Consider the following 72,089-nt stretch of genomic DNA (forward strand, 5'->3'; position numbering starts at 1 on the left):
TCGAAGGCTTTGAGTCGATGAATCGATATAATCATCCCCTTTACACATACGACGTACAATTTTAGAATTAGAGTGTATGCGAATATTGTTTGTGAACACGTGGATGGCTTCGTGATTTATGTGTTCACGGTCTAAGTTTTACTTGTCTTCTTGATCTCAGAATTGAAATCTAAGGGTTAATTAACCAATATAGTGAAAAACAATATTCAGAAGGGTGTTGCGTCCGGCTTGTAGCTAGACCTCCAACCTACACCTTGTAAAACAATTTTTGTTATAAAGTATATTCAAGTAATATAGCGCCATCAGGGAATCGAACTAGGACCTATTGGAGCGTATCAAACTTTTGAGAAACGGTTATGACAAACAAAGATAGCTACCCGTTGTTCAAGGAGTTGTGACTATTAGAAGGTAGCTGATTCTCTTCGGTTTTCTCGGCTGGTTCCTCACTAAAAATAAGTATGAAATTTATTTTAAATAATGTAGTAGTACGCTATTGGTGTTTAGCTTGTTAGGCTTCAAACTAGTTTCTTGTAATAACACTTTTATCCAATAATAAAAAATAAATTATTCAAATACTCCCGCCGTCCAAATTATATAGACTGAGAATTAATTTTTGGTTGTCCATCTATATAGGCGTTGTTCTAGTTATTAGATGACTCTTTCCAAATATGCACCAATTTAAGATACTAAAATCAATTTCATCCTTATAGTTTTCATAAAATATACAATCCTGGTAGATCACTACTTACTATCTCTCCAAAATAAGGATTTTATTTTTGGTTTCCTCTAGAATTTAACTTGGAAGAAGAAAGTAATGATTATACCCTATCATATCTTGACTAAGGTTCAACAATATTTTAATGGGCACAAAATGGACGCAACAATACTTAACGAACTTGAAATCTCACAAGAATAGATGAGAAACCTGAAGTCTTTTTTTTTTTGTGTTTTTTTGAGAAGAAACCTGAAGTCATTGATGATGACTCAATCCTCTGTCGTCATACACATATACGTGATATGTGTGTATTGTCATTAGACATTAAGCAATTGTCATGCACACCTAATTGACTATAGAAAGACTTCACTAGTCTCTTGTTGTGTCGAGAAATATATGTTCAAGCAAATATCAAGTTAGTTTTCTGTCCAAACAAATTAGTAGATATATGTCATATCTAAAAGTCAATCCCAGAGACTCAGACTAATATGAAGTCAACTAATACCTTCCATTGACTATATACTGCGGTGCTTATTCCTTTTAATTGGTATTATTTTCATTTTCCCATCTTTCTACTACTAGGTATGCAATTCAATGTCTGCCAAAAGTTTGAAACAAATTGTTCGCTTGTTGTGAAATTAATTAAAATCCAGTACAAGTGGAATGCTATTCTCTCAGTCACTCTTTTATATTTATGGTCTTATTACATATTTATTACACTGGGTCTGGATGTTTCGTTCCAGGGTTTAGCAATCAAAAGGAACAAACACGCGTCGCAACACTAGTAGTCCATATCTTTGACTATAACGATGACTTAAATCAAATCCAACTATAGGCAGAGTTAAATTAGTCCATGTACGGCTACAAGAACAACTAGACGGAAGAATAATCTTAACCAAGACAAAATTGTAGTACTAATAAACACTGTCACATATAAACCGTCACTTGCCAAGAAAATCCCTACGTCACTTGTTTTGATTCTTTAAATTTCTTAGTCATTTACCAACAACAAATTGTAATGATCTGCTGACTCAAACTGTAATCTATAAATGATACCAATACGGACCCAAATATTAGTTTTTCATTAACAATACAACACTATCATTGTATTTATATTGAAAACAGAAACATCCATATATCCTTATATTACCTGATGAGTAATAAGAGAAGTAGAGGAGAAATGGAAGTGATGAGCATAGAAAACATGGCGAAGTTTTTAATGCTATTATCAAGTGGCCGAGAAGAGGCCGATTATCAATCTATGGTTGAGCCACTGACAACATCAACGATTAACCAAAATCGGTTTTACGAGTGCAAAACATGCAATAGACAATTTCCATCATTTCAAGCACTTGGAGGACACCGAGCCAGTCACAAGAAACCTAGACTAGAGGAATCTGTATTATCGGGTACGCGGAGCATTAACGATAACCAACAGCAAAAGAAGAAACCAAAGGCTCATGAATGTTCTATTTGTGGTTTAGAGTTTTCCGTTGGACAAGCTTTAGGTGGTCATATGAGAAAACATAGGGCAGTAACGGCACCAGTGGCAACACCAACGGAAACAATGGGATTATCATCCTCTTCATCGGATACTACTACTTACAAACAACAGCCGCTAGAATTAGTGGAAATATCGAATAGTAGGAGACTACTGAGTTTGAATTTGGATTTGAACTTAACCTCTCTTCCTACCACTGCTATGGGAAGTAATGAGTTTGAATTCTCCGCTCTTATAGAACCACACAAACAGATTTCTGTACCACCCATGATTTATTATTTTATTTGATTGTATATTCTATGATCAAAATCTAGATTTTAAACAGAATTAGTTCTTGTAGTATTTTTTTCTTATCATTTTGTGTGCACATGTTCCAACTATTTTACCACATCTTGAATTTTTTTGTTCGGTTCTTAAATTCCGTGAGCCTAACTATTTTGAAACTGGCTTAGAAGGTTTTGTCTACTTCGTCACAGAATCACAAATCCTTTGAATTACTTATAATTCACTACAAGGTTTTCGCGACATTAATATGGATTTTTGCCATAATCATTGAATGCTGCAATATATTAAGTTTCTTGTAGTGATTAAAACATGTCCACTTCACAGTTCAGAGAATCACAAATCCTGGAAATCTAGGCAATGTAAGGCTATTCTCTACACTCTCGCTCACACAGAATCGAGAACAAATAAGACCCTTGTGATCACAAACAGTATCCTAACTGGGTTCAACAATTTTTTAACGGGCTAAACATAATCCGCACACCACCTCATCACCCACGGATACCATTTTTATTTTTTAGCGACCGCGATTGCTCACTACGGACTTGAAATCTCACATGAATAGATAACCCCATTAAAAACCGCCATTTCATAATCTCTAAGAGATAACCAAACCTGCCATCATTGATGATGACTCAGTTACATATGCGTCATACATACATGCGTAATATTTGTATATCATCAATTAAAAAAGACAAAGGATTGTCATGCACACCTAATTGACTTGCTCTTCAATTGGAAGACTTAACTTTCTCAGTCTCAGTCTCTTGAGAAGTAAGAACAAATCATGTTAAATTTCCAATCCAAACAAATTAGTAGTTACATATCGGTCATCTCATTCTATGAAGTCATATCTAGATTAATATGAAGTCATCTCAGATTAATATGAAGTCAACTAATACCTATCAGTAACTGAATCATATACATTTCCTTGCTTACGTCCTTTTAATTGGTATTGTTTTCATTTTCCCGTCTTTCCACTAGGCACACACTTGCACTTCAATATCTGCAGAAAGTTTGAAATAAAATGCTGCCTTATATTTGTTGACATTGATCGAACCACTCGGTAGGATCACCGGAATTTTGTTGTCCCTAAGTCGACGTAAAGTGGAATTAAGATCCAGTGGAATCCTCTCTCTTTTGTTTTTCTAGTCATATTATATATTTATTGCACTGGGTCTGGATGTTTCGTTCCAGAGTTTAAGCAAGAAAAAGGAACAAACAGCAGTCGCAACACGAGTAGTCAATCGACTATAAAGAATCAAAGATGACTTGGATCAAATCAAACTAGGCAGAGTAAAGTCCGTATACGTTACAAGAACAACTAGACGGCAAAAAATAATCCTAACCAAGACAAAATAGTACTACTAATAAATTCTTTAACATTTATTTCGTCACTGGCCGAGAATATCCCTACGTGACTTGACCTACAAACTCAAAGCACTGTAATCATGATACCAATCATGGAATGTATTGAATCTGAAATCGATCAGCTAAATTTTAGTTTTTCACTAAAATTAATATGAAAAACTAATAGTAATCTGAAATTCAGAAGAATTGAAAACAGAATACAGTACAATATTATATAAACTCCTTTACGTACTTCATGTATTTTTGAAGCCATGTCTGATAGCATGTTGATGACCTGAAGTCTTTTAGCTTTCGCCAATATCTCAAAGCATATCCTAGCGCTAGCAAGTAACATGGAAGCATACTGACCATACTATTCAATGTATTCATTTTCAATGCCTTCACCTATGATGCAATTAACAGAAGATTTATTGTTATCAAGTATGAGTAATTTAACAACCGGAAGAAATCCACTACTTCATTTCCTTTCCAATTAGAAAATCATAACTAGACTAGTACTACTTCTTGAATGCTCATCTTCTTGCAAATAAAAATTCCTCATTTAACGAATGTATGACTATGTTGATGTTTTAGCACTTTAAAATCAATCAAATATGTTGCAACTGTAACAATAAAACACTAAAAGAAGATGTTAGAAATAAATTTCTGAAAAGGTAAATAAACATCCAATGGACAACGAATAGAGGACAGAGTCACGTGTTCAACACGCTTTCCCTAACACGATAGTTGACCGGTACGCCTCAAGAATGAGTGATGCCTATACCCTGTGGTCAAGTCGTATCCAGGATAAAACTGCCCGTTGCAAGCACTGTTAGCACTACAGTACTTGCCCACTCTTACGAACTCAACAACAATGGCAAAGAATGAAAGTAAAAAACCACATAGAGGGAGAGAGGCGAAAAGAAGAAGGATAGTACCTTCTTCTGGACACGCTTTGGAATGAAAAATTCTAATCCCTTTTATAGGTAGAAATGAGAGAGGTGTAATCAATGCACGTTAATGTGCGAAATTATGTTTCATGATGTCGACATAAATCAGTCATAAAATAGTCAAAAAACGTTAAGAAATTATGTCGTCATTTATGCACATAGAAACGTTACAAAATATATTTGGTAAGAAAATAAAATCTCCATGTCACACGCCCACCACATTCAACACAAAATTTAATTTGAGTTTAAATTCGTTTAGAAATAATGCAAAAGTAATTTTGCCAAAAAGATAAGTCTTGGTTGACATATTTCATGGCGTAAGCACGAGCTCGAGCCATAAGCCCAAGCCTTAGGTGAAAACAAATATATTTTGCCCCATCCGTTCCACCCACATTGTTTGTCTAACTACCCATAATGGATTAGTTAAATAGTAGAACTCTTCTTTAGTTAGAGCTTCTCCAATGGAATGTATGTGAAGATAAATGCCTAAGTCCACAAAGGATACACATTCATTTTCCCTAAAAATCTTCTCCAACCCAACTTTTTAAATCAATGTGAAAATGACATGGCTTAATTTTTGTTAGACATTGTCAAGGTGGATGTCAAGTTTTAGACATTCACCTTGACAATGTCAAGCTATCCAAGTAAGCTTTTGCTTCCTAAAATTAATTCCAATATATTAAATAGCCATTTTTTTTACTAAAAATAAAAAATGCATTTAATTCATAAGAAATCACCAACAACACCATTGGAGATGAATTGTTTTCTCCCCCTAAATTTAAGGAAAAATTGGAATGAGGATGTCTTGTTTGGGTTTCCACATAGGAAACACACACAACCACCATTGGAGAAGCTCTTATACCCTATATGGGACTAAAGGTCATATTTCATTTACTCATAAGAAAATGAGCAAGTATCCTTAGATACTTAAAGGTCCTAAGTTCCATTCCCACCAAGATTATAAAACCAACGAAAAGCGAGAAATACCACTTAGGTAATAGGTGTCCATGGGGTCTTGAACCTTTGCTTAGTGAGAAATTGTTGGAACTACTTGATGGACAGTGAACACGATGTCTTGAACTTCCATCGTTTGGTGTAATCCGCGATAATAACCACATGTGATATCTCTCTAGGTGCTGTCAAGTTCGTGTCGTTGTGTCCTTTTTGTCCCTAGACAAATGTTTCTCAGAATGCTCTAGAGAATCATCTCTATTCTCATAGGAAGTGACCCACTTCCACATTCATATAGGTGAATTCCATCAAGAGTGTTTACTGCTACACCCCACTTCAATCTTAAATTGAAACTATAGAACTCATTAAGACTTAATTGAAAGTCATCCTCCACATGTAGTCACACTATCACGTCTACACCATATGGAAGAGGCAGAGAATGAAATTCTATGATAGTGTTTACCTTGACCTGCCACAAATTAGTTGTCTCATTCAAAACCTTGATCTTGAGATCTCCAGTCAGCAAGGTTGAGTATCCTTCATGGCAAGTTTATTTAATGAGCCTAAGCCCCATCCCCCTCGATGCATTACTAATTATCTCCTTGGAAAAACCTTTCATCAAAGGGTCCGTGATATTCTCCTTGGATTTTAACCAATCAATGGAAATAACGCCAATTGAGATTAGTTATTTTTAGATTTAGCTATTATAGCTTGGCTAACACAATGTATAGATATAGCTGGCACAGGCCTATGCCAGAGAGGAATGTCTTCTAGAAAGCATCTTAGGCACTCGTCCCCCTCTCGTGCTTTATCTCACGCAATACTCTCAGATTCCATAATGAATTGAGCAATATAAGTATGTTTGGAAATCTTCCAAAAATAAAACCTCCTGCTAGAGTGAAAACATATCCACTCGTAGACTTAGACTCCTCTGAGTCAACTATCCAGTTTGCATCACAAAGTCCCTCAAGGACAACAAGATACCTTTCATAAATCAAACAAAAGGTAATAGAGTATTTTAGGTACCATAATACTCTACTAAGTGCATACAAATGCTCTTGCTCTGGACTAAAAGTATATCTACTTAACTTACTCACAATATAAGCAATGTCTGGACTTTTACAGTTCATTAAATTCATCATACATCCTATAACTCTTGAGTATTCAAGTTAAGATACTCCATTACCCTTATTCTTTGTTCTCGAGTCTACAAGAAGAATCGTATGGAGTACACGCAGGCATAATAAAAAATTCAACATAATGAGAATGACTAAGACTATAAATATTTTATTATCTTCTAATCCTCATCCCTAAGATTACATCAAAAGGGCCTAAGTCTTTCAAGTCAACGTCCTCATTCAATGCATGTTTTTAGTGGAATTAATCACATCTATGTGTGTATCAAGTATAAGCATATCATCAACATTCAAGCATACAATCACACATGCATCCTTAACAAGTTACTTGTAAATATACTTGTCAGAATCATTAACTTAAATCCGCTACACATTATCGCATTATCAAATTTTCCATGTCACTGTTTACGTGCTTATTTTAAAACCATACAAACATTTGTTCAACTTACAAACTTTGTCTTCATAACCTTTCACTACAAAGTCCTTAGGTTGGTCTATGTAAATTTCTTTATCTAATTAACGGTTATAGAAAAGTTTTCTTAACATCCATCTGATGTATCTTCAAGTTGTTTATGGTAGCAATTGCAATTAACATCTCGATATAAGTAATTCTCGTCACAAGTGAATAAGAATCAAGGAAATATACATCTTCTTTTAGTTTATATCCTTTAGCTACCAACTCAGCCTAATATTTTTCCACAGTTCCATCTTCCTAATCTTTCTTCTTAAAGACTCATTTACATCCCATGGTCTTACTCCCTGGAGGTAAACTAGCAAGCTCTCAAGTCTGGTTCCGACGGACCGAGTCCATTTCACTAAATGAAGCTTCTTACCTGAATGAGGTTTCAGTAGATGTCAAGGCTTCTTAACAAGTATGGGGTTCAAACTAAGCTAGGTTGTTATAAAGTCAGCTTCATACGAAGTCTCAAGTCTACTTTGGTTACTGCTCTTAGGCTCAACCTCAACCCCATCTTCATTTAAGATAAGTTCTGGCTATTTGAAAATAAATATAGGGGATCAACAACACATGCATCTCTAATGAGGTACATGTTTAAGAATAAACATGTTCAAAGAACTCAACATCCCTAGATTCCGTAATAATATTCACGCCAAAGTCAGAAAAATCACACCAAAGTCTGAAAAATCAGATCACACAACCAAAAATTTGTATGTAGAAGTATACTCAGCATATCCTATACGAAGATACAATCATCATTTTTGGTTTCTATTTAGTTCTTTAAGGAAGAAGAATGATAATCTTAGTCAAACACCCCCACACTTTGACGTATGCATAAGTAGGTTGCCTATCTTTCCATACTCATATGGAGTTCCATATGACCCGTTCAAGGTTACTCTATTCAGGACAAATTTAGAGCACGACCTTCCCCACAAGTTGGCAGTTAATCCTTTAATCAACATTGCATATATCATCTTCTTAATGGTTCTGCTCTTACATTCAACTATGCCATTAAAAAATGGTGAATAAGGAGGTGTGATTCCTATATGAATTTCATACTTACCATCACGTTCAGACCTAACCCTTTTAGTGGTAACATATACTTCAATTTCAAATTCAAGTTTACACTCTTAAGGCTTCTAAGGTCCCTAAGCAAGTATACAAGATAGTATATTAGGTCTAACCGAAATTATAAACCACCTTTTACCACCTTAGTTTGGGTTGATTTCATGTCAACTAGGACTACCCGAAATTAATTCTAAAGGCTTAGAATTACTTTGAACAATTTCACTAAAAGGTTTTATAGCATATTTTGATTCTACGAAGATTTAACTTTTGTGATCAAATATCCAAACTAAATTTGGGTACGCAGCCTAGGCTATCCAGTTTATGCATTGACTTATAAGTTTACGTTTCCAAGTCTACCATGCAAAACATTCAATCACACAAAAGAAAGCACAAGAATCAACTAGTTCACTTCATCAGTTTTTCTGTTAAGCTTATATAGACCCCTAGTCTATTAACTGTTGCCTAAAAAATCACTTCCCTTAGTTACAATAAGTTTCTAGATTCAATTAAAATCTTAAATCTTTTAACATCTACAACAAAACAAGATTCAAGATTCTTGCATATGCCCGGAACATGAAAAGTTCATTCAATGTGAGAATATTACAGATATGAGCTTCTGCTCGACCTTTTCCTTTTATGCAACCTCTGTCGCAGGTGAGTTACTCATAAAGAGTTTCTCGACATCCCTTATCCTCTGATAAGAGGTGAACAAGTCTCTGTTTCAACAAACATGCTTAGTGGCTCCAGAGTCCAGCCCAGTCTCTCACATTGGCTATTAAAATAACTTCCGACATCATGCCACTGAACTCGTTCTAGTTTTTTTCAACTAAATTAACATTAACTTCATACTTATTAAGGTTTTTATGTTCTCTACACTTTATTGCCGTGTGGCTAGGAACTTTACAAACATAACAATCACCTTTATTTAAAGTAATGCTGGATTGAATTTTACGAAATATACCTTTCTTATGAAGACTACGCTTAGAGTTGTGTTTGATGTTCTTTCCTTTTCCATCTTTGGAAGACTTGTGTTCATTCACATGTGCCTGGTAGCCATGTCCCTTTTCAATTTCATGTCGCAATCTTCGTTTATACTCTCACCACAGACACGGTAATTTCCCAATCACCTAATACACCACATCTCACAAACCTTAGTTCCGAATCGGAAAATAAAACATGAGTTTTGAAGATAACATCTAGATCTACAAATTGCGTTTGAATCACCATTTAAAAAAACTCATGGTTACCCTATAAAACCCAATTTAGTTAACAACAAAATTCTTCTAGTCAGAATTTTTCAGGAACGTTTCTCTATTTTGTAAAATATCAAAAAAATACCTTTACAACTCCAAAAGTTCTAAAAATTTGTGACGGATACTATCAATATGTATACTACAATAGGTCAAACGGGTTTATCAAAATTCCTTCTAGGTTGAGAGATAAGTTCGAAATTCTACAGCTGACCCAAAAATTCATTTTTTGTTTTTCACTCCACAAATAACATCCATGATTGTTGGGTGCACTAACTAAAAACAAGGAACAATCAAATAAACAAAATTTATTGATACTTATCTCCTTTATAATGGAAGTGATCCATTTGGTCAAACGGATGATCTCCCCAGAAAATTTTGCAGGCCTTTTCAGCATCATTCTTACCCATTGTTACAGACAGAAAAGAAATATCGTGTTAAGATTGTTGCAACTGTAACAATAAAACCTTAAAAGAAGATGTTAGAAATAAATTTCTAAAAAGGTAAATAAACACCCAATGGACAACAAACAGAGGACATAGTCACGTGTTCAACACGCTGTCCTTAACACGATAGTTGACCGGCACGCCTCAAGAATGAATGATGTGTATACCCTGTGGTCAAGTCGTATCCAGGATAAAACTGCCCGTTGCAAGCACTGTTAGCACTACAGTACTTTCCCACTCTTACGAACTCAACAACAATGGCACAGAATGAAAGTAAACCACACAGAGGGAGAGAGATGAAAAGAAGAAGGATAATAGCTTCTTCTGGACACGCTTTGGAATGAAGAATTCTAGTCCCTTTTATAGGTAGAAATGAGAGAGGTGTAATCAATGAACATTAATGTGCGAAATTATGTTGCATGATGTCGACATAAATCAGTCATAAAATAGTCAAAAAAACGGTAAGAAATTATGTCGTCATTTATGCACATAAAAACGTTACGAAATATTTTTGGTAAGAAAAGAAAATCGTTTAGGAAACTAATTTAAAACTAATTTTTCCAAAAAGATAAGTCTTGGTTGACATACGTCCATGGCGTAAGCACGAGGCCGAGCCATAAGCCCAAGCCTTAGGTGAAAACAAATATATTTTTCCCCATCCGTTCCACCCACATTGTTTGTCCAACTATCTATAATGAATTAGTTAAATAGTGGAACTCCTCTTTTGTTATACCCTATATCAGACTAAAGGTCATATTTCATTCACTCATAAGAAAATGAGCAAGTACCCTTAGAGACTTAACGGTCCTAAGTTCCATTCCCACCAAGACTATAAAACCAACAAATAAAACTCATTTTCTCCAACAAAATATACCTCAAGACATAAAACTAAATCAATGTAAAACTTAGTATAAAATACAAAATGAAATTTACAACTATATATATATTCCAGGTTTGTTGTAGATCTCTATACCATGAAGATTAAGTGATTAACCTACTTGGGTAGAAACATTAAAAGTTGATGTTATCACGATCAAGAATGAGTGACTAACCTACTTGTTAACCACCAGCTTATACAATTTCCGAATCATATTTGATCAAGGTGGGAATTAAGTGTTTGACCCTCACCTCACTATTTCTTACTCTAATGACCTTGGTCTTGAGAGGAGTTTCTAATTTTTGAGCCCACTTAAAACATAGGGTTAAAAAAATAATATGTAGGGTCATTACAATGAAAATAATTTATGACGTCATCCCAAAATTATTATTTGTTCCAAAAATAACCTTGCTTTTGTTTTTCAGTTATTAACGAAAAGCTGTTCATTATATTAGAATTCGAGAAAAGAGAGAATATTAAGATTTTTTACAGATTCTTTTCATTTCTTTCTCTATCATCTCAATAGATCTTCATTCAGTTGATCTTGTTCGAGAGAAGATGAAAATCATTTTAGGGGGAAAATCGATCAGGAATTACATAGAAGGTTAATGATTCAATTCGATTTTTCTGGGTTTAATTTGATTCGTTAAGTGAATGTTTGATAAAGGTTTAATTTTTTGGATTTAATACGACCTTTTCAATTATCGAGTGATACAGATAGATCGCGAGAAAGATTGAGAGATACAAATCGAGAGAGGATGAGAGAATGAGAGAATTGTTACAGATTTCATTTAGGGATTTCCGATTCCAATCTAAATCAATTAAAAGATACATCAACAATAGATTTCTATTACTGGATTTAGTTTGCAGATTCTGTTCAATGATCTTATCAATTGGATAGCTCAAGTTTGCAGATTTTGTTCAATGATCTTATAATAGAGTTGTATTATTGGATTTTTTAATTAATAATATAATTAAACATTTATATTATTAGTTGATATCAATAGGATTTAGCAATTGAGTACTTGCAATACTGTTTATTGTATATGTTGCATTTGCAGGTTCTAGATACCTTAGTTGGTGAACACAGAACTCAGATGTCGGGGAGACAGAAGCAAAGAGTGGCGATATCTAGAGCTATACTGAAAGACCCGTGAATTCTGCTTCTAGATGACCTGTAAGAATCACTGCTTCCGTCTTACGTTCACACTGCACATTTTGAATACGCAATCCGATTGTTTCATCTTTTGCAGAAAATTCTTTGAAACCAAGTGCTTTGTCTGCTTGTTATGGTTTAGGTGGATTATAATTTGGTAAAAAAATTCATCTCTCTACAAACATCGTTGAATGTTCGATCTGTGTAGACTTTCTTCACACATTCAATTTGGGTAGAAATTTTGCACACATTCAAGTTGTGTAGGAATTCTGCACATATTCTTTTAGTTAAATTGATTTTTTCGCCTCCTAATGAATGATCTAGATATTAAATTGTGACAAGAAATAAAATAAAAAAAGGCCTCATATTATATATTATGATTTAGGATTAACTTAATAGGCTATATTAAGTACGGACTTACTCGTTATGTTTTCAACTTGTATATATTTGGATTTTTACAGATAAAAAATGTGCATACTTCCTACACAAATTCAGAAGTAATGTGTGTTTTGCTTTCAGGGTTCGAACTTATTTTCTGAATCATTATGGATTCATAGGTTGTGCAGACTAATCTCTTTAATTAGTCTAATGAATGATGTATTCGAATGTTTATCAAGCATTCTATTTTTCTAATCTGTATATGTCAGTTATTTAATATTATTTCTTTGTGCTTGAATGGTTTTTCAGGTCATTAAGAGTGAGCAAAGAACAAGTTTTGGTATGTTTTAATCAAGGAAGATAATAAGAATCCTATTTTACAGGCTGGCTCCTTTACAAGGTCATATTTTTATTTGAATGCTCAATCTTTGTACGAATTCTTCATACAGTCGATCTGTGTAGAAATTATGCACACATTCAATTGATAAGCACGAAAGTGCGATGCTTTTTCACCCATAATTGCATTAGCCAGGACTCATTTTATTGCTAATAAACTTGTTTTATGTCTTTTCAAGGAAATAAGCTCTTATGGAGAAATTTGCTCGAAAAGTGATTTTTGCACCCCGAAGGACACTTGCTAAACGAACCCCTACTTTGGATAAGGGACACCTTAATTACTAAGGGGCACCCACTTACTATTGGCGCCCCGTCATAGGATAAGGGGAGGTCATCTTCAACAATTCAAATTCCAGGTTTTGGCGGTAAACTGGTCTCAGTGAAGAACAAATTATGGTTCAGATTTTAGTCGAGTTTTAGAGAGATTCAATCCCTGCATTTTGTTGGGATGGGTTCATGAAGACTAAAGAGGGTTTATATATGCAATGGATTCGATCAGAGTTAGCTGCAGAATCATATTGGAGCAAAACAGGAAGATAAATATTCACGGGCAGGTTCAGGCAGATTTTGGATACGAATTTCAGGGCTGTTCGGGAAAGATTCAATCGCTGGATTCAGTTTTGTTGGACCAGGTAACACTAAAAAGGATTGGTATAGTCATCGCACTCGAAAGAATTGGGCTGGATAATTCAAATCAAATTGTTGCAGTGACCGGAAAAGATAGGGTTCATGTTTTGGAGTTGTTAGAGGGAGACTCGATCGCCCAGATTAATTGGGTTTGTTCTTAATGTATAATCAGGGTTGGTAAGTGACTTGGATTCGAGTGATGAGGAATGTTACGTGGATTGAAACAAAACAGGGAAGTTCTCAGCAAAACAGAGTTTGAAGTAACACACACCACCTAGTTTGGAACAAAGATTGAGAGTTCTTGAATGTCAAAGACTATTTGCTGCTGATGATGATGAATCATGTAGTGACTCTTTGTCCCATACTGAATATATAGATGACCCTGTGAATGATTGCGTAGATGATTCGTCTAATTTATTAGAAGAACCTATCTCGCAATATCTTTCACCCAACTTAGAGGTTGTTTCTAGTCCCCTAGACTTCCAAAAGTTACCTAATTTAGGGTTAGAATTATGTGCTTCAAAATTTTTGTTGGAATACTTTGCATCCAAATACCCAGAGGACGTCCCTGTTTCTAATACCGTGCATTAGCCAATTGACAATTTCCCAGTCCCAATAGTATCCCCATATTTTGTTCTTTACGCATTTCCTTGTGCAGTAAAAACTTGGTTTAGGGGTAAATCTTTGTTTTTGATAGTTTCAGTGTCTCCGCATCGTTATAACATAAGTGTGAAGTTTTCATTTACAAATGTTGTATTTTGGGTCGATCCCCAAATTTTCAGGTTGTTAATTTTTGGGGATCCTTTTTTGTACATTCCAGTAGGTGTTTTTTATTTTTATTTTATTTTTATATTTTCGTTTACTTTTTTTTTTTCATCTTATGGATTTCCCATCTTAAATTTTGCATTGGATGATTCAATTACATTGAGGACAATGTAATGTTTAAGTGTAGGGGAGTGTTTAACGTTTTACTTTTCTTTTTCAGGAATTTTCTTGCATATTGTGACCAGCTGTGTAGCGGGTCTCGGTCTCGCAAAAAAATAATATTTATGACCAGCTGTGTAGCGGGTCTTTTCGTTTGTTCTCTCATCATTTCAAAAAAATAAATATATATATATATATAAGAAAAATAATAATAACAATAATTTATATGACCAGCTGTGTAGCGGGTCTCTCTCTATCTTCTTATATGACCAGCTGTGTAGCGGGACAATTCTATTTTCTTGCATATTATAACCAGATGTGTAGCGGGTCTTAAAAAATAATAAAAAAATAATAAAAAAATAAATTATGACCTGCTGTGTAGCGGGTCTCTCTATGTCTCTTATTATATGACCCGCTGTGTAGCGGGTCAAGTTTCTTGTTTGCTCGAGGACTAGAAAAATGTAAGTGTGGGGGAATTTGATAAGCACGAAAGTGCGATGCTTTTTCACCCATAATTGCATTAGCCAGCACTCATTTTATTGCTAATAAACTTTTTTTATGTCTTTTCAAGGAAATAAGCTCTTATGGAGAAAGTTGCTCGAAAAGTGGTTTTTGCACCCCAGAGGACACTTGCTAAACGGACCCCTACTTTGGATAAGGGGAACCTTAATTACTAAGGGGAACCCACTTACTATTCGCACCCCATCATAGGATAAGGGGAGGTCATCTTCAAAAATTCAAATTCCAGGTTTTGGCGGGAAACTGGTCTCAGTGAAGAACAAATTAGGGTTCAGATTTTAGTCGAGTTTTAGAGAGATTCAATCCCTGCATTTTGTTGGGATGGGTTCATTAAGACTAAAGAGGGTTTATATATGCAATTGATTCGATCAGAGTTGGCTGCAGAATCATGTTGGAGAAAAACAAGAAGATAAATATTCACGGGCAGTTTCAGGGAGATTTTGGATACGAATTTCAGGGATGTTCGGGAAAGATTCAATCGCTGGATTCAGTTGTTTTGGACCAGGTAACACTAAACAGGATTGGTATAGTCATCGCATTCGAAAGAATTGGGTTGGATAATTCAAATCAAATTGTTGCAATGACAGGAAAAGATAGGGTTCATGTTTTGGAGTTGTTAGAGGGAGACTCGATCGCTCAGATTAATTGGGTTTGTTCTTAATGTATAATCAGGGTTGGCAAGTGACTTGGATTCGAGTGATGAGGAATGTTATGTGGATTGAAACAAAACAGGAAAGTTCTCAGAAAAACAGAGTTTGAAGTATGCTCGGGGAGGATTGGCTTGTGTTTTGAGCATGTTTAGAACACTCTGGGACGTGTAAACGACCATAAGACATGTGAAAGGGATAAAATGGGAGCAAATCCCGTAACATGGTAAAAAAAGAAAAAAATATCTCGGGAAATATTCTCTCTTTAGTGTGAGGATTATCAGCAGTTAACACAAAATATTTGAGATATGTCGAGTATATAAAGGGAGCTGGGATCACAGAGAAGGGACATTGAGAGTTTGGGGCAGAGACAGAGTGTAAAATAGGAGGTTGCAGAGTAAATCATCACCTGCAGGAAGAATAAGCCACAAAGAAAATAAGACTGCAAACTGCAGTCGTTATTTCTAGTGTCTTATTTTTCCTACATACTAGCGTCTTAAATTTTGTAACAGTCCATTGTAACAAGTAGCTTCACTTTGCAACAAATATTGTAACATTGATTTCTGTAACGCCTATACAACGTTGCAGATTCATTGTTTTATTAATAAAAACACCATTTGAGCTATGAATCATATTTTTTGAGTGTGTTTTTATCATGAGAAGCTAGACCCCAACACTGGGTCGACGGAGGAAGCCGGACTTCATACATGGGTGAATTTGTTTTATTTTCTATATGACTTTTGCACTTAATTAAAATAGAATTATGATTTGAAAAAATTAGTTATTATTTTATTAGATGGGTCATGCTTGCTTAGATGTTTGATGTCCCATGCTTACGATTTATAACTAATGTTTGGAGAATCTACCTTGGCAAGAATAAGAGTCGATGTTGTTTTATTTGTCGAGCGATAATTGTTTGAGAATGAATAATTGAACCTATTGATATGAGTTTGGCCGAATCCTAGACCCAGTAACTCTCTATTTTATTCCTTTAAAATTAATCTTAACAAGTCTTAGAGTTTGAATCCTATTTACTAAAAATACAACGACAATCAAAAATCTAAATCATGTTAGCGCTGCCGACGCGGATTTGTTTTTAGATTAATTTTTAGGTTTATTTTGTTAGTGTTTTATTATTATTTGTACAGTATTTTCATTTTATTTTAGATTATTTTTTTTCCTTTTTATGTATTTCTTTTCAGATTTTTAAGGATGATGACTTCTTCCGAGGAGACGTCACCAAAAATCTGAATCATTTCCGCTTAGAAAATATCCATACATTGAATCTGTGCTGCAAATATACATGATCAATTTTGATGATGTGTTTGTACATCACCGCAAACATGATAACTTTTGAATGTAGATATTGTCCGTGAAACACCCAATCCTTTGGTTTTGTTTGTATTGTGAAACCTATAATTTCATTTTTATTCATCATACTTGAATCCATTCCACAAATGCACTGTATGTAGCAAATTATGCACTTTAATATGGAGATGTTGCTAACTAATACTACAAACTAGTTTTCCTAACTCGGTTGGCACTAGTACAAATATGGGCTTTGGTGACAGTTCAATATACAAAACCATGACAGTTCACTAAAGGACTGTTACAAAAGAGAAACCTATGAGATATAGGTAACAGGTTCTTACTAAAACTCACACAAATAATAGTGAACAATGGTGACGGTTTTCAAACTGTCACAGAATGATTTCACAGCAACAGTTCATGTAGAAAAACGTTATTGTACTCTGATGTATAACAACAATTTTAAAACTGTTACTATTTTTAATCTTTTGTAACTGATCTACGTAAAAACTGTTATCTAAGTGTAAATCTATAAATAACAGTTCTGATAAAAAACTGTTGATGTTCATGTAATGCAACCATACAACATTCTCAGGCGCACAATGTTGGTAGTTTGAGTCCCTATATAGTCATTATTTGTTGTGGTCGGTTATGTTAGTGGGTCTGTTTTGTTAGTGCTCTCAGTATCGACCCCTCCTCTCATTTTTATAACTGGAAACCCCAAAAGAACAAGTTAACCAATTTCTCAATACCATCACCATCCGATCTATTTCCTTCCATTAAATGAAATTCCTATTCTCTTTCGGCAATCGTAAATTCTCATCTTTCTACAAGAAGATCTCATCATCTCTCTCTCTCTTCTCATGGTCTTTTCCCTTAACAAAATCTGGGATCTAATCTTCTACTGCAATCTAGGTTTTATCTTTTTATCTTTTACCTCAATCTTTTATGTATCTCGATCGCTTTGAGATTTTTCCATTTTGTTCTTGTGTGCAGGAATCGAGCTTTAAAACTAGACGAATCTCTCTATTTCTTCTCTCTAGAAAAATCTTGTATCGAGTTAATTACTTGATTGGGTTCTTGATAGTGGTCACGGTTGCTAAGTATGTAATTTCTTACAAGATTTATAAGTATTCGATTTTTTATTAGTGAAATTTCCAGTTTATGATTTGGGTTTATCTTACTTTTTCAGTTGATTTTGGATAGAACATGATTTTTGAGTCTTTTCGTTTGATATTTTAGGATTTCAAGCTTGTTATTCTGATTTCCTAATTGTTAATTTTGTGTTCACAGATGAATTCAAATAGTGATATGTGATCTTCGGTGGGTAGAGTTTCTACATGTCAGTGTTGTTTATCTACTCTAAATGTTCAACTAGTTCTTTCATTGTTCATTTCTTTCAACATAAATTATGCTACTCTCAACCTATCATGTCACACTGGGAGAAGGGACCATCTGTGCGATATCAAAGAATGCACTATTTGTGCAAGATCAAGCGGTGGATGCTTTAGATTTTGCTTGGCGCTGATGCTTTCCAGAGGTTTACAATAAGTCGCCTAGATTTCATCTCAAGCTTGCTTATCTTTGGATTTTTGAATGAAGGTGTCCTTAATTCGGCAGATTGGTGCCAAGTACTGAATGTTTGAACAAGAATCCCCCTAAACAAATATCCCAGCTCAAGAGTGGGTTCTTAAAAAACAGCCTCAAATTGGTTTGGGTACAGAAAAACCACACCGATAAGGTTGAAGAATATTTTCGAAAATCAGATATACTTCAATCCGGCCTACAGGTCAGAGACCAAAGCACACGTTGTTGTTCTTTCGGAAGGCTTGTTTGAGCATTCATATTGAACGGGTTACTTAAATTTTTTGTTTACTTGCAGGCTTCCACCACCACTAAGAGCAGCTACAACATCTAGCTTCAATTCTATACTGCGAGATAAGTCTAGGATGGGTGCATTCAAACTGATTTTAACTTGGATTTATGTCCTTTTTATTTATACTTAATTTAATTTCATTAAGGTATATTCAACATTTGTCTATGCATCTTGGACCGAGTCAAAGTATGAAGTGGAAAGATATCCTCAAAGGCGTTGTGATTTAGACAAATTTTATGCAGAAAAGTGTTTCCGGGATCACGTTAAGTCACTATCTGACGTAATTGTGTGGGCGACTTATGACAGGTACTTTAGATTATAAATGTTGCATTGTTTGATGTGCGTTTAGATTGTCATGAATAATAAATGTTGTTTGATGTGCGTTTAGATTATAAATGTGTTTCATATGCGTTTAGATTGTCAGAAAAGTGTTTCGTCCCTTTTTACGCCTGGTATCTGTTATGGAAGATTACATGGTTTCTATCTATATTAGTGAAATAGATATTTTGTCACAAGTTTTTCAGAAAAATCAGATTCATGTGCGTTTAGATTGTCCTACATCAAAGTTGGATTTGAATCCTTTAATTTGTCAGGATCAGACATTGAGGTTAGTGAGTTGTTTAACTATCGTTTGTTAAGTGTGCTCCCTACGGAGCTTGAGTGGTGTTATTATTAAATATTATCTCATACAAGAGGGGGCCCATTGGCCAAATATAAATCTTTTTTGATTTCATTTATTTGTTTTAATACTTGGTACTTTTTTATCATGCAGGTCGACCTTAATTGTATCGATATTTGTTATATGATCTAAAAATATTGTCGACACTCCAGTGTGGTGCGCCTGCATTCCAAGCTTTGTTAGTTGAGATCATAACTGCGGAAGCAAGTGATCAAGTGAGTGCGGATGGGAAGACTATTCTTACTTTTTTGTCCATTGTCTAAACAACTTTTAAAGTCTATCCAGTCTATCCTAGATATTCTAAGATGCCGAGGAAAGAAAGAGTTAGCTTGTCGCGCCAATATGCAGAAGAAATGTAGCGAAATCAAAATGTGGGATCTGGCATAAGGGAGGACAAGCTTAATGCAGATGCAAAGAATAGAAGCTATCATGATTACAGGAGGATCAAGGAGACTACATGGTCGGGCTTGGCTACAAGGTTAGATTATTTTTTTTTACTATTAACCGGCATGTTATTGCTTTACCAAGGGAATAAAAGTAGTCACACTTGTATTTAGCCCTGCGAGATAGTTTTATATCATTAGTTTAATTTAATGAAAATTTGAACAATTTGAACTATACTGCTAAGTGCTTGACCACTTGCTAATAGTGAAGTGAAGGATAGTACTACAAAGAAGCAAAATTTTGAATGCTCCATAGTGCTTGAAGTAAGCATATATATAATGTCTCATTATTCATTTCATTGGTCCATTGTTAGCAACTACTCTTGTCAGTTCCTACTAGTCACCATATATGTTTTGTGTTTACACTGTATCTTTCTCAGTAACATCTTGAATAGTTGCATTCCTGAGATGCAATATTTATATTTATCATCAAATGTTTTTCCTTCCATTCTAAGAAAGCATAAAATTTTCCGGGACGAGATACAAGATGCTCTTTTGTTTACTTGATTACTTTAATTGGCATGTTCTGTTGTATGGAGTGATTTAAATTGGGTTTACAATTATTACCTATCTTATTATATAGGTAATGTGATCTTTAATAAGTGTCAACTTTGCTACAGGAAATCTCTGTCATATGGCTGCAAGCCTGCAACTACATCAATATTTCCTAAGAAGTTCTTCATCCACTACTTTATTATATGGTTTCAAGTAAGCCTTAGTTTTTGTTTGATACGATATAAACGTTCTTTGGATATATGAGTAAATTAGTGCAACACTACAAGACAGCTAACCAGATGGTTACATATCAATGTGATATTTCACTTTTCTCTGTTGTATTTTGAATAGTTGAATCCATGGGATGCATTATTCATCGTACAATATTATTTTTTCACATTTCCATGACTACTAGTTCAAAAAATTAATGTGCCCTAGGAAGAAGGATGTTCGGTCTTGGCGATCTTTTAATATATGGACATGTGATCTACTTTTGCAGGCATCTATAGTGCTTTGCTTCATAAGTTTGAATGATGGTTGCATGCATAAATTCTTCTACTAATGACAAGAACAAGATCTCCACACAAGAGGAAGCAGAAGCTACTTTTGAGGATCCACCTCAAGAAATCTGAGGTAGTTGAAGCTAGTTTAGAGATTAGAGTTCAGGAAATATTTTTTGTTGTAATGAAAAAGAATGATATAACATATCTATTTAATTTTGTCTTATATTGTTATGGTGTTGAACCTTGAATATCAGAAATACAATATCTTTTTAGCTCTATCTTTCACTTTCAAATATCATCTATAATTGTAGTATTTTCTCACTGGAAATTTAATTATACGGTAGTAGTTGTATGTAAAATGTGTTACTGATAAGTGTGTACTGGTGACGTTTTTTACTGAAAATGTGTCACATAAGAGGTTTTACGACGGCGGTTTCATTTTAAAAACTGTTGTTGTACGTGGTCAACTGTGACAGTTTTATTAAAAAACTGTTACCTTAGTACAAGAAACCAAGTTTCTGATGACAGTTTCTTTTAGAAAATGTTACCGTAAGTTTTTAACAGTAACGGGTTTATGAAGAAACTGTTACCTTATATCCTGATTACGGGTTTATGAAGAAACTGTTACCTATATCCTGATTCTGTAACAGTTTCTTACTAGACCTTTCGTAACAGAGGCTTTGGTGACAGTGCAATATTTTTCCAAAACTGTTACAGAAGTATTTTGGTGACAGTTAAAGCCATTTTTGTACTAGTGTGGTTGGTCTATGCAGGTCTCTCGATGCGATTTACAATGATGGAAATTGGATTTGATCTTGGAAACATTGCATTAGTAGATAAAGTAACTAGGGTTAGTAGATAATAGCTAGTTTAAACTTAACATCAAATAGTATATAGTCGAGTTACCAATTAACTAAATTTAATTGTGTGAAGACATTATTCACACCATTTTTTGGTGAAGATACTATTCGCACAAATATTTTTCTACAGAAATATAGGCATATAACATGAAAGTTAGGAGCATTACTTGAATGCTTTTCTAGTGAGCACTACAGTTACGGTTCCCAGAGTAATTGAGTGCATGTGCAAGAAAATATTGTAAGTGCGACAAGCTATTTTTAGATCAATTCCATCACAAATTTCGGTGCAGGTATTACTCATAACTTTATTCCGTGCAAATACTATCCACACATCTACAAATTTTTACACACATCAACATGAAACCTAACACTGATACGTATGAGCTTAAACATATGTATCTGCACAACAAGTACCAATTAACAAAATTTCATTGTGTGAAGACATTATTCACACCGTTTTTTGGTGCACATACTATTCACACAAATGTTTTTGTGCAGAAATATAGACATATCAACATGAAAGATAAAAGTATAAACATAGAGAATTGAGTGCACTACTTGAGTGCTTTTCTAGTGGGCGTTACAGTTACAGTTCCTAGAATAATTGAGTGCATGTGCAAGAAAATATTGTAAGTGCGACAAGTTATTTTAGATTAATTCCATCACATGAAATTTCTTTTTTGTGGTTTTTTCTATGCAGTAAATATGCACACATTTAGCTGCGTGGAAAATATTCACACTGTTTTTCTGTACAGGCAATATGCAAACTGACTAGCTATACGCGCGAAAAATATACACACTGTTTTCTATGTGCAGGTAATATACACATCGTTTCTCTGACAAACTTTTTTTTGTTTTGTTTTTGTGGAGAGTATTCTCAAATTGTTACTTGACGAGTGAAATATCAAGATTCAACAGTCTGAGAGACGGAAAGTTGCGTTCTACCGCGTCATAGAAAATTCAGTGTTGTTGTAACATTTCATATCTACCTTTTTCTTTGTTCTTTCCATCTCAATTGAACATTAATTGATCTCATTTCTTTTTCAAATGGCAGTTCATATACTGAGAAATACAGATGTTATCCTAGATTTTCCAGGTCATATAGCCTGTCCGAATTGAATCAATATAAGGGGTAACAAGAGACCTTCTAAGGTCCACTGGGATTGAGGGATTCAATTTTGAAATTTAACATGCCAGTATAGACTAAATATGCAGTCTCAGAGTCTCATTAACAAGAGACCTTCTAGAATATCAACTTTCGATTCAAGAGAATTGCGTTTCGATTCATTAAGTTAAATTTCTAGAGTATCAATTTTCGATTCATTAAGTGAAGATTCTAGAGTATCAATTTTCGTTTCATTAAGTTATCACCGAAGATATACACTCATAGATCAGTTTTATCAATTGTTTTTCTTTCTTTTTATTTAAACTTTTACATGTGCAGATACTATATACACTCATTCTAAAGTCTGTTTTTTGATAGTTTATACTTTTACCTGCGCAGAATGTGTGTATTTTAAGTGTAGCTAATATCCACAGAAGTTGGAAAAGCAACTGCATTATTGGCCTCTTTGTCATGTGCGACAGTATCGGTTGAGAAAGGGGATGAGATAAGCATGGAGTACTGTGAGACTAATGCACTGAAACGTGATCTTGTCAGGTAACTTGTAATGATAATCTCTTTATTACCCTGTATTTAAACATCATTTTTAATATATATCAACTCATATTGTATTAGTAATAAGTAATTATAATTGGCCTCTGCAGGTTAGGAAAACTGACTCTAGTCGGAGTGATCAAGGAAAGAATGAGTTCTCTTTCATGTTACTATTTGAATATTACGTACAGGCTTTATGCACGGTCGAATTTACTAGTAAGTATGAAACTTATTATCATGCTATACAAACTATATGAAAATGCTTGAGTATGCATTAAACTGAATTTTCTGATATTTTCTACACAAAATGAATTTGTAGACAGTGTGTCTTATCCAGGTATTGTTCATGATTTTCTTTTATTTTTCATGGTCGTCGTTTTCATATCTAGAGATGTTGGCCAGTTCGATTTGTTGTTTTATGGATTTGCGATAATGAGGTGATGAAGATGTAAAATGTGGTGATTGTTGTTGCTGAGATTAATTAGATTATTGAAGCAATTGTGGTGATTTGTGATACTTTCTGAAGGTATATATGATTTTGATTTTGTGAAGAGATTAATCACACGTTTCTTTTGTGTATATACTATTCACACAACTAATTTTTTGCAGAACATATAGACATATCAACATAAACATGCATACAAAGATATGAGCTTAAACATGCATACCTCATGATTTGGCGTATCCATGTCTTTCAGTAATTGAAGACATAAGCAGAGAATTTTCTTTGAAGTACTTCCATTATCGATTAAAACTAACTAAAATTCATTCTGTGAAGACATTAATTTTCTTTGAAGTACTTCCATTATAGGTAGTATGCACAGTTTTTTTCCTGTGGAGGAAATATACCCACTTCTTCCTGTGGAGGAAATATACACACTTCTGATGTTATTTTGTATTTCTTTTTTGATTTTTTTTGTTGTTGTTTATAGTGTTCTTCGTTCGCTACGAAAACTTGTAAATGAAGATTTTGTTTTTGGCTCATGTTTTTTTAGAATGTCAGTAACTGATAAGTCCTTTTTATTTTTTGTAGGTACAGTACACACAATGTATACGATTTCATTGATTATGGTTTTACAACTGAATGTTATCGTAATGTATATTCACATCCAATTGCTTTTATTAATGATGTCAAGAAACCGAATGAAGTTGATGAAAGCACTAAGGTCAACGCTCCTTCTGTTGTTAAAGTACTTGGAAGACAGAAAAAAATTTGGTATATACCTCGTTCTGAGAAGCCAAGGAAGAAACGGATGTGTGGTAACTGCAGAAAGCTAACTTTTCACAACAAGAGAACCTGTCCAGATCCTCCTGGTGAAGCTCCAATCACAACTGGTTAAAGAAGAGAGGACATGGATTGGGGAAATACTTTGGCTTATATAGTTTTTTTATTGTTTTTAAAATGTTAAATTTATCTTTTTACACATTTTTTTTTCATGTTACTTTTTTGTTTACTTCAGATGAAATAATCTTTTTTTTAGACTGCATTGGTTTTTACGTCAAGGTACTATGTGAAGAAATTATTCACAGAGTTTTTATGTGCAGGGATCATGCACATCTTTATTCTTTTCTGTTTTGAATAGTTATCGAAACTATTGGTATCAAAAATAAAAACTGAGCGTAACATCTTAAACAAACTTGAAATGTATCTACAACTCTTTTTAGAATCAACTCTTTTTAACTTGCTTATATTATGTGCATAAATTTACTCTGTGAAGAATTTATCCACACGTTTTATTCTTTGCAGTAACTATTCACACGTTTGTTTCTTTGCAGATTTTTCACATATAAACATGAAATTTAACACAAATCTACATGACCTAAAAAACATGTATCTGCACAACAAGTGGCAATTAAACAACAAGTACAAATTACCTAAAATTCATTATGTGAAGATATTACTCACACCATTTTTTTGTGTAGATAATATTCACACAAAGATGTTTTTATGTGAAGCTTTTATACACTTGTGTTTTTATTTACAGGTTTTATACAAATTCGAATTTTATTTCTTTTATTGTTGCTTCTTTGAAGCACTTCAAAAACTTTGTGAAAGCTTCATCAATTTTGTCCCAAGTTGCTGAAGTGTAGTCATTTTCCATTGTCATCAAAGGGAGACTCTTTAAGTACCTCCATTTGTTCAACATTTAATTTCAGCTCTTGTTCTTTCATAGTAGTCAAAGCAGACAAACCATCTCTGTATGGCAAATCCCCAGAATAAACTACAAAAACAATGAGAAAAAATTATTCAAATTTTAGTACCTTTATAAGAGAAAAATTTATTCAAAGAGAAATTTCATAACATCATTTTTAGTACCTTTATTAGATGGTCCCAACATTTTTAGTATATTTTTTAGATGGTACGACATTTTGTTTTCCGTTACCTCTCTTACATTTCTTCTTCTTAGAGTTACCTTCAGAAACTTCATCAAAATGAAACATAATATTAGTGTATATGTTGCGCGAAACCGTACCAACAGACCGTTGGCAAAACCGTTAATGTATATCCACAAATATAATCCCATCAACATTCAGCTCTTAGTGAAAAATTCCTCCTATATTGATGGTAATACACCACCAATTCGAACAGTAGAAAAAGTGCAAACTCTTACATACACACCAAGGTATCAATGTGAATAGTGCCTGCACTCATCTAAACCTACAAATTCTGGAAACCATAAAGCTATGGATGAAGAATTTAAACAGTTTTAGAATTGTTCCTTATATGCATTCTCTCGATGCAGCTTTTTATGAGTGCAAACTGTGTAGGGCTGAGTTAATGAATAATGTTTTTATTTTTTGGAAAATTAAGCATTCAAGGTTAAGATAAAACAACTTAACATCAAATAGTACATAGTCGAGTTACACTAACATATATGGGAAGAGTTAATGGCTAGTTTATCCCAGTCTAACATATGTGGGCAGAGATAATAGTTAGTTTAATACATAGTCGAGTTACAAATTAACTAAGTTTCATTGTGTGAAGACATTATTCACACCATTTTTTGGTGCAGATACTATCCACACAAATATTTTTCTGTACAAATATAGGCATATCAACATGAAAGGAAGGAGCATAAGCATAGAAAATTGAGTGCATTACTTGAGTGCTTTTAGTGGGCACTACAGTTATAGTTCCCAGAGTAAATGAGTGCATGTGCAAGAAAATATTGTAAGTGCGACAAGGTATTTTTAAATCAATTCCATCACAAAATTTCGGTGCAGTTATTATCCATAAATTTATTCCGTGCAGATATCTATCCACACATTTGTTTCCCTGCAAATTTTTTACACACATCAACATGAAACCTAACACTAATACATATGAGCTTAAACATATGTATCTGCACAACAAGTACCAATTAAACAACAAGTACAAATGAACTAAATTTCATTGTGTGAGACATTATTCACACCATTTTTTGGTGCAGATACTAGTCACACAAATATTTTTCTACATAAATATAGGCATATCAACATGGGAGCTAGGAGCATAAACATAGAGAATTGAGTGCATCACTTGAGTGCTTTTCTAATGGGTGCTACAATAACAGTTCCCAAAGTAATTTAGTGCATGTGAAAGAATATATTGTAAGCGCAACAAGAAATTTTTAGATTAATTCCATCACATGAACCATCCCTGGATAATATTATTCAGTTATGAGTGTGGTTACCCAAGAGCCTAAGATAATTACCTGGTTCGACTTTGAAAGTTGCATAACAGATGTCATCGGGAACGAACATGTTGTTGTATTAGTATGGTCCATTTCCATTAATCAGAACACCATCAGGCGTCCCAAGGTGCTTTCCATCATTAAGGCTCCTCCTTAGAGACTGAAATCCATAGAAAACACAAACTTTAGACACCGCATGTTGAACAACAAATATTACATCAATGGTTCATTACTTTATGTAGAGAAAATGTGAACAAATATCCCAAACACACGTGACTTATGGTTCCTGATATACTATTATCAATTACCAATAACCATAGTGATATTACCATAAGAAAAATCCAGACATGCCAATCTTTACACACAAATACATCCATAATCAGCTAACAATACTAAAACGCCTAATTGTATCTAGTCACTTTGATCAAAAAAAAATTCATTAGTTCAACTCTCTATAGGAACCACCCTCAAGTTTCTAGTTCACCTTTCAATCCTAAGTAGTTATGCTGAAGCGACGACTCGTAAAACAGTTTTTAAAAGAGCAACACATATTAATAATTCTGTCTGGGATATGTCCACAAATATTTATTGTGCAGGATATATCCCCACTTTTGATTTTTGTAGAAAAATACCTAAACTGGAAGGAAAAATCCACAAGAAGAGATAACAAAAGCATTTAGTACCTTATTCTTCATCGACTTCCATTTCTTTGTAGGATATATTCACAAACACCAATTTCTTCATCGGCTTCCATTTCTATGCCAATTTTTCTAGTTGCTTCACTGTAACTAATACATATTTGTGCAAGTATTGTCCTCGAGCAACAAAATTGTTGGATCAGGTTAATACCTTTACAGAAATCTACTCACCAATTGCATAAAGGTATGCAAAAATTTAAAATAAACTACATGATGATTAATAATTTTTGTGAATAGTATGAACAATGAAGTAGTTTCCAAGGACCACCACTAATCTGAAAAAAATTAGATGAAAGCATAAAGTAACTAGTAGTGAAAGTACCAATTTTTTTTAAAAAATACAATTAACAAAAATTTGATTATGTGAAGATATTATACACACTATTTTTAGGGAGACATTATTCACACTTTTTTTTTCCTGCAAGAACATACGCATATCAACATGAAACCTTGCAAAGATTTTAGAATTTGTTACTTTCACCAGTTCCTGAACAAATGTGAAACAATCAAAACTCTAAATTTGTGCAGGATATATCACCAGTTCCTTCCTTTTTGCAGGATGTATTCACAAGAAGATAAAATCATGTTACGGAACAACATATGAAATCCAGAAACACTATACAAACCACTCATCACAATTTCAGATCTACCGTATAGTTCAAAAATAGATTAATTTTAAACCTTTCTTAGATGGTCCAGCAACCAAATCAACTTCTTTATTTTTTTTGCCACTGCCTTTTTTAGACTTTTTACTTTTGGGTCTAGCTTCTACCGAAACAAATACGACTCTAGCATGTCGTTCTGATATCTAATGAAAATGTGGAGTAGGGAAAATAAAAACATATATGTTGAAGAAACAACTGATAAACGACTTTACTACCTTCTTCATCATCAGATTCAATTTGTTTATTACGTTTAACATATTTCTTTATACTAACGGCTCCTACAAAAACAAATACAAATTGTAAGTAACAGTAATTATTGAAACGAAATTAAAGCACAACTTTATTCTATGGAGACTATCTAGCTACACATAGAATAAAGTTAAATATTGTTTACTAGTGTTACTTAAACATGAAATATACAAATATCAAAACAAAAGTAACACAAAAAACACATCAAAACAAAATTAACACAAAAACCCCAAATTTAAATGTTGGTTTCATCAAATTTTATTTTGGTTTCATCAAATTTTATGATGAAACCAAAATAAAATTTAATGAAACCAACATTTAAATTTGGGGTTTTTGTATTAATTTTTAAAAATTTGGGGTTTTTGTATCAATTTTGTTTACGATGGAGTTTTAATGGATCCCAACATTTGAGTGGGGTTTTTGTACCACAAGTTTGGTCACCTTGGGTTTTTATGACTAGTTTTGTATCAACAATCTTAACAAACATATGAGCCTTTTAAAAGATATCTATCTGCACAACAAGTACCGATTGAAAAACAAGTACAATTAACAAAAAATTGATTCTGTGAAGATTTTATACACACTATTTTTATGGAGACATTATTCACACATTTTTTCCCCTAAAGGAACATACACATGTCAACATGAAACCTTGCAAAGATATCTAAAATATCAATTTTGAAGATACAAATTTTGCAGAAATAGAAATCAGCAAAAACTGATACCTTTTCTTGTTATTTTTAGTTGATTTTTAGATGATTCAATTTGTTCATCATCTGATTCAGTTTCTACTTCAATTTCTTCGCTAAATTTTACACGTTTGTTGTTGATAGGCTTTGACTTTTCTGGTACAAAATCAAGTTCATTTTTAGTTTGTGCAGAAATTATTAACTAAAATGAACTATGCACAACCAAATGGTATAAATCAAACAAAAATTATACCTTTCGTTTTCCATTTATGAAGTGATTCAATGCTTCTTGTACTTATTAATCAGATGATTCAATTACTTTCGTATTTTTTCTAGGTTTTATCTTTCACATTTAAAACTTCAAATCTACAGAGGTATAATTGATGATTATGATTCAATTTGACGATAAAGAAGATTACGACGAAGGAATGGGACGATGAAGAAGATGACGATGAATAAATCTCAGATTTACTGTTTCTCTGAGAGTTGGTGGTGGAGAAGTTGGGATATAATAATTGGTAACGGGTGAATTTCTTATTTTCTGCAAGGTTATATTGGTAATCTATCTCAGGACAATTTACATATTTATTTAAATGACTTTGGGGTCAAGAGAATAAGACCCATAATATATAAGGTTATAAGAATAATTTACTCTTGATCAAGTCATCAGAAGACCAATTGGTATGGTCTTCTAGAAGAAGAGATACCCACGAGTTTACGACTCAAAGCATATATATTTATAGGCCAACTTTCCTGTACCTCCCCCATTCACAACCTAGCCGCAGCTACCCGTCCGAGGTAAGAAAGGAAAAGAGAAAATCGGCGGGTCAATCAAACAAAGACCCATACGAAAACGGCAGCAGCAGCAGCATTATATTATTATGAAAGAAAACATGACTTCAATGATGGTTCGTCATGGGTGTAGTTGTATGCCTCAATTAGATGTTAGTGGTGCTGAAATACATTGGAATTTGGAGAACAAGGATCCTGCAATTTTGTTACCTAACCAGGCTGATGATATATCACATCTGGCTTTATAATCAAGTTGATATATTAGGAGAATTATTTGGTAGATGCTAATAATCAAAAGACAACTCCTCCGGATGAGACACTGCAGGGAGTTTCTAATGATAACATAATCAGCAGCAGCTGTCCTGTTCCCGGAGGAAGGCTTTATTTCATGAAGTTTGAAAATTGGAATATTAACGAGTGTTTACAATTTATCCAATCCAAGCAACTGCTTCACCGTAGTGATTCACAGAATAATAATGTGATAATCAAGGCAACAGGTGGCGGAGCATATGCGTTTGCGGACCTCTTCAAAGACAAGTTCGGAGTTGTTCTTGACAAGGAAGATGAAATGGATTGTCTAGTAGCTGGAGCCAACTTTTTGCTCAAGGCAATCCGGTATGAAGTTTTCGCGCACATAGAAGGGAAAAAAGAATTTGTACAAATGAACCAAGAGGATTTATTCCCTTATCTTCTTGTTAATATTGGTTCTGGTATTAGCATTATTAAGGTGGATGGAGAGGGATCTTTCGAGCGGGTTAACGGGTCACATGTAGGAGGTGGTACTTATTGTGGTATGGGAATGGCAATGACAGGTTGCGAAAGCTTTGATGATTTGATAGAACTTAGTAAGCGGGGAGATAATAAAACATTAGACTTGCTTGTTGGAGACATATATGGTGGTATGGACTATTCTAAGATCGGAGTTTCCGCATCAACAATTTCTTCTAGCTTCGGGAAGGTATTGTCTCGAAAGAAAAAGCCTAAAGACTGCAAACCTGAAGACATATCCCTGTCTCTGTTGCGTATGATTTCATACAACATTGCCCAAATTTCCTACTTAACCGCACGCGAATATGGAGTTAAGCATATCTATTTTGGTGTATTTTTCATTAGGGGAAATGCTTATACAATGAATACGATATCATATGATGTTCGATACTGGTCCAATGGTGCAGCAGAGGCTATGTTTTTGCCTCACGAGGGGTTTCTAGGAGCTTTGGGTGCATTCTTGAGTTATGAAAAGCATGGTGTTGATGACTTGTCCCATCAATTAGTAGAACCATCCCCGGTGGGCGCATGCTACATGGGAGGAGCTGATCATAGTCCTCAACTGGAAGGTTTCTGTGACAAGGTGCATGTAAGTACACAAAATAGGCTCGCCACGTGGCCACATAGGAAGGCACGAAATAGGACTGAAGAATCTCACTTTAAGATCTCGATCAGTGACTTGTCAAATCAAATGTCAGAATTACCTCGCCATTAACTAATAACACAAAGCGCGAAGCATCCCAAAAAACGAAGTACCTCGCATAAGGAACCTAAACTGCGAAGAATCAGTTGGAGTACCCGGAAAGACACCAGCCACGAAATAGAAATGGACAAACTAAGGTTACTTGGCTAGAAAGATAACTTGCGAAGTAAGTAAATTATGGAGCAAGAAAAGGGACAGCTGTCCCGACAAATACCCGAAGGTGACAGCGAAAGAAAGGGGAAAAATTCGTGGAAAATGATCTGGGAGAAATGTAAAGCATCTCCACAAGATCCAGGCGAAGAAAAATGAGTTATACACCATTAGGGTTAATTGGTCTATAAATAGGGATCCTTGGGAAATGTATAAGTGGTCGGATTCTTAGGAGAGGGAGAGCTCTGCTGAGAGAGAGAGAGATTAGGGTTTCCTTGTACTCAAGAAACTTGTATTCTTAACCACTTGAAATGGTTAATCAATAAAGATCTTCTTATCCAAAAACTCTATCATGTTCTAGATATGTTTCTTCTCTTACTTGGGTGTGCTACTGGATTTCCAGTAGTTACATTTTGGCGTCCAGAAACAGGGACTTAGATCGGGGATTCATCCTCATCTAATAGTTTGAGAAAGGTTGAAATTGCTTTTAAATTGTAGAAGTTAGATATTTTGGCGAGTTGTTTTAAAATTAGGGTTTTGTAGATCTTAAACGATTCATTCGTAGTCAAGACTAGAAATCTAGGAGAGAGAGTGAGCCTTGGATAGTGCATCGGAAGATTCAAGGCGAGAAATTAGTTGGAAGAGATCGAATCAAGGATCAGTTGATGGCTAGAACACCAGATCGACCGAGGCACTTGATAGCAATGAGAAGGAACAAACGTTTGGAAGCAAAAAGAGGAGGAAGAATGGAAAGGGAAGAAACATCGATTGCAGGGGAAAGACAAGGCGTGAACCAACGAAGGAATAATCAGACCGATGAAAATGACTTTAGGGAAGGATCGGTACATACTTCCGACAGGGACACCGTTTTAGAGGAGGAAATGACCCATGAAGAGTTGGAAGAAAACATCGATGAGGAACACATGACGCTGGAGCAGTTAAGGGAGACACTTCGCCTTGAACGAAAACGAGACACGGATCTAGCAGAGCAGCATGCTCGGTTGATGAGGCAAAACACTATGTTGGCGCTACAAAATCGGCAACTTAACGAGGAAACGGCGGCAGAAGACATGGACTCGGAAGGAAACACGATATCGTCAGGAGAAGTATAGACACGGAGGAGGAGGTACGCCCACGAGGACGACGGAGGAGAGTGGCGAAGGAGACAACGAAGAGAAAGTAGTGAAGAAATAAATCTGAGAAGGACGTTGGAGGAAACTAGACGGGAATATCAAAGACGAAGGTATGAGGAATAAAGGAGGAACGAAGACAAAATGAGGCCAGAGGAGGAAAGGAAACACGAGGTATACCAGAGACACGAAGAGGCAGAGAAGAGTGTTGAATTGCCCGGGTATTTGGGTAAGGAAAGTGAGGCATGCGACGAACACAAGGGGATGGAGCAATTAAAGAAGGAACTCTACTAAGAAAGACGAAAGAAGGAAGAGTTGGTAAGATAACGAATAAGACTAGAAAGGCAAAACGAGAAGCTCTTGATCAAGAACAATTACCTAAAAAGAAAACAAATAGAACATAACACTCAAAGGGGAGAAAATTCTTCGGGAAAGAAATTGGCAATTGAAAGGTGTCATGAGTATTGGCGATATAGAGAAGTGCGAGGGGAACAACATGAACGAGAAGAACTGAAAAGAGTTATAGAAAGAAGCAGGAGGGAGTTCATGGAAAAGGAATATCGCATGCAGCAATTGATGGTGACAAGGAGAAAAGGCGCAACGAGCAGTGGCCCAGTGACATGGAAAAAATCTGGAACGCGGGAAGAACTAGAAATGATGAACAAATGTGCGAGAAGTGAGCCATGTAAACCAGAAATAGCAGCACTATTTTCGTTGAAACAAAGGGAAAACAAAAGATTGCGAATATTGTGGCAAGGTGGGATACGATTTGCAAAGAACTAAGGGGAAGGCTATCATAAGAAGATTTAGTACGATCGTTTATTTATGCACTGTAGGCCAGACACCCCTTATTTTCAACATTGTTCAACATCAGGAACGAGGTGAATATGAAGGAGTTGAAAAGGTGCCAGTCTGAGCACATCCGCCTAGAGGAAGAGCGTCGATATCAAGGAAGAATCATAGAGACGATAAAATGTACTTGTGAACTTATCATTTGGCAATGTATCAGATTTATAAAATAATAACAATAATATTTTGAAGATTGATTCAAAGATACGAATTTTCATAAGGCATTTGAAAATAAATAAACCCCAACACAGTAAGACCTCAGATTAGGAGGCGAATAAGATCACGAAATAAACGGTTTCTAGGGAAACTTAAACCCTTCGCCTAGGAAGACTGAGAGTCCACGGCATGCACCCTAGTTCGCATGAAAGTGCAATAGGTAAGACCTAACGCATGTCGTGAACAACTCTCAGAAAGGAAGCTAGGGGAAATGATAAGACCTATCCGCTGAGGGTCCCTTTTATGACGGCCTTCAGTAAGGAGTGCAGAGTATGACCAAGGCGCCGACGTATTCGGTTGAACTGCGGGTGCCTGGGATATCTGGAGCGTTACCGTCCATGACCATATGGAAAGTCTTTGCTACAATGCACTCGATCCCAAAGAAACCTCACTTAGGGTGTGACTTCGCAACCTCAAGCCATACGGGCGAAGGGGATAAGAAGTCACGAAAACAACTGAATGTCGTAATAACTGTATGGGAGGAGACCAACATGCATGTTAGGGTTAACCTCCTTGAAGGGGCAATCAGGTGGAATATAAAGGGATGGCACCCTCCAGATTAAGGAGTTGCGTGACCGAAAAGACGACAATGTCATGGGGCTATCATTCACGGGAGTGGCTAGGCCTGTCGCATTGTCGTGAGATGGGGTTCAACATAAATGTTAAGACGAGGTTGAGGGATTACTATTTGAAAGAATAATAAGCGCCTGATACTTCATCGAATTAAGATCCTTCAAAAAGGATGAGGCACAATAAGACCTTAATTACGAGGCAACGTAAGACCTCGAAAAGTAACACATGAAATATGAAACATATGAAACAGATAAGAAAGGAAAACATAAGTCAATATAAAAAGATAAAGCAATAAAAGACAAGAACAACACAAGAGGCATAGGCGAGAACTCAAGAAATAAATAGAAATATCATATTTTTAAAAGATTATGTGCGAAGTGAAAATGACGAAATATCACCCTTTCATTTTATACCCCGGAAACACGCAAAAGAATAAGAGGCAAGTATATACTTTAAATTTTGTTATTCTTTTGAATATTCCCTCGGAGAGTATATACTTGATAGATGGATTAAGGGAGAAGCGATACTCTTCAAAGAAAAAATTATGTGATCAGCAAAAGCATTACTTAAAGAAAGTCGGAAATACATAAAGGCCCAAGATATCCTGCCCCCCAAGCTTGGGAGCGCCCAGACAGAGAAATTATTCTCAGTATAACCAATATTGAAGTTAAGGGTATTAAAGAGAAGAAGTTAAGATTTCTATTGAAGAGGAGTGTCATGAGTGACTAACACTTCGGGAATGCCAGCACCAGCCTCGCCAGAAGCAGTATCTGCATTGGGACCTGAGGACTAACCAGGGAGACTCATAGGAACAAATGCACCTTGGGGTTTCTCCTCTTTGGTTGTCTCTTCTTCGATCTCCAGCTTTTCATCGTCCTCAACAAATCTTTCCTCTTCACCCAAGATAATTGTATCGTCCTTGGTTGCTCATTATCAGAAAGCGCCTCCAGAGGAAAGGTAGGATGAGGGATGCCTTTCTCATCGCAGAAGTTGTTAAAGAGAGAGACTGGGAGAATCTGGAGATTCTTGCGAGTTAACTTTGCTACTTTCCCAGAATCTACTATCATCTCGTCAATATCATCATTCAAATCTTTAACCTCATCTTTGAGGAGAGAAAATTCCCTGCGAGACTCGTCCCTTTCGTGGGAACGGCGAAGAACTTGATTCTTGTAACGTTCCTCGGACTCTGCAAACAGAACAAAATTTTATCAGAAAACTGAAATTGGACGTGACCAATAATATCTCGTATTGCACCTAGATCTACCTTCCATCTGTAGCATAGTTGTGTTTAAATTTTCTTGGATATCGGTATATAAATGATCCATCTTGGAGATCTGCATATCTGAATCTTGGATCTGAACGCAAATCTAGTGTACGCATTGTCCCAACCTTTACCATGACCAGACTTTGAGGTATCTTGGCTAGGTTGAATGACGAGAGCACCTCTGTTCTTGCGAAGATCCGCAGACTTGACCTGAGAGGAAGATTTGACAGACTTCGAGCATGAGGGGTTATCCAGCTGAGCCTAAATAAACTCCACCTTTTTCTTCAGACAATCAATTTCTTCGTTTAAACCATCCACTTTGTTGTGATATTTACGAAGATCGCACGCTCGTTGTCTTCCTCCAGTCTCTTATAGGCAGATAATGATGAAACATGAAGATGCCTCGGGGTAGTAAGGGAATTGATGGCCCGCTGAAGTTCTGAATTAAGGCGTTCATTCTCGTCATGAAGATGAAGTGCGAGCAGAATCAACAGACAGGCGGTCCACTCGCGAAAAGAGAGTCTCGACCTTCTCGTTCAAAATCAAGTTTTCAGACACATAGCTGTCATTCTGAGTCAAAAGGTTCAAATTCTCGGCGCGAATGTCTTCAAGCGAGGCAGACGCTTCGGAAGCATCCATTTATTGTTGCATGCATCTACCTTGACGAAATACGAAATAAGAAAATAACATAAGTAACAACAAAGGCAAGGTATGGATCTGCAAGGGGAGGGGACTTACTTTGAAGCTTCTCCATCTTCTTATCTTGCTTGCTGGAGTACTCCTTCTCCTCTTTAATCTCCTTCATCAAAGACTTGATATGGGCATCGACCTTCTTCATATTTTCTCGAACCAACCTAGTCTTCACTAAGCTAGTCATATGACGATTGACTTCATGTGAACCGATGAAGCAGAACTCAGTAATAAATCACGAAAAACTGCAAAGATACAGTTGAAAAGGTATGCAGGGCTCACCAAATTCATTAAAGCGGAATGTTTTTGGAGAGTCACGTTCATAAAAGCATTCAATAATACGGATGAATCCTGAGAAAGAAAGTCGGCAGCACTGAAAGTCACCAAAGATTTAAGTGCACGAGACCTCGTAGCAGGATCTTCGCGATCCTTGTTATAGATATCTTGAAGGAACTTCATATCGATATCATAGATGGGGTTAGACATCACAGACACAGCCGCTTGCTTCCCTTTTTCACGAGTAGGTGATTTCGCCTTAGATTTCTCATGATACTCGCCTAGAGGAGGAGTAGGAGAATCAACAACCTTTGGGGAAGCAGTTGTACGAGATAGGGAAGACTGATGCTTAGGAGTTGAAGGTTGACTTTGCGAAGCAACAGAGATCCTCACAACGGTCAAAGCATCCAAGTACAAGACTCTGCGTCGCCTTTTAGGCTCGCCAGAAGAGGGAGTAGGTGGAACATCAGTCTGCGAAGTAGCAAGTTCAATAAAGTCGATAAATAAAAGGGCCAGAACACACAAAATGATAACATGGACGAAATAAAGATACCTGAACAGGAGAAGGAAGCGGATTAGGATGATCACGCCTTTTTCGTCCCTTAGTTGAATCAGAGGAAGGTTGCTTGACAAGGGGAACGTCATACTGCGAACAATAGAAGGTTAGAATTTATGGTAATCACACCGAAAATAAATTGATGGGCGAAGTGGTTACCTGTTTTAGAACAGGAGACTAAATACCGGCGACCCTTCCCTTGTGATCTTTGAGAATACCAACAACATCCATTTCATACTAAGTAATAAGAAAGAGAAAGGATGAGAGGGCCGATAAAGTTAAAGGAAAGACGAAGGTATAAGAGAAAAGATGATACCTCAGCTGGCACGGACCAGCGAAGCTTCCAGGGAGTACAGGCAGAGAGGTGACGATGTTTGGAAAGAGGACCCATTCTAGGAATACCGTTCTCGTCAAAACCCCAGATCAAGGGACCCCCTACCTCCAGAGGGAACCTCACCCAGTCTTTGTCCTTCTCTAGTTTGAGAAGATACACGTTTAAAAGAGGAGCTTTGGATGAGGCCGAGATAATCTTCTGAGTGATCTCAATACCCCACTTATGATGCTTGCTAGTACTTGTAAACCTCGCGGAATAGTTGGATGCGAAAGTGTCTGCTTGTAGTCGCGAGGGTTGAATTCCTCAGTTGTTGATACAACCTGCGAGGTACGGTTTCCTGAGCGAAGTGCAAACTCGTTGGAGATACGAATTACATTACCATAAAGTTGAAAGGCCCCACAGTGAAGCTTATTCAAAATCTCAAGAAAAACCGGGTTAGAAGGGTTGTAGAGGGGAAAAGATAACCCAGCTCTCAATTGGCCGGCAGTGACAATCATCTTGTCTACAGACCAAGTATCGGATTGAATCCATCTATATTTCAGTTCCATGTCTTGAGTTGCAGGGATAGAGGGAGTTACAGAAGAATTGATGGCAGGGGTTAAAGTTAAACCCATGTTTTGAAAATCTACCTGGAATTCCTCCAAGTTTTTGAGTGCGGTAGGTGTGGAAACAGTCTTTGGGGCCATAATGATGAAGGAGAAGTAAGAAATTCGGGAGAAAGGAAACAAGAGCAAGGGAAGTAGATATTTATAGCAGGTAAAGGATGACCGGTAGCGCAAGTTGTCGACACATTCGAGGAAACTCGACCGGTAATAACCGGTTACCAGGAGAACTTGGTCACGTGGAAGCATGAAGGTGGAGAACGTGGCGGCCAAGGAACCTAAACTGATTCTTATTCCGTTCTCATAAGATTCGTACGAAATAAGAAAAGGCAAAATGTAGGTACACAAAATAGGCTCGCCAAGTGGCCACATAGGAAGGCACGAAATAGGACTGAAGAACCTCACTTAAAGATCTCGGTCAGTAACTTGTCAAATCTAATTTGAGAATTGCCTCACCATTAACTAATAACACAAAGCGCGAAGAATCCCAAAAAACGAAGTACCTCGCATAAGGAACCTAAACTGCGAAGAATCAGTTGGAGTACCCGGCAAGACACCGGCCACGAAATAGAAATGGAAGAAGTAAGGTTACTTGGCTAGAAATATAACTTGCGAAGTAAGTAAATTATGGAGCAAGAAAAGGGACAACTGTACCGACAAACACCCAAAGGTGACAGCGAAAGAAAGGGGAAAACTTCGTGGAAAATGATCTGGGCGAAATATAAAACATCTCCACAAGATCCATGCGAAGAAAAATGAGTTGTACACCATTAGGGTTAATTAATTTACAAATAGGAGTCCTTGGACAATGTATAAGTGGTCGGATTCTTTGGAGATGGAGAGCTCTGCTAAGAGAGAGAGAGAGATTAGGGTTTCCTTGTACTCAAGAAACTTGTATTCTTCACTACTTGAATGGTTAATCAATAAAGATATTCTTATCCAAAACCTCTATCATGTCTTAAATCTGTTTCTTCTCTTACTTGGGTGTGATACTGGATTTCCAGTAGTTACAATGCAAACTATTGGAGCTGAGGTGCTATTGGAGTCCATCACCTCGACGTGGGTATGAGATTAAGCAGAAGTGGTAAAAGAAGCAGCGTGATACTAGATTGTGATGATGATGACAAAGACCTTAAGAGTAGATGAACCTCTGACAAATATAAGTAAGTAGTCCGGACTCCAAATAAGAGTCTCTTTCTTCACATAGATCATTGCCTCTGAGTACTTCTTGTGCATTTTGAACTTCTTTTTATTCTTGTTGATTTTTTATGGTAAATTTTTTATATAAACCGAATTATTCATATGTGACCTGTCAAATCAGTCAACATCAGAAGGTGAAATACAAATCCCAAGCGCGAGATAGCTCCCCACCCCGAATAAAGTAGAAGGACCATCAAGATACTAAGGCGAAGCCATGAAAAGATTACTTGGCGAAGAAGATAAACCGCGAAGTAAGAGCAGTAGGGCGCAACAAAAAGGACAGGTGTCCCGACAAGACCACGTGAAGTCAGCGAAAGGTGGGGAAAAACTTTATGAAATATGTTCCGGGCGAAGCATAAAGTAACTCGGCGAGATGATATGAGTTATATGCCACTAAGGTTTCCTAGGCCTATAAATAGAGACCTTTGGACAATGTAAAGGGAGAGATCTTTTGGAGAGGGAAAGGTCTAACATAGGAGAGAGAGAGAGAGAGTTAGGGTTTCCTTGTAATTCATAGGCTGGAAGAAGGGATTAGGGTTTCCTTGTAACCCACGAGTGTAACTTGTATTTCTCTTGGGATTAATAAATAATTTTAAGTTATAGTGTTTATTATGTCTTAGATCTTGCATATTCTCCATTTGGGTGTGTTGCTAGATTTTCAGTAATCACATTTTTGCTTCGTCAGGAGTGGAGTATAACGAAGCAAAAATCGTTTTACCGGAATACCTTTAGCCAAGGATGAGTTTGAAAGACGAGGGAAACCTTCGGCTACTCCAGGAGCAAACAAAGGAGAATGGTTATTTACGGAAGCAATCAACCGAAGAAGAAGGCGGTAAGATGAGAGGCGAAGGAAAGGCTAGGGAAATCATATGGGTCAATGACGGAAGCTAAGCTATGTGGAGCGTCAAGGTCTCGGTTCACGATGATTGGTAACGAGTATCCAAGGAATAAATAAGGCGATCACCCCTGCGAAGTTGATAGTTCTAGCGAAGCTAAAACCAACCTAAAAGGGCGAAGATGATGGAAGGGAAGACGACGGAAAGGGGCGAAATCAATCGATGAGGACGACGGAATCACCTTACGAAGAGATGGGAGAGAATGATGATAAGGACGACGGAATCAACTAAAGAGAACGATTCGTGCAAACAAGGAAAGATGAAATAGTAATTACACTTCGTTGAATAACTTCATTATGACCCGAAGAAGACAAGGAAGAGGACAAGGAAGGATGTGTCGATGTGGAGGAAAGGATGATTGCAATACCAAAGAGGAAACGCGCAAAGCCGTCGATGTGATAAATTATTGACGAAGTGGAAGAAAGGATGATCGAATACCAAAGAGGAAACACGCAAATCCATCGATGTGATAAATCATTGACGTAGAGGAGGAAAGGATGATGGCATGAAACGCGCAAAGCCATCGATATGATAAATCATCGATGTAGGGAGGCAAATAAGACCAGCACATAGAAGTTATTAATCGGGAAAAATGAGACCTCAGAAAAAGAAAGTAAGACCTCACATTAGGAGGCAAATAAGATCCACGAAACGGTTTAAGATAAACCTTAAAACCTTCGCCTAGGAAGGCTGGGAATCCACGGCGTGCACCCTAGTTCGCACGAAAGTGTAAGAGGAAAAGTCCTAACGCGCATCGTGAACAACTCTCAGACAGAAATCTAGGGGCAATGATAAGACGTATCCGCTGAGGGTCCCTTTTATGATGGCCTTCGGTAAGGGGTGCAGAAATATGACCAAGGCGCCGACGTATTCGGTTGAGCTGCGGGTGCCTGGGACGTCTGGAGCGTTACCGGCCATGTATGTCTGGCAAGTCTTGGCTACGATGCACTCGGTCCTAAAGAAACCTCACTTAGGGTATGACTTCGTAACCAATACCCACAACGGCGAAAGGGATAAGAAGTCGCAAAAATAACTGACTGTCGTAATAACCGGATGGGAGGAGACCAACATGCATGTTAGGGTTAACCTCCTTGAAGGGGCAATCAGGGGGAACATAAAGGGACGACACCCTCCAGATTAGGGAGTTGTGTGACCAAAAAATACAGAATATCATGGGACTATTATTCATGGGAATAACTAAGCCTGTCGTATTGCCGCGAAGTAAGACCTCAATAGAGAATGTTAAGGCGAGGTTGATGGATCGTTATTCGCAAGAATAACGAGCACCTGAGACTTCGTCGAATTAAGACCCTTAATGAGAGGGTGAGGTGCTATAAGACCTTATCTAGGAGGCGCAATAAGACCTCGTAGAGCAGCAAGGGAAAAAAAATGTATTCAAGAGGCAAAAGAAAGAAAAAACATGAAATGAAGAAATACGATTATCAAGTAATACAATTGAAGGCAATGAAGTGATGCAATGCAAGAGATAAAGTTGAATGAAGTCGTGGAGGAAGAGAACTTGCAGCAAAAGCGAATCGATGAGTCAAAGAAAATGAGGAAGAGAACTTGCAGCAACAACGAAACAACAAGAATTAAGATCCAAACAACGCGAAGATCAATGGATGAACGAAAAACCAAAATCATGCAACAAGGAACCAAAAACAACATGAAACGAGACCAATACCTTCAAGACTTAACGAACGTAAGGCGGAGGCGTCAAAGGAGCACTATATTACTTTTGCTTTGGATAGCTTAAGTTCCTTCATCCACCAATGCAAAAGGAGGCACACATATAGCGGAAAAGGGAGATATGCTCACGAGGACTACGATGAAAGGCGGAGATACGAAGATGAAACGAAAGGCAACACGAAATAAATCGGAGACATGAGGAAGAGCTACGACGAGGAGAAGAAAGGCCTGACGAAGAGAGAGGCAAATGTCGCGCAGAAAATGAAGAAAACTTGAACCAGGAGGTCTTGGACGAACTGCGAGATATGAGGACCGGGAGGAGCAATTCCCGAAGAGGTGGTACGATCAAGCGGTTGGAGGACCGGAGAAAAGGAAGGACATCGGTGGGAGGAAAAGGACAAGAAACCGTAAGACGACGAAAGAACAAGCCGAGCAAAGAAAATGAATCCATGAAGAAACCTGTCTGAATCATGAAAGTCGGGGCTGTTACGTAAGAGGGGACGAATCAAGAAGAGGAGGAGGAAGATGATGTTGATAAGGATATGACATCGAAAGAACCAAGTAAGACACCCCATCGAGTAAGGTACCAATCGGAAAAGCAAGATGGAATGGCAAAATGAGGCGACCAGATGACACAACAAGGGCATGAACACAACAACGAAGTGGTGATGGGAATCTCGCAAGAAGGAGATACAAATTCAGAAACGATAACGACTTCGTCCCAAAAACGGATCCTATATCAAGGGGAAGGACCTTATGAAGATTACGAGGAAGAATACGAACGAGGAATGCAAAGGAAAAGGATACTAGAAGGATATGACCGGGAGAGAGACCTAAGGATACGTCTAGTGGAGGCGAGATACGAAAATCATAGGCTAAGATGCGAAGAAGGAAGAAGGCGTGAGGATGAGAGCAAACGAAATAAACGAGAAAGAAGCATTGGCGAGACAAGATGAGGGAATGTGGATCACGAAATATTACATGAGCTACGGATATTGAGGGTACAAGTGGAGTGGAAAGATCACGGAGGAAAAATGAGTCGCAATGGACGAAGGAGGAAGACGTTCCAGCCACTCTGACCCATGCAGGGTTGGAAATAACACTGGGGGAGAGATGAGACGAGATGACCAAAATCAAGGCGGGTCACTGCGAAGAGACCGAAAGTCGCGAGGTGATGAGGCCGGTAGTCACCATACTAAGAGTATAAAGCCAGCGAAGCAGGGATTGAACATGATAGCATGGACGGAGTTAAAACTCCCGAGGCTCAACACGGCTGTGGAGAGAAGTAGTACTGACGGAGAAAATCCCGGTGCTGCCGAATTCGGGAAGAGAACCAACTCCGGGGACTAGGAGTCATGAGTTCTGCAGATATCACCGTTTTTACGGACACCATACAAACAATTGCATGAGTATTAGGAGGAATACATAGCCTTGGAGGAAAAGCTGAGGCAAGTTAGCGAGGTTGTGCTGATCCCGACAGAAGAATAAACTTCTCGGCTCTTATTGAGGACGATACACGCCGTGGAAGACGACTTAATATACGAAAAAGGGGAGCCGTCGAACGTAATCTCTGCAAAGTGGGTAGATGTGTTGAGTAGAGATCAGGATTGGATTGATTAAAATCTTAGGCATGAGGAGTCAAGACGAAGGAATTATGATCCACGAAATAATAACGCATGAATCAACAACCAAACATATAAGGGAAAAATTGAAGTGAAGCAATGAATGGTCCCAACAACAACTCATGATCGACAACAACAAGATCAAGAAATGGTGCATCTATACAACAACGAAGTTCGGAACTTCGCAAAAGAATAAGAGGCAAGTATATACTTTTCAATTAATTATTCTTTCGCTCGTTCCTTCATCAGCAAAGGTCAAAGTCATCAACTCAAGCACCACACGTCTCGCTCCAAGGACTATACCAAAACGGATTTTTCCTTAACGATCGCTCTTCAAGCAATACTCAAGGAAAAAAGGGCAAAATGTAGACACCAAAAACCATACTCGACATGTGGTATAGCTACAAGAAATAGGATTGTCACGTGTCATACCAAGTAAGGTAACGAAATCCTAGTCAAAGATCCGTGTCAGTGACCTGTCAAATAAGTCAATATCAGAAGGCGAAATACAAATCCCAAGCGCGAGATAACTCTCCACCCCGAATAAAGTAGAAGGGCCATCAAGATACTAAGGCGAAGCCACGAAAAGATTACTTGGAGAAGAAGATAAACCGCGAAGTAGGAGCAGTAGGGCGCAAGAAAAAGGACAGGTGTCCCGACAAGACCACGTGAAGTCAGCGAAAGGTGGGGAAAAACTTTATGGAATATGCTCCGGGCGAAGCATAAAGTAACCTCGGCGAGATGATATGAGATGTATGCCACTAAGGTTTCCTAGGCCTATAAATAGAGACCTTTGGACAATGTACAGGGAGAGACCTTTTGGAGAGGGAAAGGTCTAGCATAAGAAAGAGAGAGAGTTAGGGTTTCCTTGTAATTCATAGGCTGGGAGAAGGGATTAGGATTTCCTTGTAACCCACGAGCGTAACTTGTATTTCGCTTGATATTAATAAATAAGTTTAAGTTGTAGTGTTTATTATGTTTTAAATCTTGCATATTCTCCATTTGGGTGTGTTGCTGGATTTCCAATAATCACAGGCACGCGTACCCTCTGCTGCCTCATGCAGACCACCACAACATGGTGGTTGTGAATATATGCTTGATGGATAAGAGTTTTCCATGTTCTATATACTAGAGTACACCTCAAAATATATTCAGTTTGTAAACGAGATAGATTGTGCTCCATAAAATCTACTTGTATGTAGTCTCCTAGTCGGTTTCTTCCTTGCCATTGTAAACCGAGGCCCATAAATGTTTTTCTCCACTGTCCAGTGCTCAAGTCCATATCTTATTTTGCTGTTCTAAGTCTGTCTCCTTCCTTGTCCTAGTTTGGACTTTGGAGATATTTTTGCCAGTTGTGATTTTTTTTTCATTTTTTTTTAAATAAAAAAGTTATTAAGATGGAGATTCTTGGGTCTGTTCCTGAGTACACTATCCCCTGGATCTTCCCCTGAGAAATTCCAGCACCTGGTCTGAACTACACTTATAAGTTGCTATGGGCGTTCACCTCTCCTTGGGGGGGAAAAAAGGGTTATGAGAGCACTAGCATCCCCAGATCACGATCTGAATCGAGCTTTCGCCAACTCTCGCAGGGAAAAAGAGGGCATACGAATTCTAGGAATTACCACTATAGACTATAGTAGACAGTCGGTTCATATGCTGTCAACTTCTTTCCCCAGAGAAGAACGGTATGTCATTCAAGCTAGCCTATTCCACCACCGGATTGGGTTCATAGTTTGGATCCACCCAGCAGTTATCTAGGTCAACCAATGAAATCCAAACTCTTATGGAGTATTATTCTAGCTAAATATCTTTCACTGTCTATCTTATTCTCTACTAATCACCAGGGAAACAATGTTAATTGTGTAACAATAACCTTAGATATTATCCATAGTCTATCATTCGTACAATAAATCACCAGAGAAACAACGTTAATTATAAAATTATAGAACAATAACCTTAGATATTATCAATAATTTATCATTCGTACAAAAACTAATCAAAGCTAACCTACCATTAATTGGTGTATTATTAGATATTTCGTATTTCCTTCGGTTCTTACCCCGGTTGCTGAGTCGATGATGCCTAACCACTGATTATTTCACTACGATGGACGTTCACATCAAAGGACAAAAATTATGTATCTTTCTGGATTAATTAGTAAACGTAATCTCTTACGAACGCAGCGCACTACAATACCTAAGAAAAACACTGACTGAAAATGAAGTTTTTACGTGAAACACGAACTTCTTAGCGTGTAAACATCCGCTTCAAGCTTATCGTAACTGTTCGACATTTTACATACAGATAATGAAAAGATTAACTATAATTCGCCAATTAAAAAGGGTTCGAATGTACAAAGATCTTTCATCTATTAGGTAAGCGAAGTTCCTAGAAACAAAACCGTAAGAGATTCCACGGCGAAAAATAAAAATAAATGAACAAGTTGACGAATCCTGCCAAGAGCATTCAGTTAAAGATGGGTTTGTTTATTTGATCATTTAATTTGTTGATTTGCTAGTCAATGTTCAGTGTGTATTGGACGAACGAAAGGTTTGGTTTATAATAATTGAGATTGCGCCTTTTTAACGGTGCCATTAATTAAAGCTAATCCATGCTTAATTAAGTTCAAAAGAATATAGTGCACAAAGAGATCAGTCTTAATCTGCTGTGTGAACCTAAACCAGTATAATGCTTACTTACGATAGCAAATCTCTAGGCTCTACCTATATGAATCGGAAAGTAGCCTAGTGGTGGCCTGAATTAATTCAATAAGTCTGTCTAAGCAAATCATTTACGGGTTAGGTTTAAATAACAAATTAAACTTTGATTGAGATTTCTCTTACGAGTCAAGCAGTTATTGAATGAGAACCAATTGCAATCTAGCTAATACCGGCCACCAGTTCTTAGATCGAATACATATAGAGATACCATTACATACGATACACTTATGACTTCAAAAAATGTCCAAGTTTGCATTAACACCCATTGATCACTACACGCAAATGTAGCCCATGATTGGTCAAGATAAAGTGTTATATAAGCGTGGATTAATCATCATTTGAAAAAAATCCATTTCAAGTCCCTTTCGTAACTGATTGATTTTTAAAACAATAAAAGAGGTCGATATTAGATTTAGAATGTACCTATTTTATTGAGGTACATTAGTTTATAGAATCCTTTATGAGAATACTCATAAAAGAAAAGTCTCACATATGGAGTATTCATCATTCATGGAGTGTTGGAAGATACAGATCATGGCACCCAAGTTCTTATATAGGATTAACAGCAATTTAGGGACCTATCTCAGTTCATGGGGTGAATGATTATGGCATTAATCAAAACTTAATCATGATCATTCGTATTAATTATGATTTTCGCTTGCAAACGTAGTTAATTATTGCTTGGATGATTTGATCATGAATAATATAGTCACCAACCATTCTGATCCCTGTAAAGCTGGCTAAATAGCTGGCCATATATAGCACTTTTACGAACCACTTGCTACTTATGGTATACGGATTATGTTTAATAGATACTTCCTAATAGCCTAATACAGACTTAAACTGTTAGCTCATTTCATTTCATATATGCATATTGTAGCACTAAAAATCCTCATTAATGCAGGATGTCTGGGTGGTATTACTTTTGGGTTCTTTCTCTTTTTTGTTAAGGTTTCAGTTTATCTTCCTAGCCTTCTTGGCAAATGGGTTTTGTATTCTTTCGTTCTTTTAATATATTTCCTTCTTTGCCGAGCAAAAAAAAAAAAATAATAGCACTAAAAATGAACTATGAGAAAAACATCCCTAGATATGTTAGGCATTTGTGGAGATTCTACCTCGGAAATTTTATATATATGTACCGAAATCCAAATTTATTTCCTCATTAACTGGATGCCTATTCTGGTTTACATACTCTTACTCATAGCCAAATTTCAACTCTTTGTCTCATGTTCTTGTCGTCAATCAACTATTTCAAGCTAATTTCTGTAGATAAAATGCAACCTACTTGTCTTACAAGTCATGATGTGTAAGCACAAGCTTCATTTGCACTGGACATGAATAATTGTCTGCCTACTCAAGACACAAGTTGTTATTGATTAATATATTGTAGAATTTGACAAGAAAGGTAGAATCACATTGCCCCCTTGCGACATAATTTCAGTTCCTATCCGCTTTGGTTCCCTTGATTAGATTCCTCATGAGACTCGCTGGTAGGTTAGCACGACAGCCTGTTAAATTAATGTAGCAGTACGCTGTTGGAGCTTAGCTTGTTAGCCTTTCAACTAGTTTCTTGTAACAGTTCTTTTATGCAACTACCTTGTTAGGCTTCCAACTAGTTTCTTATAATAGTACTCTTATCTAATAATAGTTAAAATTAATATATTGTTTTTCTTTTAATTTGATTAAACCGCCTCCACAAAGGATTATCAACACTGCTGCAGGTGACAATTCACTAATTTGGTTCTTTTTTTTTCAACATCTTATATTTATTCTACCGTCACTTGAATTATCTTGTATTTTAATTTCACCATGTGAACATACTACGGATTGATGCTTCAAACAAAACAAAAAAAAAATACTATAGGTTGTTCAGTCTGAAGTTTCAGATTCAATTTTTGCTAGCATAATATATTTTAGAATCTTTTAGTTATTTTTTTTTCACCATAAAGGTGAAAACATAATTAATCTCGCTAGTGGAGAACCCAATAAAATCATCCCAATTCAAATCTATCAGCCTCTCCGATGTATGCTACAAAATTATCAAAATAAATTGTCAACCACATTCGGCCCCTTCTCCCACTTCTAATAAGTCCATATCAAAGAGTCTTCGTTCCTCAACGCTCAATTCATGATAACATCGCTACTGCATGCAGGAGAGATGTTTCACTACATCAAAACTTCAGCCATCACCAAAGATCCCAAAATAGCTCTTAAGCTAGATATCAAGAAGGTTTATGATAGCCTTGACTGGGGGTTTCATCAAAAGAACTTTCACTAAATTAGGCTTTCCATCTATATTTGTAGATAGATTGTATCATGCTATGTATCAGCTCCGTCACCTACTCAGTCAACATCAATGGTACCCCTCATGGTTTCATCACACATACGAGAGGCATAAGACAAGTCGATCCCGTATCTTCCTACATATTCATTATCTGTGCAGAAATACTATTAACATATCTTGGCAACCTGGAAGCCAAAAATCTGGTTTGAACTCTCAGAATATCAAAAATAGTACATCTTATATATGCAGACGATCTCCTAATCACTAACAAAGCCTCTCGGGAGAGTAACATCCACCTTAAACGGATACTTCAATCCTACGGCTCTTCGGCAGGACAAATAAGCAACACATATAAATCAACAATCGTCCACCATCCGAGATTACAACCACATGACATAAATAATCTAAACTATTTCTTTGACATGTAAACCTCTTCAACCCCTCCTATATATCTAGGACTGCAATTCAAACACGGGAGAACCTCCCGTCACATCTTCGAACCTTTTCTTGAAAGGCTTGCTTCTAAAGCTCAAGGATGGATGAAAATTCCTTATACATGCAGGGAGGTTAGTTCTCATTAAAACCTTTTTAATATATACCTCCAATCACCTTATGCAGATGCAGCTTTTCCCCAACCATGTACACAAACAGATTGATCGGATAGCCAGAATTTTTTTCAGGGGGGATGACACCTATGTTAAAAACCTTTACCCTTTGGGAGGGAATAAGTTCAACAAACCGACAGCGAAAGAAGGGCCCAACATCAAAAATAATATCCATCACAATAAAGCCTTACTCATGAAAAACTCTATAACATTCACGATCAACCACATTTCATCTGCACCGGTATCTACAACGATAAATACCTCCAACATCAACCAATATTTCAAGGTAAAATCATAACTTCTTCTACTGTCAGCCCGCAATGGAAACAAACGGAATCCCTTGTACGTTCGTAAAACAACATTTATTGCATCGTATAGGAAATGGTTTAGACACTCCTATCCAAGCTAATTGGATACCTCATTTTCAAAACCATGATCATATCCATTGCTACTCTATCCAAACTGTAGATGATATAATTAACCCTCTTTCTCGTAATTTGAGACATAATCAGCTAAACGGCCTTCCACTTGATGCAATACAACATATTAAATATCCACCTTCCCATTGACAGCCCCCTGATAAAATAACCTAGCCACATTCAAAATCAGGAAAATACATCATTGCATTCGGATACTGTCTAGCCCAACAAGATAACCATGCACCCATAAACCCCCTCCGAACCGCCAAATTTGTATGAACCTTACCGTTTCCTCCAAAAATTCATCTTTTCTTGTATAAAGCTATCAACGAAGGATTACCAACTTTCTCTTATTTACACCACACCAACCTCACCAACTCAAAGATCTGGCCCCGATGCAATTCCGACCACAAACAACGGAACACATGCTTATTCATTTTCCAGTGCCAATGGTGGCGTGGACCAGCCTTTCGAACCGCATATCAACACACCGACATCAAGGTAACAACCAACCAATACAACTATATCGCATCTTCTGCAAGCTTCTTCCACTATCTTCCCCATCATATCTTTTTGTTTTCTATTTTGGTCGCTTTGGATAACCAAAAATGAACTTGTCTTCAAGTAATCCCAATCTCATCATGTAGACATTTTGACAAGAGCTCTAGCAAAACAACAAGAATATGAATGAGAAAAAAAAATCTCCGCCAGTGCTACCTGGGGATCCAACACCCAGGATTGCAATAACCATCACAAGGACAACAACAACCATTCAAGTTGGCTGGTCTACTCCAGCACCGGGTTGGATTAAACTAAACACAGATCGGGCAGCTAGAGGCCACCCAGGTAAGGCAGGAGCGGGGTTCATTTGCAGGGATTCAAACATGCAAATCATAATGGCTCTTGCATAACCTCTAGGTTTAACTACTGCGCTGACGACAGAGACATCGGAAACTGAATGGCTACGGATAGACAATGGCCAATAGTGTTATTTTAAACGGACTATGAGAATCTTATGCGCTTCATCAAAACCCTAATTAAATCTCCTTGGTATATATCAGAGATGACTGCAGAAATCAAACAAAGAATGTGTCAAATCTCATGTTGAGATATTCAATACAATTATAGAGAAGGAAACCAAGAAGCATATGGTATAGCAAACTTTGCAGCAGACGGTAGCAAAGCAGGAAATTACTCGACAACAATATGAGATCAAGCAAACCCTCTTTTTCTTTACCAGATTTTAAGTGACTCTTTGGGATCGTGTAATCACAATCTAGTTTCTCTTTTATCTTATACATGCTTCAAAAATAAAATAAAAATATGACATATGACTAGCGTTGGGGATGATGTATACTTTTTACGTATTATCTCCCAAAGATATGCTAACCCACTTGACTTGAGCACGCATACACCAAAATGTAGTCAAAGGTAGGCGTATCTATCCATACACACACGACCAGTTATTGATTGGGTGTCTCAGCAACAAGAGATGTAGTAGCAGGAAATCCCACAACTAACACCCCTTTAACAATTTTTAGATCTAAGCTTATTTAACATAAAAATGAAAATAAAGATAATAGAAATGTAAAATAAGACACAATATTTACGTGGTTCGGTCAATATGATCTACATCCACGGGTTATGGTTTACTATGATTGTTGAAATTACATTTGGATTACATTGAGACTCCATTAATGAGTATTTGGAGCTCTAGGTTGGTGAAGGAAGAAGAAGGAGATAATAATAATAATAATACAAATTTTGTTTTCTCTCTTTACCAATGTTTCCTCTTTCTCTCTCCTGCCTTTCTCTTTATATAGGTGTTCACATAGTGGATGACAACAAATATGTATTGGAGTACAACTAATATTATCTCGCGCCCATTCTACATTCTCGCACGCTAAGAAAATGAATGAATCCCGCACACTGACAAATGTGTTGTGCGATATTTTGCCCCTACATTTTGCCTCTTTTTTCTTGAATATTGCTTGAAGAGTGATCTTGAAGGAAAAATCCACCTTGTTGTAGTTGTTGGAGTGAGATGCGTGATGTTGGAGTAATTTTTGATCTTTGTTGATGAAGGAACTACGCGAAAGAATACTTTTCTTGAAAATTATGTACTTGCCTCTATTCTTTTGTGAAGTTCCGAAGCTTTGAGAAGTAATTAGAAGTATCATCCCGAAGTATACGAAGTATGAAGTATGAAGTATCCTTGAATAAGTATAAGAAGTATTAATCCTCGAAATATAAGAAGTATTGTGAATCAACCATGCGAAACTATTGCTCCATGTTCTTTGCCTCATGGTATGTTGTAATGCAAATAAGAATTTAAATTAGTATTCAATATTTCAAATGTCAAAAAATTTCATTTATGTGTGATTTCAAATCGTTTTGTTTGTTTCATTTCCTTTGTATGACTTGTTTCGTCTCATTTGATAAATACTTCCCATGGAAATGATCCTAATGAGGTCTGATTTTGCTTATTGTATAGGTATTATTATGCCTCCTACTACTCTCCATGTTAATATCATTTCATTTGAAGCAAAGCAAATATTCAAGAGAAATTCTAAAAATTGATCTATGCGAGCTTTTACTCGATTTTTGTAATTGTGAAATCTCTGTAATTGTGTGATTGTATCGCGTTTGGAAAACCAAATCAAAAGCTTTTTATTTCTTCAAAGTAAAATGTTCAAGGAAGTGGTACTTAGCTTTTATGTGATTTGTTGTTGTCAAAAAAGTGAATAAATGCCTTGGAATGTATGAACGTCGCGCAACAAAAAGAAGTGTGAAAAGTGAGACTTGAACCCTTGACCTGCCTCTTGCATTTTCTCGCACCATACCAACTGTGCTAACCCTCTCATGCGAAATAATCAAAGACTGTGCGAAGTAATCAAAGACCAACTGTGCGAACCGTGCTAACCCTTTCATGCGAAATAATCAAAGACCAAGTGTGCGAAACCTCTCATGAGAACGACTGTGCGAGAGAAAAGAATTGATCCCATGACCTGCTCCTTGCGATGTTCCGCAATGAACCATTTATGACAACTCTGCTGTGAAAAATAACTAAACAACTGCAGACCTTTATCCTCATCTTCACCCTTAATATCTTAAATATAAATACGTGAAAAAATACACGCGTGAAGTGGGTATGGAACACGCGACCACGGACACACATATTATCCTCTTGACCAACTGCTTGACCAACTATTCAAGCATCTCTATGCGAAGTAAATGCATATCATTTTTATCTTATTTTTTTTATTCTCCCTTGTAGCAAACATATGTGCGGTAAAAGAAAGTGAGAGGTGAGATTCAAACGCGCGTTATGTAACTCACAATTTAACCTTCTGACCATCTGTACTGACTTCATCTGTGCAAAGGAAACCATTATGGTTGATACTTATCTTTTATAAGTCTCTTTGGAAATGAGAAGAAAATGAAAAATATGTACGTGTGCGAATTCGATTTCGTGACCTATTGTTTGCTTTCTCCAACTCGAACCATTGGTGTTAATATTCTCCTCTGACAAAAACTGCAGCGTCTGCCTCTTATCTTCTCTTCGCCCTTCCTTAATTTCTTTCGCATCTTCCTTCTTCTCCTGAATATGAAAATCTTCCAACAAAACTTCCATTTTCCACTGAATTTTGTAGATCTGGTAAAATTTGTTGCAGGTAGGATAAAATCCTTTACTCTCTCCCTGTTTCTGGACGCCAAAATGTAGTAGCAGGAAATCCCACAACTAACACCCCTTTAACAATTTCTAGATCTAAACTTATTTAACATGAAAATGAAAATAAAGATAATGGAAATGTAAAATAAGACACAAGATTTACGTGGTTCGATCAATATGATCTACATCCACGGGTTAGGGTTTACTATGATTGTTGAAATTACATTTGGATTACATTGAGACTCCATTAATGAGTATTTGGAGCTCTAGGTTGGTGAAGGAAGAATAAGGAGATAATAATAATACAAATTCTATTTTCTCTCTCTACCAATGTGTCCTCTTTCTCTCTCCTGCCTTTCTCTTTATACAGGTGTTCACATAGTGGATGACAGCTAATATGTAGAGTACAACTAATATTATCTCGCGCCCATGCTACATTCTCGCACGCTAAGGAAATGAATGAATGTCGCACACTGACAAATGTGTTGTGCGATATTTTGCCCCAACAAGAGATATAACATTAACTACCTTAGACCTGTTTCCTGCTCAATTCCAAAATCAAGAGATGATATTAGACGTATAATACACCTGAACGGCTTCGACTTGCTTTGAAGATTCAGGCAGTTAATTTTCATCCACTTTTTTTCGTCCGAAACCATAAAAAATGGCACCACTTGTTCCCTTATGATGCATTTCTTATGTTTCATTTTTGGTGATTCGAGGACGGACTAGCACCTTATCTCAGGGGCTTATATGCTAATGTCATTTGGGTTCACATCCTTATCAACCGGAGAAATTTAGAATAATATTTGAAATTTTGGTTGGTGGGAATGAAGAAAGTATATTCACAGTAACTTACTAGAGAAAGTAACTAAGATATGGTTGGCCATGAATCAGTAAAACCGGAGATTGATTTTGAGATTTATTATTTACCTCCCAACATAACACGTACTTGAGCACGAAACGCTTCATGATCCTGAGAGTTCCTGACAATAGTACTTCCTTCAGTTGTTGTTTCCACCCGAGTAGTCTGGCTGAGCAGCTAGCTATACCGAGAGTTTACTGACTACTTACCAGCTGACGGTTTGGTGGAAATGTAGCACTTCCGACACTTACCTGTGAAAATCCTATGCATGCTGATGAGGGAGTGGCAGCACATACGCAATTAAACATTACACAAACAGCACACAGGTGTTGGCTTCATTGGGGTGGTGAAGCATGCAGTCGGTGTACATGGCTAGGACCGCATAGCTAGCTTCTCAACATCTCTAAAGTCTAATCACTTGCATTTGTTTAGTTATGTGCTACACCTGACAGCCAATAAGATAGGATGAGATGGGATGTTAGATTATTTATGTCTAGAAAAAGGAGAGTACACTACCACTTGCTAGACTAGTAGTCATGATTCAAGTCACATCTTTTTGCATTAAAATTCTGAAATTTCGGCTCAACTTACAAGTACCATCCTGGGTTGCACATACGCGGACACGATACCATCCTGGGTTGCACACACGCGAACACGACAGAGGCGGACACTACAAAATTCTTAGAAAACTAGGACGCGGACACGTATATACATACTTTATTTATATTATTTATATATACAATCATGTATTTATACAGCAAAGTCAAGTGTTTCGATCCTAAAAAGTAGAAAACTGTGCTACATGTGTATAAATTTCAAGAGAAAAGAAGATATTGTTTGTTTATGCATGCCGAAGGTCAAATAATCAATCACTATTAAAAACATGGCACAATCAAAATGCATTCTTAGAACAACACATGCCCAACTAAGGGCGTACATGATATCATTTTCAATTACAAAATCCTAATAAAGACCAACATTATTGATCTAAATGTTTGTTTTTCTTCATTTGGTTAATAATTGTAAAAATAAAGGAAAAAATTTAAATAAAAATGAAAAAAAAAAACGCGTCAAATTCGAGTCATCGGTGCGTCCGAACTAGACGCGTGCAGACGTACAAATTATTGCGTTGGACACGCGTCGTGTCAGCGTCCAACGCAAGTCACCCTTCTTCGTTGGGTTGTGGTGTTGGAATGTGATGGTAACGGAACTATACAATGAAGAATCGTCGTAAGTCATCCTCATGATATTCTTCCATCCTGAAAAGAAAACCCACACCTACCTCATGGAAACCCATAGCCAACGCCATGGCATGAATACGAGCGGCATGAATACGAGCAAAGTACGGTTGATGGTTAAGAGTTTTCCAAGTTTTTAAATACTCTTAAACTTGCAAGACTTTTACTTGTATACAATTGGGGAGTCCTTAAAAAAGGGAAACAACCGACTATAACCTAAAAACGATCTTGTATCATCCCGTGTTTACCGGGATCCGGGAGTTTTCATGATAACATAAATTGTTTTTTTTTCACTATCCACTGTCCAAAGTTCAAGCCCATACCTTGTTTTGGAGGTGGATTTTTTTTTTGTTTTTTTTTTTTTTGTTACGATGGAGAGTCTCAGGTCTTGTGCTTCTGAGAAGATCCTATTCCCTGAAGTTACCTCTGACCATCTCCGAAAGAGAAAACAAAAATCAGAAAGGTTTCACAAGAGCACTACTAACGCTCCCACCAGGAAAATAGAATTTTCGACGTTTCTCTCTGTACCTACTACACCCCTTAAACAATCTGTATATCAAACTAAGAAGACATTACGAAGAACACTAAGATGTAGTTCTATTAAGTATAGAAATCAATACAAAGATGATAGATAGAACCGTAACTTGGGAAATAAATAATTCTCTCTCTCCTAAAGTTCTATCTCCACTCTCAAAAAAATGTCTTTCACCACAAGGGTGGTTGGTCCTATATATAGGGATTTTACATAGTGGAACAAAGCCCCTATTTTCGGATCTAGCATGCTATGTCTTCGCACCCATGTATCTGGTCTTCTCGCACGTGCTCCTCAACTTACTGCAGCTCTCTCACACTTTACTCGTGCCTTTGTGACGTCATTGATTCCGTCATTTAAGATATGCTATGTGCGAACTTCGTTCGCTCCTTAGTAACTCAGTTGCCTCGCACGATTATTCATATGTGCGATATTTTACCTCTACATTTTGCCTCTTCTCTTATCGATCTTTATTTTGGAAAGAGCGATGAGAGAAAAAAAATTCTTAGCTACTTTCGCCCCTTTACATGATGACTTTCGCACTCCCTCAACTGTCCATATTCTTTAACTGACAATACTCCGAGATCTCGGTCTTAATTACTCCACGTGTCGCTTTCCTCGTCTTATTTTTGGACATGTTATGACTGATATATGCATCCATCTCTTCACATCTTTTCACCCATTAATGCTTTCATAAAAGCGAATTTTCATCGGTGGGAACAAAATCCTTTATAACAGCTTCCCAAACTTTCTCCATTGTTGTGTTAAGAGGCGGCATCCTGACCTCTATTCCTCTGTATTTGGTACCCTGATTTTAATACCTCTTATTTCATCCATATCCGTCTTCATGATTATCATATCTTGCCACTTTTTTGTTTCCTCCATGGTTGTTGTATTGCCTCTCTCTGTACTCTTGTTTATACATTTCTTGGTCTTTGCTACTCATTGCAACCTGCCTGGATTGATCTTCCGCGATTAATTTCTCTTTGCTTCCCTGCGAAGTACTCGCAACTGTATTTTCCATCCTTGGTAATAGACTAGCATTTCCTGTTCTTTCGTTCATTACTGCGATCGGGTAAGACTCCATATCTCTCTGCTTTTCTTCGAGTGCGATGTACTCCTCTTTGTACTCGCGCAGCTCAGCCATTGTTATTCTGTCTTTCATTCTAAAGATCTATGTAAACAACAAGTCAGTTGGTAACAGCCCATTGATGTATGACAAGATGAGATTTCTTTCATCCACTCGCCCTGCCATTTCACTACTCATTGTCCTCCATCTGTTGGTCATATCTCGCAGACTTTCGTTCGTTCTCTTTCGTAGGCTGAATGCTTTTTCGATTCCTAGTTTTAGCATACTACTGCTGATGTATTGCCCCAAAAACAGACTCTGCAAGTGCTCGAATGACTTTATTATTCCTACTGGTAACCCATCGAACCACTTTAAGGCTTCTCGTGCGAGGATGGCTGGAAAAAACTTGCATAAGACTGCCTCATTATCCTCATATTGTAACAAAGCCAAGTTGTATGTCTTTATGTGATGCATCGCACATGTAGATCCATCAAAGATGCTAGGAAACGTGGGTAGTGCGCACTTTATCGGTATTGTTACTGACTGTATCCTCCGTGCGAAGGGTGTCCTTGCTGCTTCTTCTATCGCATCCTCTAGTTGTCTTCTTCCTCCATATTTCCCTTTAGTTACTAATTCTCTTAATTCCGCTATTTCTCTTCGGATTTCAGCATTTGGGAATATGTCTTCTTGTTGTTCTCTTGGTTTTTTCAACCGGGCTTCTCTCATCCTGTTTTCATGTATGCTTTGCCGTATTGTCTCTTCTAGATGTTGTCGTTCTTCATCATTTCTTCTTTCTCTTCGCCTTTCCCTTTCATTTCTCGCATGTTCTTATGCTGCTTTGTCTTTCTCATTCTGCTGTCTCAGCATCTCTCTTCCCTGGAGTATCATCCTTGCTTGTTCTACGTCATTCTCTCGCTGCTCGTCATCATGTGCGAGATTTTGCTCCTCATTCCGCTCCAATCTTCCTTCTATACAACGTATTCGCCTGAGTTCATCCTCTCCTACTTGGATATACCTATCTTCTATAGGATCCCCTTCGTGCTCCTCCTGCGAATTTTCATTTTCTTGAAAAGTATTATCCAAAAACATTCCTTCTGTATTATCTCCGTGCTCATATATACTCCTCCTAGTGGTACTCCTGCTTGTCCTTGAGCTTGAGCTCGCACGTGTTGTTCTGGATCTTGATTGTGACCTCTACTCTTGTAATCTCTGATTTTCCTCTCTTAACCCATCATTTTGTCATGTCAAATTCGCACGTAGTTCTGCTTCTCTTCTTCTTTCCTCTGCCGATCGTTGCCTTAATTCTGCAATGGTTATGTTGTCTTCGATCTCTCTTTCAGCTCCTACTGCATGTGTCCTTTCATCATCTTCCTCAACGGTGTCTGTATCCGTAGTATGGAGACTTACTGCATCGTAATTTCTTTGATCGTTCTCCTTTTGTTCCTGTTGGATCTCGGATCTAATCGGTTGAGATATGTTGTTTCTCTCGCCCATTCTCTCGATCTGATGTTCTATCCATCAACCTATCCTTATTTCAATATCAACTGAACTTTTCCAACCCTAATTATCTAGATCTCCTATTCTCACAACCTCCCCCCCCCTCCCTGTTTCTAGTGCCAAAATGTGATTACTGGAAATCCAGCAACACACCCAAATGGAGAATATGCAAGATCTAAGACATAATAAACACTAGAATTTAAACTTATTTATTAATCTCAGGCGAAATACAAGTTACACTCGTGGGTTACAAGGAAACCCTAATCCCTTCTCCCAGCCTACGAATTATAAGGAAACCCTAACACTCTCTCTCCTATCTAGACCTTTCCCTCTCCAAAAGATCTATCCCTTTACATTATCCAAAGGTCTATATTTATAGGCCTAAGCAACCTTAGTGGCGTACATCTCATATCATCTCGCCGAGGTTACTTTATGCTTCTCCCGGAGCATATTCCATAAAGTTTTTCCCCACCTTTCGCTGACTTCATGTGGTCTTGTCGGGACACCTGTCCTTTTTCTTGCGCCCTACTGCTTCTACTTCGCGGTTTATCTTCTTCGCCAAGTAATCTTTTCGTGGATTCGCCTTAGTATCTTGATGTTCCTTCTACTTTATTTGGGGTGGAGAGTTATCTCACGCTTGGGATTTGTATTTCGCCTTCTGATATTGACTGATTTGACAGGTCACTGACACAGATCTTTGACTAGGATTTCCTTACCTTGGTATGACACGGGACAATCCTATTTCGTGTACCTAGATTTTTCCTTTTCTTATTTTGTCCAAGTTGCTGCGAGAGAACCGTTTCAGTTTCCTTAACCGTCACGTTCTCCATACCCATAATTCTACGTTGCCACGTTCCCTGGGTAACCATCCGTCATCGGTCACCTTTACTTCGATCATGCCGCTTCCCGGTTTTACCGGTCCCTTCTTCTTGCTATAAATGCACTTCTCCACCCTTACTTGAGTTTTTTTTCTGTCTCTTCCAATCTCTGCTCTTTTCTTGTTTGATCTATGCTCTTACTTTTACCTTATTTTCCTAAAGGTGTTTCTGCATCTGCTTCACTTAAAACTCTCGAGTAATTTCAAGACGAGCTCCAAGAGTTAGGTTTAACCTTAACTCCAGTTGTTGATTCTTCCCCAAATACCGCTGTTCTTGCTACCCAAGAGATGGAACTGAACTACCGGTGGCTTGGTTCGGACACTTGGTCTGCTGATAAGGTGATAATCTCTCTTGGTCAGTTTGAGAGCGGGACTATCTTTCCCCTTGTACGATCCTTCAAACCCCATTTTCTTGGAGATTCTCGGTAGGCTGCAGTGTGGGGTTTTCCAGCTTACTGGTACTGCGATTCGGATAGTCAACGATTTCAAAGTTCGTTCTCGCGATGGTATCTCGCAAATTCCTTCTTCAGCGGAGGAATTTGATTCCTTGGATTTCAACATAGACTCTTTCATGGACAACTATTCAGCTGTGTTTACAAGCACCAGGGAGCATCAGGAGTGGGGTCTTGATCTTGTTAGGAAGGTGGTTTCTCCCCCACATTAAGGAGCTTATACTGGATGTGGATTCCCAACTTCGTCTCTCTGTTGATGACAAGGCGAGGTTTTCTTTAGTAGTTGGTGGTACCTTCGTCTGGGGTTACGACGAAAAGGGCTTTCCTCGCAATGGTCCCCTTCCCAGACATTGTTACCTCGCGGGATGTGATCTCTGGAGACTTCGCTGGACTGTTCCTAGCGAGGTATGATTTTTTCTACTGTGATTTGTATCATTTGGAACTATCAATTGTACTTATGTTTCTCAATTCGTTTTAGTATGTGATGTTTGCTGCTGGACTTGTCAAGGCGCGACAGGATAATAAAGTGGTTGCTAAGAAGACTCCCTCTGAACATGTATCATTTTCGTCTGTTGTTAGCGATTTTGTGATAATTGTCCATCCTGACGTCATGCCTCTTCGCAGGGCGAACTACCCATTTCTGGGGTACCCAAGGGTCACAAGAAACGTTCTCATCCTACTCCTCCTCCTTCTTCTCAGGTACCATCCTTATCGCCTTTTATTTGTAAATTTTAGCCTTTTTGGTTTTTAACTTTTGACTTCGCAAACAAGTGCTCCTCCGTCTGGTGCATCCAAGAGGCCGCGAAAGACCATGGATGTGGATGCCTTAGCTGCAATATAGACCTCCGCGCTCCTTGGTCGTCCCGTTCGCACTAAGCAATAGTCCCCTTCAGTTAGTGCTCCTGCTCCTCCGAAATAAGCTGATTCTGTTACCGGTTCCAAGGTTGATGATTCCCCTGTTCAGCCAGGAGTTGAACATCCTAAGAGTTCCCCGGAGATACCTCCCTCTGGAGAGAAGGGAAAGAAACATGTCTGGCCTGTAATGTCAAATCCTCTCTTCGACCCTGACATGCAATTCCTTCGAGGTATCTACCACAAGGCTCAAGAAGATCCGGCTATGAGATCTCGTGCTTTGGAGTCTTTGTCCGCCTTTGTTTCTGACGACTTCCTCTCCCAGGACTCGTCTGGGCTTTTGAGTGCTTCAATGAATCTGTCTCTCCAGCAGCACTCTGCCTTGATGAACCAGGTGATTTCTTTGTGCCTTTTCTGCCATTTTCCTTTTCGTCTCCGATATCTACTTTCCGAGTTCAAGTTTGCTTCGCAGGAAGTCTACCGTCACATGGCCATCCTCGTGGAAATTCGGCTTGTTCGCGAGATGGCTAGGAAGGATGAAGCTAAAATCAAAGCTTTATCGGAGGACCTTCAGAAAGAAAAAAATCATTCCCGCAAGCAAGGCCAAAAGATAGAGAAGCTTTTGAGTAAGTTCTTTTTTCTTGGACGTCCCTCTATTGTTCTTGTAACGATCCTCAAGATCGTCAACGCTATTTGACTGGTCCAGCGATGATCAAGAGACGATTTAGCCGCTAAGGACTCGATTAGTTTAACACGATCATTAATTCATAGGATTAATCTAACAACGATCTAGGTACGAAACTAGTATCGCTGAATAGATCTTGAAAAGCTATGCAGAATGGACTACTCGAGCGTGGCAATCGGACATTGGACGAAGAAGATATCAGCATTTGAGTCTGAAGGACAAAATAGTCTTTTGTAGTAAGACCGACCTGGGTTTCCCTTAACGTTTGGTTGGGTGCTCTTTTATCATGGGTCGTTGGCCTTATCACCAGAAACGTGTCGAAGAGAAATCAGTTTCTCTTATTCTTTCTTCTTTTTCTTTCTCTCATCTGTTGTTCAGTCTCTTTCTTCGTTCTTCTCGTTTTTTCTTCCTTCTTCTGGTTCTCCTCTGTTTTCTCCTCCGTAGATTTCCGAGAGACAGAATTGGGTTTTGGTTGAGGGAATTAGTTGGTGAAGCTGTGTAGATGACGAAGGAGGTGTTTTTGTTGTGAATCTCGAAGAAGGAGTATTGGATTGAAGGAATCAGAAGTTAGGGTTTGATTTTGGTGTTGGGTTTATTTGGAAATCGATAAGTTAACAGTTGAAGATCAAAGGGTTTTTGATAGATTGAAGTGGTAATGTTCTTTTGAAGAAGAATTGAGATGTAAGGAAACTGTGAAGAAATTAGGGTTCCTGAAATGATTTCGAGATTCAATTAAGGGCGAGTAAGAAGGAATTTCAGTATGGGTTTTCTCTTGATTGAAGTATAGTCGGATGAATTGGGTTTAATTGGATGTGTTGGGGCTGTGTTGAAGGTGAATCGAGAATTAGGGTTTGATGGTGATTTCAGTCCATGAGAAGAGTATATAGAAGTTGCTGATGCTAAATTGACGGAAGCAATAAAGAGTAATTCAAGATTAAAGAAGATCAGTGGTGGTGCTGGAGATGATTGAAGTTGAATGAGACCTGCGGTATAAGTATAGAACTGGTGGTGAATAATTTAAGGTAGAAGAGAACTTTTGAGTTCGTATTTGAGGTAATTTCTCTCTCGGAAACTTAGTGTAGTGATTGATTTCAATTATTGAGTATATAAGTATGTATGTTGATGAGCATATGATGAACTGAATTCTGGAAGTTGTGGAATTGATACAGCGACTGTTATAGTTGAGATCTAGATGTATTTGATATGAGATGTATGTAACTGGAATTTTTGGTGGTGGAGATGGTTTCGATACTAAATGAATTGCTGGTGCAGGACATGGCAGAGTAATTGATGTTGGAACGGTGGTGGTGCATATAGTTTGTTGGGAGAAGCTGAAGCAGTGTTGTAAGAGTGAGTTGAAGTTGTGGAGGTTTGAGATTGTATTGCGTTGAGTTTGCTATAGTGTGACTGTCAGTGATTGTTTAGTGAGGGTGAGTTTAGTTGTAGTGGTGATGATGTTGTATTACAGGGGAAGAGATGTGTTTTTGGTGGTGGTTTTGTAGTTGTTATCTTAATAATACAATTGAAGAAGGTTTGGTGGATGGTTGATAATTAGGATGATGAATGTTTAGGATACTGTAAGGAGAATGGAATATGAGATGTAAACGGTTTGTAATGGGACTGAAGTTTTTGAGTTATGTTGTGTGAGTTGGGGTTAATGATGAAGCTGGTAGAGTAAATATGAGATGTTGTGAAGACATGAAACTGCTCTAAATGGACAGTGTGGCTTGAGAGTATGTATTCGGAGTCTGGCTATGAGAATGATTACAAGTGGTGGTGCAGGGTGTAAAGTGGAATCCTTAATCACAAAAGATTGTAGTTCAGGTAAATTGAGTTGGTAAAGTGAAGATAGGTTGGAATGGTGAACGTTGTTTGATGAGTTATAAAATGGTATGACTAAAGTTTGGTGACTTCAGTGTGGGCTTGCTTAGAGATGCAATTGCAGGAGTAAGGAAGTTTATGATTGTGAATAAGTTATGAAGTTTACATAAGCAGAGTTTGATAGTAATGATTGTTAAAGTGTAGATAAGAAGAGGAATCTGAATTAGTTTATGTTGAATTGATTCTCCTCAGTTGAAGCTTGCAACTTCATTTGCAGGTAAAACTAAGTTTGTAGTTGAAGTTATATCATGAAGTTTAATTGAAATGTATATGCTTTTATTGTAATGAGGATTGTAGCTTTAATCTGTTTGAAACTGAAATTTAGTTAAAGAGTTTCAGTTGAGTGAGAACCTTTGGCTCGTCTGACTGAAATTAGTCAGTCTGACTCATTTACTTAGCTGACTCAGTTCTTATGACTGAGTTGAATCAGCCCTGTCTTGACCTGAGTTGAATCAGTTGACCCGACCTTGACTCATTGACCGATTTAGACTTCGACTATTTAGCCCTTCACCTGACTTTGGATGTTGACCGCTAATAGACCCTTCGACCGTTAGGTTTGACCGTCAGTTGACCTAGACGGACCGGGCCTTAGTTTAAGGGGATATTTGTTGGGCTTGAGCTTAAGGCTAGTTTACATATCTTGTTGAATTAGACCCTTATGGTCTGAATTAGACTTTGACTTCTTCTACAAAGTTGTAGATATTCGTGAGACTTAGCTATGGACTATAATCAATCTAATTGGATTAGTAAATGCTTAGTTATGTTAAGGATAGATAATAAAAGTTGTAAAACCATAAATAGCTTAGAACCATTAGATAGTTTACTCAGCTTATAACTAGAGAATTATATGGGATTATGTTATGAAACTTGTTTGAGGCTTTTGGCTAGATTCTTAGACTTCTTGTGTGATTAGCAGTTAGTCTATATTAACAACGATTGATTCAAAGGATGAACCGGTGGATCGTGGATCTCGAGGTAGGCGTGGCTTGTCATCAAAATAGGTGGGAATACATTTGACTCTTTTGTAACCATTGTTGTTGCTTTTACAAAAGTTTATGCTTAACAAACTCATGCATTGTTTGTTCGTGCATCCCATGCTTTGCTTAAAATGCATTATGATAATCCTGTTGATTATGTGAATCTTTCCACCATTTGGAAAGGACCTGTAATGTTTTGTTGTCAATATGAATTGTTCTGGAAAATGAGAATTTCCACGTGTGGTATATAGGATACGCTCCTTCACATTTATATCTACATGAATTCATCCTTTATGCTTAGAATGGGTCATCATGGTCTTGGTGATATCAATAGCTATTAGGCGTGAATTTCCGGTTAGGAATTTACAACCATATTATACATTGTTTGAAGAAGGAGTTTTTCCATATACATGTTTGTTTATTTGAGTGACTTGGTCACTTTTTAATGCTTGGGGAAACATTATTGTTTTCCAAATCTTGCCTATGATTACTTAGAGGTTAAAGGTTAATTATCCCCACTTTCAGTTTCAGAGACAGCAGAGTTGCGCAGCGAAAGCTCCGAGAAGTTGACTTCTTTTGTTGGTTATAATCTGATATGTTATTATGTTGTATATTCTATTTGTAAACAAAATGACTATTGTATATGTATCATTTGAGAGAAGATCTTGTATATATATCTCTGAGAGGGGTTAGTTTTGGGTTAAGTTTTATAGCAGATTCCTTAATTAAATGCTTAGATGTATGATTTAGATTCTTAGTGCTTCTTTATTTAGTTAATCTCTTGGATTAGTCAGTTGTTAGCTTAGGGGGCGCTACAAAGTTGGTATCAGATCTCACTATTAGATGTTATATGGGAAAAGTTAGAAATAACCAGTGCCAGTTAGTGAACTAGATTAGTTAGAACTGGGTTGGGTTGTGAGATAAATATTAATCACTAAAAGCTATCAATAATTAAAAGAATTATTTGATTGATTGATTTGTTTGCTTCGTTGTTTGTGTACGTAATGAAGTAAAAAATTTAGAGTACACCATTAACTTTAGTTGATAAGGAATTTGAGAATAATTAATCAAAAATTATGAACACGTAAATAATCTATTGCTATAATAATAGTGAGATTAGTATTGATAGAACTTGTAAATCACATGAAAATTTAGTGAACACATTGACTTTTGGAGAATAACAAACTATAATTACATAAATATTAATATCATTTTCTGGACTTAATAATAATTGCAAGAGAGTTTTAAACAATAGTTGAAACCATCAAGTTAATAATAAAAATATTATATAATAACTATAAATTATTATGAAAGTAATAATAATAATTTAATAAAGTAATGTTAGTATTTATCAATCAGTATCATATTGAACTTAACTTAACAAAAACCTCATTAAAGGCATAATAACAACAAAATAATAAATATGACTAAATAGTTATGATAAGTTATTAAATTCTTATCTATGATTAAGCTTTGTAAATTAAATGATTACGAATTAGAGATATATGTTTTGCGTCTGAACTAGATAACTAATATAATACATTTTACCCGTTAGATTTAAGAAAACGAGGACATAATATATTAAATGAGAAGACTCAACTTGTTAGAAATCTTGTAGTAAAATTATATTTAGGCTAACAAATGATCCAGTAAATCTTTAAGAAAACAAGTATACGTGAAATAGTAATAATAGTATTCAGATGTTTATTGTAATATTAGGATTAAAAGAAAATAAATTCGTATACTAATAGAATCCTTCTTCATAAATATATTCAATCGTCTTTTGAAATGAAAAATTAGTATGACAAACTTGAACTGTTAGAATTTAAATTACAATTATATTGAGCATAATTTAAATTAAAATATCATTAACAAATATATAGCGATAAAATAATGACTAGAATCAGATAGCTAAGATATCATCTACGATAATTTTACGAAGTTAACAAATAACAAATTAGAAGTATATGTTTTACGTTTAAATCAGATAGTTAATATCAGACTTATTAGGTAGGATTAAGAACGTTAGATCATGTAAGGCATAAAGTAAAGACTAAACCTGTTAGCGATCTTATATCAGATTATCTTTAGTCTAATAAATGATTCACTAAATTTTACACATGAAGTGATATTTATAGTACTTGAATGCTTAGCACAAAATTAGACTTTAAGGAGACTAAATTTTCTTATGAACAAGATACTTAGTATTAACACCAAAAATCTATAGACTATCAAAACGTATTAAATTTTTTATGCGTACTTTAAATTTAAATCGCACCAAATTACCAACGCTAATATTTAACAAGATATAGTATACATATTCAATCTAAATAAATAAAAATCTATTATATTATTCTTTTCATGAACGTAGAGTTATATTTAGAAGAATAAGGCATAACGTACCAACTGGACTATTAACTTAAGAACAATGAAAATCATAATATGATTAAGACAATAATTTTTGGTAAGATAAGCGGATAGTAGTACTATATAATACTAATTATTATAAAATTTAGAGTTACGGTAAATATCATCTGGATAATAATTAGAGGATATCATTAGCAAAATGTAATTTTTATTTATGGTACAACTTAAGGATTACCTAGCAATAATATAAAATTTAAGGAAATAAAGTTAGATCAAATCAAATATAGTATGAATAATGGAAATTAAACCTGACATTATGATTTATTACGATTAACTTTATCGGCTTAAGAAATAATAATAAAATATTAATACCAAACAATTATGAAGAAATTGTTAGCGGATATTTACTTATATCAAGTTACATAATGAAATAAAAAAATGGATACATTGAAAGTATATTTCAATAATTGTTATAACCTTAACTTTATTCTTAAATAATACATGAATCTAAAAATTATTTAGTTATAATAATATAGTTTCATTCGGAATTAAAATTTTATTTCATATAAATAAATAAATAATGATAATGATAAATAAATTATTGATGAATAAATTTCTTTAAATGTTGTGAACTATTTATATACTTAAGATGTAAATTTATAAGACTTACACCATTTACAATAAAGGTTTAGAGACTAATTAATCTTAATAAATTAATACTTAGTTAATCCAGCACTGGTCAATAGTGAGTTTGGTAGTTCTGATGTGTTCGGGTGATACTTGTTATGTAGGTAGGCATTGTCAGGCGTCGCGAACCTGGACAAGGAAACTGCATTCTTGTATCACTAGGCATTGAAGGGAGACTTGCTTCTATTAGTGAACTAGTAGCCCAAATTTTACCTATAAACTTTATTATAGAAAATTTTCTCTTGTAAATTGGAACCAGTAACTTATTGAAATAGAAATTAGTCTACTGAACCTAGAGCCACAAATGTTTATTATAGAAAGCCATTTAGGTTTGTGTTTTACTTTATGTTGTTTGCGCTTAGACAAGAGATGGAATTAATCTATAAGGCAGGGAGTTTTGAAGACCAGAAGGATGATTTTATTTTCGAGGAAGAAAATGTATAAGGTGGGGAGAATGTAACGATCCTCAAGCTCGTCAACGCTATTTGACTGGTCCAGCGATTATCAAGAAACGATTTAGCCGTTAAAGACTCGATTAGTTTAACACGAACGTTAATTCATAGGAATTAATCTAACAACGATCTAAGTAAGAAACTAGTATCGTTGAATAGATCTTGAAAAGCTATGCAGAATGGACTACTCGAGCGTGTCAATCGGACATTGGACGAAGAAGATATCAGCATTTGAGTTTGAAGGGAAAAATAGGCTTTGGGTAGTAAGACCGACCTGTGATTCCCTTAACGTTAGGGTGGGTGCCCTTTATCATGGGTCATTGGCCTTATCACCAGAAACGTGTCGAAGAGAAATCAGTTTCTCGTATTCTTTCTTCTTTTTCTTTCTCTCATCTGTTGTTCATTCTCTTTCTTAATTCTTCTCGTTTTTTCTTCCTTCTTCTGGTTCTCCTCTGTTTTCTCCTCCGTCGATTTCCGAGAGACGGAATTGGGTTTTGGTTGAGGGAATTAGTTGGTGAAGCTGTGTAGATGACGAAGGAGGTGTTTTTGTTGTGAATCTCGAAGAAGGAGTATTGGATTGAAGGAATCAAAAGTTAGGGTTTGAGTTTGGTGTTGGGTTTATTTGGAAATCGATAAGTTAACAGTTGAAGATCAAAGGGTTGTTGATAGATTGAAGTGGTAATGTTCTTTTGAAGAAGAATTGAGATGTAAGGAAACTGTGAAGAAATTAGGTTCCTGAAATGATTTCGAGATTCAATTAAGGGTGAGTAAGAAGGAATTTCAGTATGGGTTTGCTCTTGATTGAAGTATAGTCGGATGAATTGGGTTTAATTGGATGTTTTGGGGATGTGTTGAAAGTGAATCGAGAATTAGGGTTTGCTGGTGATTTCAGTCACATGAGAAGAGTATATAGAAGTTGCTGATGCTAAATTGATGGAAGCAATAAAGAGTAATTCAAGATTAAAGAAGATCACTGGTGGTGCTGGAGATGATTGAAGTTGAATGAGACCTACGGTATAAGTATAGAACTGGTGGCGAATAATTTAAGCTAGAAGAGAACTTTTGAGTTCGTATTTGAGGTAATTTCTCTATCGGTAACTTAGTGTAGTGATTGATTTCAATTATCGAGTATATAAGTATATATGTTGATGAGCATATGATGAACTGAATTCTGGAAGTTGTGGAATTGATAGTTGAGGTTTAGATGTAATTGATATGAGATGTATGTAACTGGAATTTTTGGTGGTGGAGATAGTTTCGATACTAAATGAATTGCTGGTGCATGACATGGCAGAGTAATTGATGTTGGAACGGTGGTGGTGCATATAGTTTGTTGGGAGAAGCTGAAGAGTGAGTTGAAGTTGTGGAGGTTTGAGATTGTATTGCAGTTGAGTTTGAGATATAGTGTGACTGTCAGTGATTTTGTTATGCAGCTGATGTGAGTTTAGTTGTAGTGGTGATGATGTTGATATTACAGGGGAAGAGATGTGTTTTGGTGGTGGTTTTGTAGTTGTTATCTTAATACTGAATTGAAGAAGGTTTGGTGGATGTTGATAATTAGGATGATTAGATGAATGTTTAGGATACTGTAAGGAGAATGGAATATGAGATGTAAACGGTTTGTAATGGGACTGAAGTTTTTGAGTTATGTTGTGTGAGTTGGGGTTAATGATGAAGCTGGTAGAGTAAATATGAGATGTTGTGAAGACATGAAACTGCTCTAAATGGACAGTGTGGCTTGAGAGTATGTATTCGAAGTCTGGCTATGAGAATGATTACAAGTGGTGGTGCAGGGTGTAAAGTGGAATCCTTAATCACAAAAAGATTGTAGTTCAGGTAAATTGAGTTGGTAAAGTGAAGATAGGTTGGAATGGTGAACGTTTGATGAGTTATAAAATGGTATGACTAAAGTTTGGTGACTTCAGTGTGGGCTTGCTTAGAGATGCAATTGCAGGTAAGCCGAGTTTATGATTGTGAATAAGTTATGAAGTTTACATAAGCAGAGTTTGATAGTAATGATTGTTAAAGTGTAGATAAGAAGAGGAATCTGAATTAGTTTATGTTGAATTGATTCTCCTCAGTTGAAGCTTGCAACTTCATTTGCAGGTAAAACTAAGTTTGTAGTTGAAGTTATATCATGAAGTTTAATTGAAATGTATATGCTTTTATTGTAATGAGGATTGTAGCTTTAATCTGTTTGAAACTGAAATTTAGTTAAAGAGTTTCAGTTGAGTGAGAACCTTTGGCTCGTCTGACTGAAATTAGTCAGTCTGACTCATTTACTTAGCTGACTCAGTTCTTATGACTGAGTTGAATCAGCCCTGTCTTGACCTGAGTTGAATCAGTTGACCCGACCTTGACTCGTTGACCGATTTAGACTTCGACTATTTAGCCCTTCACCTGACTTTGGATGTTGACCGCTAATTGACCCTTCGACCGTTAGGTTTGACCGTCAGTTGACCTAGACGGACCGGGCCTTAGTTTAAGGGGATATTTGTTGGGCTTGAGCTTAAGGCTAGTTTACATATCTTGTTGAATTAGACCCTTATGGTCTGAATTAGACTTTGCCTTCTTCTACAAAGTTGTAGATATTAGTGAGACTTAGCTATGGACTATAATCAATCTAATTGGATCAGTAAATGCTTAGTTATGTTAAGGATAGATAATAAAAGGTGTAGAACCATAAATAGCTTAGAACCATTAGATAGTTCACTTAGCTTATAACTAGAGAATTATATGGGATTATGTTATGAGCCTTATGTGAGCCTTTTGGCTAGATTCTTAGACTTCTTGTGTGATTAGCAGTTAGTCTATATTAACAACGATCGATTCAAAGGATGAACAGGTGGATCGTGGATCTCGAGGTAGGCGTGGCTTGTCATCAAAAGAGGTGGGAATACATTTGACTCTTTTGTAACCATTGTTATTGCTTTATAAAAGTTTATGCTTAACAAACTCATGCATTGTTTGTTCGTGCATCCCATGCTTTGCTTAAAACGCATTATGATAATCCTGTTGATTATGTGAATCTTTCCACGATTTAGAAAGGACCTATAATGTTTTGTTGTCAATATGAATTGTTATGGGAAATGAGAATTTCCACGTATGGTATATAGGATACGCTCCTTCACATTTATATCTACATGAATTCAACTTTTATGCTTAGAGTGGGTCATCATGGTCTTGGTGATATCAATAGCTATTAGGTGTGAATTGCCGGTTAGGAATTTACAACCATATTATACATTGTTTGAAGAAGGAGTTTTTCCATATACATGTTTGTTTATTTGAGTGACTTGGTCACTTTTTAATGCTTGGGGAAACATTATTGTTTTCCAAATCTTGCCTATGATTACTTAGAGGTTAAATGTTAATTATTCTCACTTTCAGTTTCAGACACAGACCAGAGTTGCGCAGCGAAAGATCCGAGAAGTTCTTCTTTTTTTGGTTATAATCTGATATGTTATTATGTTGTATATTCTATTTGTAAACCAAATGACTATTGTATATGTATCATTTGAGAGAAAATCTTGTATATATATTTCTGAGCGGGGTTAGTTTTGGGTTAAGTTTTATAGCAGATTCCTTAATTAAATGCTTAGGTGTATGATTTAGATTCTTAGTGCCTCTTTATTTAGTTAATCTCTTGGATTAGTCAGTTGTTAGCTTAGGGGGTGCTACAATTCTTGCCTTTGCTTCCAGTATTTTCTTATTTTATGCTTCGTCAAGCTCGATGCATGAAACATCAAATGAGCGACGATGAAGTTTCCTCCTCGCTGGAAGATATTCGCGCTGAGATGGTGAACCTTACAACTCAAAATGATATTTATGTTTCTGAAAACTCCATCCTTATTGAAAAGGCCGAGACCCTTTGCTTATAAGTGGACCGTCTGTCAGTTGAATGCTCTCGTCACGAGGAACTGAACCTATATCTCCACAATGACAACCTGCGCCTTCGTCGATAGACAACTATAAGAAACTGGAGGAAGATCAATCGAGTGATCAAAAGAAAAACCGAGGTCGCAGCTACTCTTCGTAGGTCTCGGAACACTGTGGATGGTCTAAACGAGGAGGTTGATTGTTTGAAGAAAAAGGTGGAACTCTTGCAAGCTAAATTATCCACTTTCTCTCGTCCAAAACCTGTGAAATCCTCTCCTCCGATCAAGCCTGCAAGTCTCCATGGAAAAGGCGTTCTCACCATTCAGTCTGACAAGAGCACTT

The 72,089-nt window shown here is 36.7% G+C and overlaps 2 protein-coding genes across 2 annotated transcripts; both read left to right on the forward strand.

Moving 5' to 3' along the window:
* Positions 1-1,919: 1,919 nt before the first annotated feature.
* LOC113311375 (zinc finger protein ZAT12-like) lies at positions 1,920-12,140 on the forward strand. Its single transcript, XM_026560214.1, has 2 exons — positions 1,920-2,474; positions 12,045-12,140. The coding sequence occupies exons 1-2, from the start codon at positions 1,920-1,922 to the stop codon at positions 12,138-12,140; spliced, it is 651 nt and encodes a 216-aa protein (XP_026415999.1).
* An 18,179-nt stretch (positions 12,141-30,319) lies between these two features.
* Positions 30,320-31,701, forward strand: LOC113311376 (pantothenate kinase 2-like). Its single transcript, XM_026560215.1, is given in 2 exon segments — positions 30,320-30,461; positions 30,464-31,701. Coding segments are annotated over 2 exon segments (1,380 nt in total).
* The last annotated feature ends 40,388 nt before the right edge of the window (positions 31,702-72,089 follow it).

This window comes from Papaver somniferum, chromosome 9, assembly GCF_003573695.1.
Source record: "Papaver somniferum cultivar HN1 chromosome 9, ASM357369v1, whole genome shotgun sequence".
In the NCBI taxonomy this organism is placed as follows: Eukaryota; Viridiplantae; Streptophyta; class Magnoliopsida; order Ranunculales; family Papaveraceae; genus Papaver; species Papaver somniferum.

Bases quoted from the DNA above. Each gene is read 5' to 3' on its own strand.
- LOC113311375 (XM_026560214.1), top strand. From the start codon at position 1,920: ATGGCGAAGTTTTTAATGCTATTATCAAGTGGCCGAGAAGAGGCCGAT. The intron at 2,475-12,044 runs GTACCACCCATG...TTGCATTTGCAG, and splicing joins AACCACACAAACAGATTTCT to GTTCTAGATACCTTAGTTGG.